Source organism: Paramormyrops kingsleyae, chromosome 4 (assembly GCF_048594095.1).
Source record: "Paramormyrops kingsleyae isolate MSU_618 chromosome 4, PKINGS_0.4, whole genome shotgun sequence".
Taxonomy (NCBI): Eukaryota; Metazoa; Chordata; class Actinopteri; order Osteoglossiformes; family Mormyridae; genus Paramormyrops; species Paramormyrops kingsleyae.
Window position 1 is genome coordinate 22,454,245 of NC_132800.1, and position 71,302 is coordinate 22,525,546.

At 47.1% G+C, this 71,302-nt stretch overlaps 2 protein-coding genes across 8 annotated transcripts in view; both read left to right on the top strand.

Annotated features, from left to right (window-relative positions):
• The first annotated feature begins 17,745 nt into the window (after positions 1-17,745).
• Positions 17,746-35,743, top strand: LOC111840240 (kinesin-1 heavy chain). Its single transcript, XM_023804877.2, has 26 exons — positions 17,746-18,138; positions 25,738-25,825; positions 26,109-26,182; positions 26,373-26,477; positions 26,572-26,620; positions 26,769-26,824; positions 26,992-27,079; positions 27,892-28,016; positions 28,891-28,995; positions 29,377-29,522; positions 29,704-29,852; positions 29,942-30,132; positions 30,428-30,496; positions 30,591-30,797; positions 31,078-31,221; positions 31,401-31,589; positions 32,086-32,203; positions 32,571-32,626; positions 32,739-32,848; positions 32,996-33,097; positions 33,350-33,410; positions 33,510-33,581; positions 33,867-33,971; positions 34,257-34,473; positions 34,871-35,000; positions 35,268-35,743. The coding sequence occupies exons 1-26, from the start codon at positions 18,013-18,015 to the stop codon at positions 35,272-35,274; spliced, it is 2,889 nt and encodes a 962-aa protein (XP_023660645.1). The 5' UTR covers positions 17,746-18,012; the 3' UTR covers positions 35,275-35,743.
• A 3,353-nt stretch (positions 35,744-39,096) lies between these two features.
• The window catches only part of LOC111840206 (rho GTPase-activating protein 12-like), a 36,929-nt gene continuing 4,723 nt past the window's right edge, over positions 39,097-71,302 (top strand). Inside the window, exons 1-9 of one of the 7 annotated variants that reach the window (XM_072710878.1) lie at positions 39,097-39,284; positions 48,343-49,011; positions 65,635-65,874; positions 67,196-67,321; positions 67,743-67,823; positions 67,911-68,036; positions 70,169-70,240; positions 70,609-70,670; positions 70,951-71,032. In XM_072710878.1, the coding sequence (XP_072566979.1) occupies positions 48,400-49,011; positions 65,635-65,874; positions 67,196-67,321; positions 67,743-67,823; positions 67,911-68,036; positions 70,169-70,240; positions 70,609-70,670; positions 70,951-71,032 (1,401 nt within the window). In that variant the 5' untranslated portion in view covers positions 39,097-39,284; positions 48,343-48,399. The remainder of the gene's footprint in view (positions 39,285-48,342; positions 49,012-65,634; positions 65,875-67,195; positions 67,322-67,742; positions 67,824-67,910; positions 68,037-70,168; positions 70,241-70,608; positions 70,671-70,950; positions 71,033-71,302) is intronic. The other 6 variants (XM_072710877.1, XM_072710881.1, XM_072710879.1 and 3 more) reach the window with 6 other exon arrangements.

Consider the following 71,302-nt stretch of genomic DNA (forward strand, 5'->3'; position numbering starts at 1 on the left):
TTCCATGTTCTTTCAACTGGAATTTGTTATGACCGAGAAAATGCAGTCTTTGAGTCTTGCTTTGTATTTTTACCTGTGCTCGTCCTTGGTGCCATTATGTAGTGATTTAATGGAAATTCAGCGCTTCTTAAAGTGCGTATACTTCTGAAGCACTTTCAAAAGAGACCTTTGCAAATATCAGACAAATACACACTTTGAGTATAAAGTATATTAATCTATTCATACAAATTTCTGAAACACTGGCATCCAAAGCTGGATGTACCCCAGCCTTGTGTGTCTGTGATAGGCTCCTGAGACCCCTGACCCTGGTCAGGAAATGAAGTTTGAAAATGAATGGATGGATGGATGGATGGATGGATGAATGGATGGATGGATGAATGGGTACTGGGGTGGTTCTAGAGTCAGGGTGTATCTGGGGTTTAGCCCAGATATTGACTGATTGTAAAACTAGGATTTCCTTAAAAATATCTGGAAATCGCTCAAATATAACGTATAAGACAACATAGCTTAAACAAAGCCATGCATTCTCTGTTTATTGGGTCATTTTGTCAATGTGCACATTCCAGACAGCAACTGCAAAACAATCTCTCGGTCACCTGAGAGGTGAAATGCCAAGTGAAATACTGAAATTAATTAATTCTTCTAGTTACAACAGTAATGAGGTTGTAATATTGATCTAATGCAGTTGAAACCTGAGCTTCTGGAACCTCATATTTTTTCTGTAACCTCCCTTGGGACACAGACGAAACCTTTATGGCTGAGCTATAATCCCCAGCCATAAACCCAGTAATGAGTTATGGGCCTGGTGTTATGGACCTGGTGTTATGGACCTGGTGAATGTCACTCACCATTGCCCAGAGGTCAGGCAGAAGCGGGATGTAAATCTAGGCCTGTGTTTCGCTGTGTCAAGGAGAAACTACTGGACACGGGGATCTTGACTGCAGAAACCACAGTCAATAGTGGGTGTACTACATCTGCAGAATCTCCTGAGGTATGAAGGGCTCGTTCTGTGTCTTCTGCTTGACGCGATGCGGCCAAGAGAGGATGTAAGTTTACGGACTAGTGTGTTGATGCTTCAAGGCTGGACTTCCAGTGAGGACCTGTTAACTTCCTAACCCTTGGGCTGCCCCACAGAAAATACTTTCTGCTGATATAATGCTAAGGTGCCACAGTGACCTTTCTGAATTCCTTCTGAGGAACAGAATGCAGGAGCGAAGGCCCGCTCTGACAAAAGAGCAAATCCGTTTGGATTTGCGTTGCCATGGTAGCGCGGCCTTGCACTGCAGACTCATCAACAATGGGAGACAAGTGAAAAGTATGCAGCAGTTCTGTAGTGTTAAAGCAGAAAATACGTATTAATCGTTCTCATTTATCTGGCAGATGCAATTACGCCGATACAGAACTCCATGGTAAGCAAAAACATTTTGTCTGTAACCATGGCGAAACTCTTATTAGACAATTTATTCATTACCAATAACACAAGAAATACTAACCAAAGCTAAGGATTACAGCAATTGTATGAAAACACGCTCATTGTGCGAGTATCGTTTTCACCAGGTATGCACCTATGCACATTTGCAGCATCTCCGTTACCCGCAGTGAACGGCCACAGCCCCAGAAATTGGAACGTCGCGCCACCGACGACGGTGTGACCTCTGTCGCCTTCAGTCCTGCTTTTCATGAGTCCTTGCGAGTTTCTTTCATCCCTCCGTTTTTCTTCAAACGCTGTGGCCTGCCTCTGAAATGACCCAGCAGGCTTCCAGCGCCCCAAGTTTCCAGTCCGCTCTGCCCGAAACAGAGGTTTGATGACTGTGTTTAATATCCATGGGTCCCATCAGAACCCATCTCTGACAGAGAGGAAGAGCCCAGCAACGCCAAGGTGATCTGAACAGCCTCTGCTCCGGCCCATTATTACCGAGCTCATTATCTCCCCTTTCTGCCAGCCTCTGTTTATCCCTCTGCCTCCATTACTGTCTGCCGCCGCTTTCAATTAGGCACCAGGTGGCTGAGGGTGGTGGGGGGGGGTGTACGTGGAACGGAGCAGACCTCTCAGATCTCCCCCTCATTAGATGTCGGCGAGTCAGGAGGCAAGATGCTGATCAAAGTGGAGTTGGCCCTGATTGCTCTCACTGTGAGCCCCCGTGATCCAGCCTAGGCTCCTCCGATCCAACGCTACGTGGTTGAGGTGCGTGGTTTTTGTCCCCTCCGGCTTGCCATAGCCGTATGTGAGCATAGCCGAACAAGCAAGAAGGCTGTATCGTTGGGGTTATCTTCTTAGCAATGGAATGACTGTGTTCTGCAAGGAGAGGAGCTCATGCTTGGGTTAAACAGGCCGAGTAAAGGGGAACGGCAAGCTGTACGCACCTACATCACCTCGCTCTGAAATATACGGCCAACTCTGCTGGTGTCTGCCGTCTCAGCAGAATGCAAAAAGGCAGCCTCCGGGAATTATGTTAAAACTCCATTTTCAATTTGCAGCTCAGGTGCTTGTTTTTCCTGCGACGCCCCAGGGCACTTGAATCGACGTAGCGACAGCATTAGCTGACTGAAAACAATTCGTGTCGGCAGCGACGGCCGTGTCACAGGAGTATGTGCGTTCTACCTCTGCAGTGCGGGTTTGTCCTTCTGCGACGGCCCATCCTTTCGGTAAAGCGGTGCTGGTCTAACTGGGAGCAGAGGAAGGCAGCTGCGTGACTCCCAGTCCAGGGTACCACTGCACAAAAGAGCTAGTGTCCCACACTGGACCAGCACCTGCCCCAGAACCTCCCTGCACTGCATGCAGAGTAGGGGGTCCAGCTGGGACCAACTGGAGAGCTCTGGGGGAAGGGGGTGTGCAGCCATTTGCTCCAGCAGTGAATCAATGAGGCCTTCCACAGAGAATAAATCAAGCCATCACTTGACTGTTCGAGTCCTTCACCAGGTGTATAGAAATGTACACATGAGTCTAATAATGGCATAATCATAGCGCTACCTATTCCTCATTTATCTCTAAGTGACACTGCATTTCTTTAGGGCTGGCCTTCCCAGCTCATCACCGGCTGCAGACTTTGGTCCGCCAAGCATGAGGAAGACGCTAGAAGCCCCACACAGGTCCAGGAGGGGGGGGGGGGGGACATCACTTTGAACGTAGTGCTTTGAATCCTCTGGTAGGGACTGATGCCGGAGCATATTGGTGTGAAGACAAATTAACAGTTACGGTGCTATTACCTTTGACCATAAAGGAAATAAATAAAGCACAATTACAGATTGACATCAGATGTTACCAAATCTAGACAAAGATCTGGAAGACTGAAGATCTCTCATCAACGCAGTGCTTTCTTTGACACGGTCACAGCTCGTGGGACGTTCTCCCAACATGTGCAGTCTTGACTAAATTCACCTCACCAGACAACCACACCAGGACCAGTCCTAAGAGATCTGAATAATGCCAAGAGAAGTGCCTACAGTCCCTTCAGAGCTTAGAAAACTAAGAATCATCGCTGCCAATACAACCTACTCATTTCCTTTGGAAAACAGCTTCTATATTGTTCTCTCTCCCTGTAGTAAATGGAGTGTATTGCTACATATGCCCTGTAGGTGGCGATAGAGGCTTTGTTAATTATTATCGTTAACTATGTATATGGGTGAAGAAAAGAAAAGAAAAAAACGTTTTGGGGGAATCACTGTGATGTTTACAGTGTGTGGTGCTCAGTAAGGAGGGCAAGATCTACTTGGCTGTCCGTGTGTCCTTATTGAGAGGATATTATACTTCCCATTCAAGATTCATCATGCTTCACCTCACAATATAGGAAAGCTTAGCATCTCATTTCCTGTCATGTGACCTGTGCCTCCAGTTGCCTGTGTAAATCTCGTTCTCTGGTCACAGGCCTGTTGGACAGCAGTGTTGAGGATCAGTCTGCTCTTGGCCTTCATGGCTGAAGGAGCCAATTAATCAGAAATTCAATAACTAAAGATTTGTTTTTTTTTCTGGGTGCACTGAGCAAGTATGTGTTGAGTTACCCCATATGTGCATGAGTTGCTCTGATGGCTTTCTGTGTCATGTTACACCACCAGCCGCCATCAACCGTCCTCAACTCTCCTGTCCCAAGGCCTTCAGACACCTTCCCACCAACCGACACTCCATCTGTAAGACAACACCATGACAAATTATCTCCTGTTCTCTACCTTCTAACCCTGACCCCTACAGACCAGATGGTTCAATCTCCTCTCCTGTAACAGAAGTGATGTGATGTCTTCCACACCTTTCCTTAATCAAATGCTAAATAACTCAAATGTCCTGCCCCGGAATATCGGTGTATTTCTTTGGAAATGCCTCTCGCAGTTTTTGCTTCTCTTTTTGGCATGTTTACTGTGGTTAGCCAACAAAAGTTAAGGTTTGGATTTTACCAAGGCTATAATTATAATACATATTGGGGGACATGCCCCCCCCCAATACTCAGATGTCCTCATAATGTCCCCCCCAATATATATTATAATTACGGCCTTGCTCTCCACCCAGCGTTGACTCCATGACTACAACCTTGGCCTTTACAGACATCCAAATGTGTGTCTAAGATGGTTCTGACCGTATCCAGGGAAACAACAATTTAACTGGGTTTGATAATATTCTGCATCATTTTTTATATGTTCCTAGGGACTCTTGTGTGACCCCCAAAATAGGGGCAAAGACCGACACTGTGTTGAGTATATACCAACCACACTCAGTAATATCCATATGTGTACTATTCCCTCTGCTTTGTGCAGGTATTTTAACAGAGGTGTCAGACTGCCAGTATGCGGGGATTTTGGTTTGGTGTGGTCCATGTCGCCGGGTACGGGGTTAATGAAAGTCGGGGAAGCTGTCGTCGGGCCATACCTGCCTACGTACGACGCGGGATGAGCCAGCTTTCTGCCATGCATGAGCTGTCATCCGCTCTGACTCAGTGTCGAGGTATGATCTGTCATTACTTCAGATCCCGCTCCCAAAACACAGGCTAATGAGTGTGACAAAGGACTTACAGTGAACTTAAGCACCAAGGGGTGTATCTGTCTGCCTGTGTGTGTGTGTGTGTGTGTGTGTGTCTGTGTGTGTCTGTGTTTATTTGTGTGGCAGTAGTTGTGTGAGCTGAGCGATATCCAGAGCTCAGAAAGCTGTGCCAGATGACATCGATCTCAGTGTTATACCGCATTGCATAACACCGATTGCACTAGGCTATACCAGTGAATTACACCAATCCCACAAGTACCATACCCGATCACCCTGATCTCCAACAAAGGTACTGTGTAAAATAAGGCATTAACAAGTTTTACCCAAGCATGAGCTCCTGTCCTTGCAGAGCACAGTCATCCCATTGCTGACATGAAGGCGATCAACCAGAACTTACCACTGATCAGATGCACCAGTGCTTGATTTAGTTGTTTAGTTTGGCGCCCCCTTGAGGACAGTTTCCACTGCAATGCAGATTTCACGGCAACATTAACTTGTTGGGAAACGGCAAAGCTCAAGAATAAAATAACATTGACGAGGAACGTGAATTCACCAAGAAAAACGTAACACGAGGAAAATGTAAATAGTGAATAATGAAGCTCGGTGTGATAAATCGTTACATTTGGATCTAGCAATGTGGAACTTTCTGTCAGACTAGATACAATACAGGTTACATTCGACCTTCGTTCTGGAGAACAAAGACCTTCTCTGGTAAGAAACAAACAGAAGGTGACGACTGGTGGCTGGATCTTCACAGTTACCCCCCAGAAAAGCCTGCCACATATGACAGTCATCACAGTATCCATGCTTCCTGTTTGTCTTTACTACAATCGTCTTGTTATCACCGTGATACTATGACATATTCACAGGATTCAGCGCCGTGAAACCGCCTGATGCCGCCCTACAGGTTTCTTCACCGTGGTACAACCTTGGAACAGGTGACTCATAATCGACAATGAACGGGAAGGTCAACTTTCACACAAGACTGATTTTCTTATGGGTGCCTTTATCGCCCGAGCTGTTAAGATTTGCGTTGGGAGTGACGAGGGTGGACGGGATTACGAACGAGTGTATTAGAGGGACGGCTCAGGTTGGATGGTTTGGGGACAAAGCTAGAGATCGCGTTGGTTCGGACACGTACAGAGGAGAGATGCAGGGAGAAGGATGCTGAGGAGAGAGCTGCCAGGCAAGAGGAGAAGAGGAAGGCCTAAGAGGGGGTTTATGGGTGTGGGGAGAGAGGACATGCGGGTGGCCGGTGCAAAAAAGGAAGACGCAGCAGATAGGAAGATATGGAAACAGATGATCCGCTGTGGAGACCCCTAACGGGAGCAGCCGAAAGAAGAAGTAGAACTGAACTGAATACAACTGGAAAGCTTGCTTTGGGGCTACTGAGCTGCTTGCTTCAGTCAAGCCCTCCACATACATGACGCAAGAGTGCTGTGACCACAACTGACAGCTGGATTAGCGACATGCCAATGACAAAGCTATAGATAGCTCGACGCCAGATTGGCCTGCGCACAGTTCACGGCATTAAAAATTTTTTGTTTAGAAGAGCCCCTCAGAATGAAATATAAAGTATTAGCAGAGGTTTAAGGATTGATTTTTCTTTTTAGCTGAGCTGGAGGGAAAAAATAATCCCTAAACAATGGCGTAACTAACTGATTAGCCATAATCCTAGCACTGCTAATTTGCGTGGCGCTAGGCTAACGTCGGTCTGTTGTTAATCAGTGTCTTACATGTACATATTTAGTGAAAACTGAGGCCTAGTGACTGGATGAATGATTGGTCCTTGGCCCCAGAAGTACCCCTTTGCTGCACGTTTCCTTTATTTAACTCAGAAATACGTGGTATGGAAGTGGAAGGCCATTTTGACACAAGGCCTCAAATACTATCCCATCATTTGTCGCAGGCATCCAGCCAATCTCAGATGCCCCGAAACAGCCAAAGATCTTGATCAATTGCGGTAGTGCGGACAGCGTCCCCTCCCCAGGTCTATTTACCACCCCCACCCCCCCGGCATACTGTAACACCTTCCAGTGTATCCCTGACTGCTATACTATAGTCACCGTTCCTTTATCTACTGACGACAAAAACACAAAGGACGTGATCTGCTGGGTTTGGAAATCCCCCCGGATTTCATCAGAATGACCTGCTGGGTTCTTTCCATCACTTTCCATCCACCGGCGAAAGTGTTGTCTGACCTTTCGGCTGGGTAGCGCGTCGCGTTTCTCAGATTTGCGGAAAAGCTGGCCGGAGGCAAATTCTAATATCGTAAATCAAATCTCACAGTGCGGTACGAGGTGCCCGGCGTGTTCCTCCGCCGAATGCGTCATTAGGTTCCTCAGACGGACGCTAGGAAAAGGGCTCCGTGGAAATTGTTCAGCGGGCTGGTCGCCGCCTCGCTCTCCTGCGGGACAAACAACAGCCCCGAAGGCTGTAATTGCGCTGAAAGTCGGGAGTGAGGCTTCTCGCATACAACCCCCTCCCATCTATTATTCTGCAAAATAATATGTTAGGCTGCTAAAACAAAGTGATCTCACACTGGTCACCCTCCTCAGGCCCATCTTTCGAGTCCGCGCCATCCTAGCGACCGTCGTCGCGCGAGGAGCATGTCAAGGAGGAGAAGGTTGCCGGGGGGTGCCGGTGATGATGTCTGCCTTCTGCTGGCACTAACCTCCATGCTTTACTTCCAAGAGCAATGCTGTCTTTAAATGGGCTAGATGCACAATGTCTTTTGGGGAGGGCGGATAAGGCATTTTCCCAAGCTCCTTGGGGCGAAGCACAGCTTTGTTCGAGAAACAAACATGTGCTGGCCCACAGGCAGTGTCCAGGACCTTGGTGGTGATCTGAAGAGAACTCCTTGAAGGATGCCCACAATATGCTTTGTTTTTTATCTTGCTCTGGTGCTACAGTAATCCAGCACAGGGTATGTACTTCAGTTTTTTGTTTTGGTGTCAGTGGGTTCTCAGTGGGTTCTCGGTGGGTACTCAGTGGGTTCTCAGTGGGTTCTTGGTGGGTACTCAGTGGGTTCTCAGTGGGTACTCAGTGGGTTCACAGTGGGTTCTCAGTGGGTACTCAGTGGGTTCTCAGTGGGTTCACAGTCGGTACTCAGTGGGTTCTCGGTGGGTTCTCAGTGGGTTCTCGGTGGGTACTCAGTGGGTAATCAGTGGGTACTCAGTGGGTTCTCGGTGGGTTCTCAGTGGGTACTCAGTGTGTTCTCAGTGGATACTCAATGGGTTCACAGTGGGTAATCAGTGGGTACTCAGTGGGTTCTCAGTGGGTACTCAGTGTGTTCTCGGTGGATACTCAGTGGGTTCACAGTGGGTACTCAGTGGGTTCTCTGTGGGTTCTCAGTGGGTACTCAGTGTGTTCTCGGTGGATACTCAGTGGGTTCACAGTGGGTACTCAGTGGGTTCTCCGTGGGTTCACAGTGGGTACTCAGTGGGTTCTCCGTGGGTTCACAGTGGGTACTCAGTGGGTTCTCCGTGGGTTCTCAGTGGGTACTCAGTGGGTTCTCCGTGGGTTCACAGTGGGTACTCAGTGGGTTCTCCGTGGGTTCTCAGTGGGTACTCAGTGGGAGTTGGCCCTGGCAGGAGACCAAAGAAGCTCCTTTAAACATGGTCATGTGTTTCTGTAGGAAACCTCCTGTTCACCTTGCTGATGCTCGACGCCATATGGATTTTGTTTGTAGAGAACCCAACGAAACATTGCTTATTTAATATTAAATGTTCCCATGGTGAGAGGGATTGTGTACGTGCGTTCAACTTCCATTCCCTAATGGGACACTTGGTAATTTGGAACAGATTACAATTCTGTCACAGAAGCAATTTAGGTGAAACACGTTACCGAAAGGTGGAAAGTCTCAGGGGACTGGAACCTGTAATCCTGTGGTGGATGTTTCATTACTGCACCACATGGTGTACTGGTGGCCGTTCGTAAACAGATCTTCCACCCCATAAACTTACTGTATCTCTTAAAGTTTAAGGGTAAAGTCTCATTCGCAAGGTTGAATTCAGTAAGGGGTAGATTCAGTGAGGCATAACTGGTAGATGTAAAATGAACACCAGCTAAATAAATATTACCTATAAAATACGGGCTTACTACAGCAGTGAGAATAACATGAAAAGACATACTGACAGGTGGAACAGCTACTTAAACCCATATCAGAAATCACAGACAGTGATTCTGAACATATACATAACTCAGTGTCCTCCTTATTTTGCCAATTATAATATATGACATTTAAGTACAGATGCACACATCTAGTTTCAGGCGCTTGCGGAAGGCAGATCTTTCAAACTGGCGAAGAGAAACAGGCAACATGCGCCATCTAGTGGCAGAAAATGGTATGTTCCCGTGGCAGTACGGTGGCGCTGTATATATATGTCTGCTCCCACAGCTGGTAAATTTAACAATAGGAATTATTGAATTAAAAAAACAAACAAACACACATGTTTTTTTGACTTGCCCTGTGCTTCCTGAGACCCTGAACTGGAAATGTGTGTGTGTGAGATGTTTCTAATAAGGTTCCTTCTTCTCTGCTTTCGATCCACCCAGGATCAGGATCAGCTGGGAAATCAATACAGGATTTTTGTCATGTAAGAGGGGCTTCTCTGGGTATTCAGTGACCATGGGTGACATCACCTGACTGTGAGACTCTTCACGGTCGACTATCGTGCATTTTGAGGAAACCGGCTCTGGCTTACAACTTCCGAAATTCAGATGGAAAAATCCGATCAGATGTCATGACATCATCCCATTACATGATGCGTACTGTTGCCAAAGCAATAAGACAAACACAAATCCATCTTACTTACTTAAATATGAAGGAGGTCAGAGGCTCTTGAAAGGCAAATTGTCTTCACAAGGCCTCTCCCTAACCTTTGCCGCATTTTTTGCTGTGATATTTCTGATAATGTAACTTATTCCACGTAGGATGCTGCAGCAGCTCAGAATGCAGCACTATGAACTTATGCATCTGGCGTTTAATTTTTACCCCCAGCTATGAGGAGTATGGAGTTTTGTTTATGTGGGTCCCTCTTCCAAAGATACATGGTTTAGATCACAGGTGTCAGACTCCAGTCCTGGGGGGCCGGAGCCCTGCACATTTTTGGGTTTCCCCTCGTTTAACACACCTGATTCAACTCCTTGTGCTAATTACTACACAGCTGTTGAGTTGAATCATTTGTGGTGGAACAGGGGAAGATCTAAGCTACACTGGGCTGCGGCCCCCCAGGACTGCAGTTTGACACCCCTGGTTTAGATGAACTGGCGTCCGAAATGGACAGGCATCCTGTCCATAGTGTGCTTTGCTTTGTGTCGTCTGCTTCTGGGGACAGCCTCCAAACTTGGTGCAGACCTGTAGTAGATAAGCATCCATCTTCCATGCAAGCTTATCCAGTAGATGCGCACACTGAACCTGGAAACTGTCTCGGAAAGCAGAGCACTTATGGAAAACTGATGCATTAATCTACTGGTGGGTGGCACCTCCATTATATGTCCACTTAGTGGCGCTGTTTTATGATAAAAAGGAAATGTGTCTCTTTTTGAATGATCATAACTTTGAGTCGAACTCGAAAGGATGAACGAAATTATTTTATTAAAGCATACACCTTAAAATGAATGATACTTTATTGATCCCTGGTAAGAAAATCTCTCTTCACTTACTCCATCTTGCTCTCCATGAGAGCAACTTGGTAGTGGAGGATGGCCAAACGTAGCACCCAGGGAGCTGGGGGTTAAGGGACCTGCTGAAGGGCCTGCAGACGTGCCGAGGCCGGGCTTAAACCAGCAACCTTCTGATCACAGACGCAGAGGCTTCGTCCGCTGATCTCCACACTGCCCCTGTAAAACTTTAAATAAAGTTATAGTGTATCCATGGGGAGTAGCACTGTGGCGCAGTCAGCAGCACTGTAGTCTTTAGGGCTGGGCTGTTAGTTACAGTGTATCCATGGGGAGTAGCACTGTGGCTCAGTCAGCAGCACTGTAGTCTTTAGGGCTGGGCTGTTAGTTACAGTGTATCCATGGGGAGTAGCACTGTGGCTCAGTCAGCAGCACTGTAGTCTTTAGGGCTGGGCTGTTAGTTACAGTGTATCCATGGGGAGTAGCACTGTGGCTCAGTCAGCAGCACTGTAGTCTTTAGGGCTGGGCTGTTAGTTACAGTGTATCCATGGGGAGTAGCACTGTGGCTCAGTCGGCAGCACTGTAGTCTTTAGGGCTGGGGTGTTAGTTACAGTGTATCCATGGGGAGTAGCACTGTGTCTCAGTCGGCAGCACTGTAGTCTTTAGGGCTGGGGTGTTAGTTACAGTGTATCCATGGGGAGTAGCACTGTGGCTCAGTCGGCAGCACTGTAGTCTTTAGGGCTGGGGTGTTAAATCCTGCCCCTCTGCATGGAATTTGAAGGTTTCCTCCAGCAGTCCAGAAACATTCAATTAGGCGTCTCTAAATTGTGTGTGGGTGTGTGCCCTGTGACGGAATGGCATTCCTGCAAGAACGTCCCCTGCCATGTGCCATTTGTCGCTTGGTATAGATTCCAGCCTCAGAGCCTTTACTGGAAACCAGTTGTGGATGATAGATGGACTTCAGTAAAGAAGTTATTTATAATCAATGCGATGTAGCCCATATGTAATTAAGTTCATACAAGTACAGATTTACAAGACGGTAACTGACATGCATTAGAATTCCAGCTGTAACATTACAGAACTATTTAAAATTAATTAAAATGTAGCTATGTTTCAAATAAATTCAATTTGGAGTGAATGTAAATCAGGAGATGAGTTATAAAAGTCATTATGAGATGTACAAGTTAAGTCTTGGCTCTGGCAGGGAGTCGCTGACTCACTTAAGCTAGAGATGATGTCACTCTGTACAGATGGGTTATTCTGTGGAATCAGGGTAGGGAAATCCGGGTCTCATTGACTGAGGAGAGAACAGATTTTCATGTCACATGCAAGCAATTTCGTGTTACCTTGTGTTTCAGTTCCAAAATTGGCCATTAAATGAAAGGTATGATTAAAAACTGAGGTCTGGTATAGCCAACCACCACACTGAAGGCTGAGGATGAGTGCTGATAGGCCTAGAATGAGCCGGTGGACATTTTGCAGGGTGAAGGGAATCCTAATTGAGGGTCAATTCCTTAAAGCACCATCCTGTCTTTCATGTTCTGTAACCTCTTCTTATCCGCCCAGAATTCCGGAACTCCCTCCCGTTCTAAATAAGTGGCATCGCATCCCAGTGCCAGAGTGTCATGAAATCATTGCCTCCAGACTCTCAGACGTGGCTGTGAGTGTTTGGCTTGTCTGGGGCGGGGGGAGGGGGTGTATCTTCAGGGAGGTAGAGCAACCCGATATACAGAACTGGTTTTTTTACTCTTTATTTGAGTTCCTCTGCATTGTGTTCTTTTCAGGGCTGAGTCTCAAATGCAATGAAAGGGAAAATCTGTCAGGACTGGGTGGGTCCGCCGTCCCAGCCGCAGCCTGACAAGTCGAATCCTGATCGAAGAGGCGCTGCCTTCGTCAAACAGGCCACACTTTTAGGCATACAGCTTAAAAGTGGTGCTGGGAATGCCAACCTTCTGTTACGTTACACTGGAGGAGAGTGGCAACGTTCCAAGATGCCAGCCTTGGCTGCGGAATTCTGAAAACGAACCGAACGGGATTTTTTAAATGGATGGAAATGGATGCCTTTGATAGACGATGTACGCAAACTGCATTTGTCACCAAGTAGCATGCAGCTGACACAGCGGCTGTGTCAGATAGGCACTAAAGAAATGTGCCCACTAACAGATGGCTGGAGAGTCATGCTGAAGCTTGGATTTTTCCAACTCCTGTTTCTTCAGGAAATATTTTATATTAATGGCGCCATTGTATCATACGGACTGACCTCAGCTAGTAAAAATAGGCCAGATTACATCTGTCTGCCATTACAGCATCTCTCTGGTATAGAGACCCACCCTGGTCACCAGGCCTACCCCAGGGCCAGGCCTACCCCCCTCCAGAACTGGCCTGCAGTTACTTTGGCACCAGTACTGTCTGTGGTCTCTTCAGTCTTCCATTACAATCATTACAGACCTATATGTACGCTGTCCATACACTTAGCTATTTATTATTATTACGGATGACGAGATGCTTCAGGGATTCAACCTCAGTGGTCCAGTAGATATCACTTAGCTCCATACCGCTAATACTGGAGGTTTGAATCCCACTTCTAGCGCTGTGTGTGTGTGAGTGTGAGTGTGTGTGTGTGTGTGTGTGGAGTTTGCAAGTTCTTGCTGGGTCATGTGGGTTACTACAACGCAAAATGACGCAGCATAGGACATGAGTATGTTTCTAAATAGCCCATAATATGTGGATATGGACTGGCATCCTATCCAGTGTGTTCCTGTGCTTCCTGGGATAGGCTCTAAGCTAACACTAAATTATTATTATTAATTATTATATTGTTATGTAATGATTTGGTGATCACCAGTCATAATTACTCTCATATATATCTGGAAGAGTAAGATAATGAACTTATTTACCAATGGGATAAAGCCTTAGAACTAATTTGCCTTTTATTCCTTTCTCTTTTGATCATTCGTTTCAGGCAAGAAATTCCTTCACAACATTTCCTGTTTCATCCCAGGCCTAGCAGGCACCTCCGTGTTACCAACATGCCTGTTTCCTGCTCAACACGTAATGGGCGTGAGAACAGAACAAAGACGGTGTGTGCTATTGGTTACAGCCGGTCCCAGAATTCCCACAATGCACTGCTGCACATCAGCAGCTCGATGCCGCAGCAGCTCGACTAACGCAGAGGGTCCGGTACCATCTACTCATGAATAGACATGAACATGCAGTCACAAGCTCCCCTTCTACATTCAAGTGCTACAACAACCTCCCATAAGACATTTTATGTGGTATGTCTGATTATCCATCCATTTTCTGTACCCGCTTGTCCTAGTCATGGGAGTCTGGAGATTATTGCGGAAACTAAAGGCGCAAGGCAGGGAATAACCCAGGATGGGGCGCCAATCCATCACAGGGCACAAGGCAGGGAACAACCCAGGATGGGGCCCCAACCCCTCACAGGGCACAAAGCAGGGAACAACCCAGGATGGGGTGCCAATCCATCACAGGGCACAAGGCAGGGAACAACCCAGGATGGGGCCCCAACCCATCACAGGGCACAAGGCAGGGAACAACCCAGGATGGGGCGCCAACCCATCACAGAGCACACTCACAGCTACAGGCACAAGGCAGGGAATAACCCAGGATGGGGTGCCAATCCATCACAGGGCACACACACCATTCGCACTTATGGGCAATATGGTGCCTCCAATTACCCTCAGCATGTTTTCGGACTGTAGGAGGAAAGCGGAGTACCTGGAGGAAACCCCAAGCCAACATGGGGAGAACATGCAAACTCCACACACAGGCCATGGCAGAGGCTCGAACCCTGGTTCCAGAGGTGCGAGGCATCCCTGTGCCTTATTATTTTTCTGAAGACCTTTTTCTGAAGGACAGAAGGCTTTCTTTGGATGAACTTTCTGGAATTCCAGTGTTTAGCGGCCCCTCTATTTTGTGAGGCTCAGTATACGCAGGATGGCTTTGGCAAGACAGCCTAGTAGGTCAACTCACTGGCTGTGCAGAGGTTGGTGGTAGCAGGTTCTTCAGCTCCCGAGTTCTCGGCAGACGGTCGTCCGTGACGTAACTCGCACCCTCTCGGTTCACGACGGATTGCTCCTCCGTCACACGGCATAAGTTCCAGGTCACTAGTTCCTAGCTGTGCGCCATCTCCCACACGTCTCCATGGACATTCATCTCCATTCTCCTGTGGGGCAGCTCGGGAAAAGACCTGCGTGTGCTTGTCTGCCACCCAGTGCAGTCAGCTAGTGGACTCAACTATCCTACCGCGGTTTGACCCTGCGTCAAAATCCCATGATCCCCCACAGCTGGGCATGACGACTGGAGTCGGTCGTGGTTGAGCTCTCAATCGCTTTTATTGAATTTAGACAGTACACCAACAGTCTCAAGAGTTAATTACAAGGAATTTTATCCGGAGCATCTGCACCATTTCTCTATGGTTTTTGGAGGTGCGTGGAGGATGGAGATGCTCTTGGCTTTGGTTCAGGACAGGGTTGGGCGACTTCTCCTCTAGCCTCTAGGCCATGCCAAACTGAGACCTGTCACTGCCACGCCTGGTCACACTTGCAGCTTTTTCCAGCCACCCCCCAGTGGCATCTGCTCTATAAGCACATGCCTGAGATATATTTACACCCCCGATCTTTGCCGAAGAGGTTTCTCTATTATGCCCCTGGTTGGTATGGGGAAAAAATTATATGAGTTTCTACTATTAACAATACGATCATTAGAATTTCTTAAATCGGACAGCAACCCAAAGTACTTCACATTCCTAGGAATATAAAGAAGTTACTCACAAATAGAAAAAGACCGTTAAAAAACAAGAAAAAAGACCAGGTGTGCCAATTAAAAAAGTTAGAGACATAATTAACGCAAACGAGATTATTAATGCCAAGGTAAGAGAACAACATAAAATATCAGCATCTCTTTTTTATACCAGCTATCCTGAAAATGAATTCAAAGCCTTTGGTGCATGAAACAAGACTGCAGACCAAACTGGGGACGGGGGGTATACGATGGATGCAGCTGGTGCAGAGTGGAGCCACAGATTGGTCTACATTCTGATAGACAGTCTATCTTCCACGTGGTCTTAATGTACTCAGGTACTAAACCAACATGAGGTTCAAAAACCGTTAAAACAATTAATGTAAAATGTAAGGGGGGAGCAAGGGTGGCACGTTGGTGCAGTGGTTGGGTGGCACGCTGGTGCAGTGGTTGGGTGGCACGCTGGTGCAGTGGTTGGGTGGCACATTGGTGCAGTGGTTGGGTGGCACGCTGGTGCAGTGGTTGGCACCGTCATCTCACGCATCTGGGACCAGAGTTTAAGCCTCGTCAAGGTTCAAAGTGTGTGGAGTTTGCATGTTTGCCCTGTGTTGTAGTAAGGTTTCTTCTGGGTACTCCAGTATCCCCTCACGGTCCAAAAACCCAGTGAGGCTAACTGGAGTTACCAAATTGTGAGTGTGCCCTGCAATGGGTTGGCACCCCATCCTAGCTTGTTCCCATGGGCTCCCGGAACCCTATGACCCTGAATAGGACAAGCAGTTACAGAAGATGGATCCAATGCCAAGATGAGAATACTGGCAAATTTTAATCTATTTTTTCCCACTACTTTGCTTACACTGTATATTGTGATGACACTGTACAGATGTTTTTATTTTGCTGTGCACACCAGAACATCTCCCTGGGATGAGCGATGTCAATCTTTATCTTAATCTTAAATGGTGAGGGCCACCGTTCCCCGTTTCTTCTTGCGCTCTACATAATGCCATTTGCTGCAGACCAATAAAAAGCGCATCGCAGTAATTGAGTCTATTTGTTATAAAGACACAGAACCATTTCTGCGCATCATGTTGCGAAAAATGGCCCAACCTTTCCTTAAGTGAAAGAAAGCTATTTTATTACATTAGATATACGAGCTTAGTAATTTAGATCAAGGTCAAGCATTACCCTATATTACTCACAGTTGGATTGGTTAGCGCACCGAATACTGCTTTTATTCAGAAAGTCTCTCCCTTTATGGTTTCGGGGTAATAATACTAGGCCTACCTCATTTTTTCATAGTAGCATTTGAAAGATGTTAGCCCGTACAATCCTACTACTGACATGGGATAAAACCAGAGAAAAACTCTATACAGGCCGACAGTGGTGGATTTTATGAGACATAGAGCCTTTATCTCTATCTGTTGGAATTAAAGGTCATTTGCTAGTCTAATGACACACATTTATCATTAATGCTGAAACTAAGTCAGGGACATCTGAAGAATGTTATTTTTCGCCAAAAAAAAAACACATTTATTTTATGACGTGCCGATTCCAAATGTTTGCACAGGTTGATCTGACATGTGTGAAGTTGCATGGAATATACTTGGACTATTGTGTGATGAAGTGGAAAGCTTCGAGACAGTTTTCAACGAACAGTGCATGAATTTCAGTTTACTCGCATATGCTTTGTTTTCAATAACAATGACATATAAATTGTTGAAATTAAACCGGCGCTTGGCATAAAAAGTATTTCCAGCACACACGTTGTCCCGGATAGAAGCATTATTTCAAAACATTTTGTCGGTTTGTTTCTATTTCTACTGTTCCATTCATATTCCTCTTTCTGATCGTTCTCTTCCACATTCCTAGGTCCCTGTTTCCTACAGTTTGCATCGTAATTTTCTGCACAAATAAGTACACATGAATAACGGTGTTTCTATTTTGTCTAGCCATAAATGTGGATTAAGGGTAACATTAGTAATACTCCTAAATCCTCCAGTGAGGTGAACAAATACTATTGCCTTCATAAATCATATGCAATTGGTATTCATAGGGAAATAAAATCTTGACAGGCGGGATTAAGCTGCGTTGTCAACCACTGAATGGATTAATCCAATAGGAACCAGTAAACCAACCAATGAGAGGTAGGTCATATCGGTAGGTGATTGACAGCGGACGACAATCGCACCCACCGTGGGTCTCGAAGTCTCATTTTCCCCATCACTAATTATTAATTAACAAATCTCCTTAGTGTCGGGAAACAGGCTGTCTGTGAACCGGCCGACCCGTCTGCTGTTCCCGAGTTTTGTTCGGGCAGTGCTACGACTTCACTCGGGTCTTTCCGGGTGCGTTTCGGCTCGTGTTCGGGCGTGTCGGTTCACACCGGCGTTGTCCGCAGCGGTGACGTCACTGAGTCCCAAGCCAGCGGCTCAGAGAGGAGGATCTGCCGGTGTCATGGCTGCCATGTTGGAGAGGAAGCGACTGTTAACCATCCTTTAGAAAAAAACATTGCATTTGTCACACAGGGAGCAGGCGGGCCACTGCTTACGCTACGTTTGTCGAGCGTTTCAGGCCTACGGCTGCCGTTTTCTGTTCTCAGAGCCGGTTTCAGCGCCAGCAGCCGACCATCGTTATTGTGAGCTTTCATTCCAAACGGGAGGAAGATGGCGGACCCGGCGGAGTGCACGATTAAAGTGATGTGCCGCTTCAGGCCCCTGAACAATGCCGAGGTAGAAAGGGGGGACAAATATATCCCGAAATTTCAAGGTGAAGACAATGTTGTCATCGGGGTAAGTGAGCGCTGCTGCGACGCCGCGTCTCCGCCTCACCTCTACAGGCTGGCGAGGGCGAAGTGACTCGCTAGCTTAGCTTAGCCTAGCCCTGGCGCGGTGCTAACCCTGGCTGTCGTCTGCTCACCCGGGACACCTGCCGCACATATTCTCTATAGCATTCCGCCTCTTTTACTTTTTATTCCCACACCGGCTTTGTGCTTATTCCCGCTTATATTGCTTGTTCGAGATTTAACGGGAAACACCTTGATGGCCGCCGCTCGCACAGCTCGCCGGCTGGCTAGTCGGCTACCGGGTAGCCTCGCCTGAATAGACGCTCCTGTTATTATATTGAAGTATAATTGCAAATGTGACCCTTCTGCAAAACCAAACGGGGGGTTACAGGCACAGTGACTTCCCAGCTGGTTTCCAGCTCTAAGGCTGGTTTTATGACTTGGATTGGCTAGTAGGGCGATATCTAAAAATGTTCACCTGGATATATTTATATATATTACGTCGTTGTATTTATGCAAGGTCGAGGTACCCAGGGTTTATCACGGCCTGCGTCTTGACAGTATGCAAAAGAAAGATCAATCATAATCGTGCGTGTGCGGCTCTATCGTACCTTACCTAACGGTATTGGTAATGTAATTGTTATATTTCGGCCGGATGAGTGATTGAACATTCACCTTGTGGCGATCTGTCGTTGACTTGATAATTAAAACCATCTTCTGAGAGGGCAGATTTGATATACGATGGCTGACTACTGTAAAATACAAGCTCTTAATTGGTATCCACCCGACTGCAGGCTATTTGCATGGCTGCAGACTGTCCGTATGCGCGTCTTTAACCACACCCTTGGACTGGGCTTTAAACCGACATCCGCGTTTTCAGGTTAGCAACGAAAAGCAATTTCTCAGGCTCCACGGTAAACAGACAGGTGTCATCGTGCCCGACGCGGTGCATATTTTGACTATAGGGTGTGGACGGAGTGCATCCGCACTGCCCTGGCTACATGGCTGGCGCAAGGGAGAACTGGATCAGTCACCCGCGTTTTGTTTTCAATGACCGGGAATTCTCTAGATGCGTATTTATTTCTTTACCCAAGAGATGTTTGCAGTTACCAACCTGGATCATTTTAGATAATAATGGTACGAGCAGATGTGAGCGCGACATTAAAGACTGTTTTCGTATGTACCGCACCTGACATTTCAGATCTTTGCAAAATCTGAAGCTGACTGTTTGGGGAAAGGAGGAAATGGAGGTATAGCTGGAGGATGTGTAATAGTGTCTGAGATGGGTTGCGGTTTGGATTTAATAGGTGTGCCTGACTGCATGATGTAGGAGGCTTCTTTACGAATCGGTGTCAGTCGTCACATTATTTTCCTGTCTCTCCCCCCCCCCCCCCAAACACACACACACACACACACACACACACACACACACATGATGTATATACCACTCACTGAAGAAATGCACATTTCTTTGTTTTGCTTTCAGGATTTAGGATCAGCCGTTGCAAGGACAGTTTTTCATTAATGCTAAATGCTAACATTGCACAGCAACATCTCTCAGTAATGGAAGGCCGATAGTGAACAATGACTCAGTACAGCCCACCAATGTGGTCACCGCTGACAGCTGCTGTTCTTAGTATTACTGACCATATTCTGTCTCATTCTTTAACTTCTTAAAACATCCAAATAATTATATGTTGCATTAAAAGGCAGGGTCACCCCTATCCTCTTGTGGTTTCAAGTCCTCGGCTTCCCATGACTTCAGGAGAAGTCGGTGAAATGCTTGCTGGGAAATGTATGACGCTGCCAGATACCCGCTGTGATTTGTATGCCAGGAAATGGAAAGCAAGAATTATTATTATTATTGCTTGCTAAACTATAGAAGCCAGACCCGTGTCACAGATTTTTTAATGCCATTTCATTTCACTGGTCCCCTTCCATGACTGATATAATCCAAGCCCAGTATGAAGTGGTTTAAACACTCATATTACAGCACTTGTGTGGCTGTGATATTGAAGACTCGTAACATTTTTCTCTGCTGTACGGTGAACCCCATTAGAGCTCAGTGCTTTCCTTTGGGCGGTTCATAAGATTCAGCTTTGAAATGTGACCTTTCATTATGTCAGTGTGGAACACAAGCTTGAAATGCTCAGTGTCATCTTAATCATCCTTTAAAGCATCCTGGTCCATATTGATATGTTGTTTTCTGTCTGCACTGGAGCCCCTGGTAATAGGCCACACACCAGCTGTGCATGTTCGGACACGCGCTCTGTGACAAGGACATGGGGCTGGCATTTTGGCGCTTGGGAGAGGCAGTGATCCTGCAGACAAGCACGGATGCATACTCTGTGCCTCAGGCTGTGAATGGAGACTGCGTGGAGAAAGACAGCAGGGCTGCCATGATAACTTAAGGAATGGGCACTTGTCCGGAGGATACTGAAAAAACAAGACTGGCTTTTAGCTGCTTTTATTTTGGTTTACATTATAATAAGTGTGACAGCTGTTTGAAAGTGATGTGTGTGTGTGATCACCTAACAGGCCCATTTCCTCATAAAAGCTAATGAGATTGCTGATAGCACAGACATGGCAGTGCCCTGATGTAACAAATGGTGGAAATGCCAGGATTTTTTCCACTGTTATTAATTGACATGCAGTCGCAATCTCTGTCAGGCTGAACTATGAAGGCCGTCGCAGTGAGAGAGGTGCTGCTAAGGATTACACTGATAGGAGTCTCAACGCACCTCTGCAGCACAGCTGGCATCCGCCCATTAGAGATTGCCTCCGTTCCCTTGGCTGCGTTGTGGAAGATTCCATGTGGTGTCCCAGGCTGCGGATTCCACAGGTCTGAAGGGCCAAAAATATTTACTGTCCAGCTCTCCAGCTTCCTCCGCTACTGTTTAACTGTAGTAGTTGAAACTTAAGCTGCGGTCTTTATGCTGACAGGGTGGAATTCCAAGTTTCTTACAAGTTTCTTGATTATGTCCGTGCATTTGTCTGGTGAAAAATATATCCGGTCTAGTTTCCTGAGTGTGGATGGTGCTCTTTGATACACATGTTATGGGCCTTGTCAGCTGAGTCACGTTGGGATATTTTCATTAACTGCTTCCACAGTTTGAAGCGCTGTCGGCCTGACGAGAACTCCACCTACTCTATGATTACATTATCCAGGAACTATTGCAAATAAATGACACAAGAACTCCCTGAAAGCCTGCTGTAATTGGATAGGTCAGCCCTGGGGTGCAGTTTCCAGAAGGCACGGTTATAGTCGGCACTACTGTAGCATCAGGTGATTTAGATTTTATGACTCCGTTTAGCTATGATTCTGCAATGGTAGTTGAAACCAAAGTGCTACGGCAGGGGTGTCCAACTCCAGTCCTGGGGGGCCGGATCCCTGCACATTTTTGGGTTTCCCCTCCTTTAACACACCTGATTCAACTCCTTGTGCTAATTACCACACAGTTCTTGAGCTGAATCATTTATCGTGTAACAGGGAAAGAACTAAGCTACACAGGGCTTCGGCCCCCCAGGACTGGAGTTGGGCACCACAGTGCTACACCTTAGCATACAACCTTGTCTGGGTAGGTAGGCTGTGGGCTTCCTGTGAAAGATAACTTTATTCTTCAGCTGTCAGTTTGCTGGAGAGACATACGAGGATGTTTGAGTTCCACACCCAGCTGCCTTAACCAGCATGTGAAGCTATTATGGCTCTTTCAACACAGACAAGCCTGAGATCTTTCACACTTGACCCAGCCCTCATAAGACTGTCATCACGCTGTTATTGTGTGTGTTTATTGCTTGTTCTTCTGATAAAAAAATCAAATAAAATTAATACCCTTGGGGCAGGGCTTTAAGCTAACGATATTGATCTTTAAAATTGTTTTTTGGTTATTTTGTTCTACAATAATGCTAACAGAGGTAGTTTAATTCTTTATTCTTGATATTTTTCAGTCAGCATGAATTTAACTTCAACCAGCCTCTTGACTACAATGCCATATGGTATAGAAACTCCGCATACACTCCTACATGAATGTTCCCCCCCCTTGTTTGCAAAGGCTGGCAGTGTCCTAGGGATCCTGCAGTTCACCTCTCCTTATCATAGCCAGTCTTCCAAAGGTGGTTAAACATTATTGAGGAGAATGGGAGTCCTTGTCCTTGTGGACTTCTGACTTATGTGATAGTATCTTGACTGAGAGCACATGCTTTAAGCACCCATCCGATTCTCTTAGGCTTTCGAGAGCAAAATGTCACCTTCTCTACGCCTCTTGTCGCCATAGATTGTGTCTGTTTTCTTGAAATTTTATTCTGTGCCATGGGTATAAGAACAAGGAAGAGGAAGTGCCCTGGATGGGCAAAGGCGGGGGCCTTGTTATTTGAGCAGTGAGTGGCTTGCGGCGCATTTCTTTGTCTGGCATTGTCTGTTTATAGAACAACAGATGCAGAGGTCTGGGCGCTTAGGGAACGTCTGGGTCTAATGCTAACAGAAGAGGACTTTTGGAATCTGTGTCTGGGCAAATTCTTCCCAGTGGGATGTGAACCACACATGTCAGAGGGACTTGACCTTGGGGTGTAAATCTCAGTGGGGTGACCCTCCAGAGTTTCTGATTTTTGTTTTTTTTTTTACTGACAGTTTTGGTTAAATAAATTGACTTGATAAACAGCAGTAGCATCTTTCTGCTGATCTTTGGTGACACACTATATTCAGGCTGCACAGTGTGTTGGTGTCCAATCTGTTGTGGCCCTTAATTATTTCAGAATAAGTCTCTGTAGCTTGTGTTTCAGATGTTATTTAGGAGATCATTAAAATGAAGTCAGATCTGTAACCTACAGGACTGAGAACTGCTAAGAATTGTCCTTGCTGACCAAGGGATCATCTCTTCCGCTTGTAGAAGTTTGAGGGAAGGGGCAGAGTATAAAGTATGTGACAAGCGGCAGTTGTCGTCTTTATGGCCACCATTATTGATTATATCAATAATCAATCTACCAATTCATTGAGTAATTGTTTGTACTACAATATAATATATACATTGCAGTTGATGCGCACTCAGTCTCGCATGCAGTCAGTTCAGGCAGTCCAATTCACTGTTGCATATTTTTGGACAATGAAAGGAAACCGGGGGATTTGCGCACACATGGGGTGAACGTGCTGATTCCACAAACACAAAGCGATGGCCTTCGGTGACAACGCTGCCCACCGCACTCAGCAAGCTCCCTCCTAGACAATCGTAATCATTCTTGTCCTGGCTGGTGGATTCGCTCGTAGTTGTTGCGGCGCATATGTGAGAAATTTACAAAATAAGTGAAAAGGAGTAAAACAAGAACTGGTCATGGAAAGCCGTTTGTCTTCCACTTTATGGAAATGTTTTGTATTCTACGGAGACGATATCGAGCAAGAGCTAGTTATTTGTCGACGTCGCATCGCACTCTGTGAACTTTTTCCAGTATCATTCAGTTCTAACACACAATACATTTGCAAAAAATAATTAACCCAAAATGGTTATATGTACCGTATTATGTAGAGTGATGCAGCCAAGCGATTGGACTAATCTTCGTTTAAGCAGCAAATATTTTGACGTACAGGAATCGTAGAAAGTAAATTAAGCTAAATTTTTTAAGTCAATATGGTGTTAAAGGCAGGCTAGGCTACTCTGCGCGGCTAAATGGGGCGAATGTCTACCCTCACGTTATTGGGTGAGTCCATCAAACCTGCATGTCGTCTTTTAAAATGTATTTGCATTGCAGTCGTGCTGTGATAATATTTAAGTTCCGCTTCGCAATACCGACAGACGGCTGCATTCTCATTCACTTTTAGTGTGATGTACCTTCTAAGAACTGATGCTTTCGCTCTTTATTTGGACCCTCATCTGCTATGTCCCGCCTCCCATCCGCCATATTGCTGAGTATTCGAGAAGGAAAACTTTAATCGATGCTTTGTTATAGTCAAGTAATCAAGTTTAATCGAGTAATCGTTAGAACTCTAGTCTTCTTCCCCTGTGACACATGCATTTTGTTTAATTCATCTTGGTTGAAGCAGGAGCGAAGTCCTGAGATAAGACTTAGGGTTTACTGGTCAGGCTGTGTCCCTTTCTTTATCTGTGGTCAAGAGCTGAGGGCAATGACCAACATAACACAGATGCAAGTACGGTCGACCGAAATGAGGCTTCTCTGCAGTTTACTGTGCTCACTGTCAGGTGAGGTCTTTGAAAATCCAGAGGGACCTTGAAATCAAACTACCCCTTCTGATCAAAAGAAGAGCTGGCTCTTGTTTAGACATCTCATGAGGATGCTTCCGGGTCATCTCCCAAGGGAGCTGTTCCAGGATCATCCTGCTGGCCGTCCGACCCAGGACATACTCAAAGGATTATATGTCCTAGCTGGTTTGGGAACATCTGGGCATCCCTGACTTCTCATGCTGCCAAAAAGTGTTGACTTGCTTTGTGCTGTGAAGGCAGATAATCATCTGTAGTTATACTGAACCAGTATTCAATTGATAGTGCACTACAGTCCTGGTTTCTTGCAGAGAATGTTTACATAGGTACATTAGAAGGTTTCCTGGTATATTCATGCTGTTTCATCACAGAGAAGGCATTAAACCTGAATTGTTCCAGTAGGAATATGTTTTTTTTTATTGTTTTGTAATATTATGTGATAGTCCTTTAGGTTTTGCTTAGAGGACAGTAATAGCAGTAACAAAACAAGACATTGAGTTCCTCTGAGATGGTCACATTTATGGATCATCTGCCTGCTTGTATCATGTCAGCTGATGTGCCTTCGAGTGCTTTAGAACTATGGGACCGTTTCATAGCTGTTAATATGTGCTTCAACAGCAGTGCTCAAGACAACCCTGAATGCAAGAACCGGCACAAAATCGAGAGTGACTTTATGAGGGCTGTAGGCTGGTTACGTAAAAATGTTCTGTCGTCACGGAGCGGGTCTTCAGAGCTCAGGCTGGGTGAACGCTTGTGTGAGCTGTTAGTGCTTATTTCGGTTTACACCTTAGGCATATTCCCTCAGGGACCAGGCTGCTCTGTGTGTTCTAGGTCTAGCATTTATTTGCATATCCATTATAAGAGGACGACAACCTGTTTCGTCGATGTAGCAATTTGCAAATGAAAGTTTGATTGGAGCTGTAATTAAACGCAGCCTTGTGGCGTCTTGCTTCAGGTCATGAATGTCCCCGGACCCAGGTAACCCTGGGCTCCTGGTCACTCTTACTTTCCATCAGTGTCTCAGATCTCCGTGTCACTCCCAGTCAGGGCCTGCAGGGGATGCTTGAGGAGTTCCTGGGTTTTGCATTTTATAGCCTAATTATATATATCAGTAGATACATTTTATTTTTTTATTCTTCACAAGATCGTTTTCCGGCATTAACCTTAAATGTTCAAACTCTTTAAAACTTGGCCTTAAAGCTTGATATGTGATACTTGTGTTGTATTTAATTTAGGTAATTGTATCCCTTACTGAATTTCTTTTTGTGTGTGTGTGTGTGTGTGTTTTTTTTTCCATTGGGCATGAAGAGTCTCATTGTTTAGTATCCTGTACTGTGGCACTTTGCGAAGACCCATCACTCACAGCTGCCTCATTGTCCCCTTTCTCGTTCCGTGTGCAGGGCAAGCCCTACGTGTTTGACAGGGTCTTCCAGTCTAACACGACACAGGAGCAGGTGTACAACGCGTGTGCCCAGAGGATCGTCAAAGGTAAAGGGCGATTTGCAGTCTGGCCTTGCTGCTTCAGAGTTTAGTGCAAGTTAGCACTAGTTAACGTTCTAGTCAACGTCATCAAAGCGGAATAGACTTTGGGAGAATCAAAAGAAAATTTCCATTATCATGATGACGTGTTAACTGCACATAGCGGTTTTTCTTTCATTATTTTATAATGCAGTTTTACAACAAGCAAGTTGTTTTTCTACATGCATTTATAGCTATTTGAAGTAGTGTGCAATAGCGGTTTCCTTATCCTTGTGTTTTTAATTTCATTTAGATGTTCTTGAAGGTTATAACGGAACAATTTTTGCCTATGGACAAACATCTTCTGGTAAAACACACACCATGGAGGTACGTTTTTTTTTTTAGTATTCATATTCAGTTACGACGCCATATGTACAGACACTACGTGCTGTGCATCGATCAAGCAAAATTGAACGGGGGGCAGAATTGGCCTGCATATGTGGTTCTTGGGTTTGGCAAAAATAATGCCAGAAATTCATCATCCCAACTTGAATGTCTTCTTTTCATTTGCTTATAGGGAAACCTCCATGACACAGATGGTATGGGAATCATCCCCAGAATAGTCCAAGACATTTTTAATTACATTTATTCCATGGATGAGAACCTGGAGTTTCACATCAAGGTGGACGTTGCGTCTTTGTTTACTGTGTGCAGTCTGGGTCCTTTTGCCCTTTTAAAGATGTACAGTTGTATTCATGGGAGACTTTATTTTGCAGGTTTCCTATTTTGAAATTTACTTGGATAAGATTAGGGACCTCCTGGATGGTAAGCTCTTTGTTCTAGAGTGGTTGACTAAAGTAACATACTTGAGTAGCACTGATTGTAAACAAATGATAGTGGATCACATTGGCTCATTTTACGGGCTGCCATTTTTGTTCTTTTGGTGGACTACAGTTTTCTCTCTCTCTTTCAGTATCAAAGACCAATTTATCAGTGCATGAAGACAAGAACAGAGTCCCATATGTTAAGGTAAGTGGTTGTCGCTGTATTTCTGTGACAGCATATCAGGTAATGTGTAAATGTGAAGCAGTTAGGTAACATGTTGGCTTAGCTAATCGGTTCCCTTTAAGGCTTGTGGCTGGGTTTCTCCAGGATGTGAATGATCTTACCCTGACTGAGACCTTATCTCCACCCAGGGCTGTACTGAGCGGTTTGTTTGTAGCCCAGAGGAAGTCATGGACACCATCGACGAGGGAAAATCGAACCGCCACGTTGCCGTTACGAGTGAGTAGCCCAGTGTCAGCTGATTGGCCAGATGTTCTGTCCAAACTCTGTCTTTGGCTGGGCCTTTAAGACATTTACTGCGCCTTCCAATCATGCTGCGCCCCTCAGTCAAGCCTGTGGTCCCCATTGTGAAAAGATGGCATTGTGCTGTCGGCCATTGAAGGAGATGTATTCTAGCGCTCACTCCTACCAAGCTGGCATGGGTGTGGCAGGGGGAGGTGATCTACTGTGTAATAAGTTTCAGATGATTGATAGTCTGATTGTTAGGGGGATGGTAGGCAGCCTTCAATGTGTGTGTTATAGGTTTCACTTACATACAAGACTAAAGATCAGGCAACCATATACAGTACTGTGCAAGACTCTTAGTCAGTCCAAGAAAACGATGTTTAAATGATCTTCATGTTGGTGTAAAACTATGATATTATGTCTGTCAAAATGTCAGCTTAGCCATTTCAAAACCTCTCCTAAACTCACCCCAGTAATTGCAGCAACCGTCCAAATACATTGATGTTTTTTTTTTTTTTGACTCCTGACCTCTAGCATACCAAGTTTGGCTAATCGACACCTCATTGACTTTTTAACTGATTAAATATTTAAGTGAGCTGTGAAATAAGTGAAAAGTGAAACTCGTCTTCGTTTTGATTGTTACTCTTAATTTGCATATGTTCTAATGTTAAATTGTGTTCTTGTTCTGAGCAGATATACAATTTCCATGCAGATAAATGGCTTTAAACGTCTCCTTTGACTGCCTAAGACTTTTGCACAGTACTGCATACACACGCACATATGAAAATGCCCCCCCCACCTTGCAGACATGAACGAGCACAGCTCCCGCAGCCACAGCATCTTCCTCATCAACGTAAAGCAGGAGAACACGCAGACCGAGCAGAAGCTCAGCGGCAAGCTGTTCCTGGTGGATCTGGCCGGCAGCGAGAAGGTGCGTCCGCACCGCTTCCCCAAAGTGCCGCTCGATGGGCGGTTCTAGCCCCTTTGTCCCAGTGAACAGCAGTGATGCCACATTCCTGATCTAGAGCAGATAAATCTGAGGTCTTCACATTGGTTTATCGGTTTACTAGTTTAGATGACATACAGTTAGACTGGTACACATTTGCATATTTAAAGGTCAGTATCGCATTTCCCTAAACCTTCAAGGTTATTGTTCCAGATAGAGAAATAAACCTGACACTTTGTTGTGGTTTAGCCTTGCTTTTGCTTGGCACGTCGGGAGACAATGCCAAAGGTCTACAGAACTTGACATTGTCAGTGTGAAGGGGAGAGAATCGCTGACGAGTGTCTCAGAGCTGCTGGTCTGTGTGCAGGAACATGGATTGTTCCATCAGAGTGTGACTCATTTGTGTTGTGTTTCCCAAATGCTTCTAATAGCTGTTGAGCCAATTCATTTTCCTCAGTTGAGATCCTTGAAGCTTCACATTTCTGTATGCTTTGGGTTTTTTTAATTTTATTTTAAAAACCTGCTTATCTGTCTGCCCTTCCATGCACACATAGAAATGTCCAACAAAGTAATGTGTTCCTGGAAGCCCATTATAATTAGCCAGCTTTATTAGAAGTTGGCTGAGTCCTTGTCCCATAGCTGATTTAGATTTAGTCGTTCCCGTGGAGCCACCTTATTCCAGGTGTTTAATAGTCTGTGGTCACCTTGTATTGGCAACCTGATGAAGTCGGCCCTTTGACACAGGCTCTGCAGTATCGGCTTTCCTGATAGGGCGCCACCCTGGGAATTTTCCTCATGCGGTTTGTCAAACGAGGCTGCAGTTTTTCAGCTGATTTGCCGATTGGCTGCCTGCGTGCAGGTCAGCAAGACTGGAGCAGAGGGGGCAGTACTGGACGAGGCGAAGAACATCAACAAGTCGCTCTCCGCGCTTGGCAATGTCATCTCGGCCTTGGCGGAAGGCACCGTGAGTAACTCATAGCGATCTGCACTCATTGCTTAAGATGCCCCTGTGCCAATAGTCTGCTTATTGACAGGCTGTTAGTTTGGGAATAAAGCCCAATAACCAGTATAAGAGGGGTTAATGTAATATGAGTGAACTCTTAGAATACTTACATATATTGTTTAGGGAATGTTTTTCAAAGTGTAATAGTTTGTGCATCACTATGCTCATCTTGACTGTTATGGATGTTTCTAGCAAAAAGTCTGATAACACTGATCATGAGTCTTTCTAGAAAAATGAGCATATTTCATACCGTAGGTTTCTGGTGTCCCTGACATCACAGCGGCTTTTCATGAAGCCTTGGAAGGCCGTGTTAACATCCACTGGTTAACCGTTCCCTTGCAGACGTATGTTCCATACAGAGACAGTAAGATGACCAGGATCCTTCAGGACTCTCTGGGGGGTAACTGCAGGACCACCATTGTTATATGCTGCTCCCCGTCCTCCTTCAACGAGGCGGAGACCAAGACCACGCTCATGTTCGGACAGAGGTGAGACCTGTTCCTCTAAGGGACAAAGAACCATGATCGTGTTCCTACTTGGCGGCCTGCTAGCTTCATGTTCACGCATTTATAGCCTATGACGTTCCTCTGGTTGTTAGTCGGTCTGCATTATACTTTGTCGCGATGTTCCGAGGCTGCCAGTTGCCAGTAAGGTTCTCCGGGGTTTCAGAGCGAAGACCATCAAGAACACCGTGTGTGTCAATGTGGAGCTCACCGCGGAGCAGTGGAAGAAGAAGTACGAGAGGGAGAAGGAGAAGAACAAGACCCTGCGCAGCACCATCACATGGCTGGAGAACGAGCTGAATCGCTGGCGCAATGGTGAGGGCCGAGCAGACGCCGTATTCAGTTTCAGAAGCGTTACGTTTTCACCGGAGCTAAGCGCTGACTGTTTACCACGCTTGCTGTAGGTGAAACTGTACCAGTGGAGGAACAGTTTGACAAGGAGAAAGCCAGCGCGGAGGTCCTGGCCTTGGACAATGTGGTGAACAACGACAAGCAGGTGGCCTCCCCTGGCGTGCCCGGGGTCAGGCTCACCGACGCGGAGAAGGAGAAATGCGAGGAGGAGCTGGCCAAGCTCTACAAGCAACTGGACGACAAGGTGTGGGGATCACGTCAGATGTGGCAGGAAAAGGCAGTGTGGGGACTGGGGCATCAGCCCAGCTCCAGCTAAAATAATCATGTTGGTTTTTAAAATTATAAGCGGTAGCTTTATATTTGTAAGAGAATAAAATATCAAGAAGAAATCTAGTGATGATTAAGGTTATTTTTTCGTTTTCTTCGTTGCCTTTAAAGACTGTTTCAAAGAATATTGGTGCGTCAGGAATTCAGTGAGTTGGCTGTATGGTTAGCTGTGCGGTTATTTAAGGGCTGTCCTGTGCATCCCCTCTCCGTAGGACGATGAGATCAACCAGCAGAGTCAGCTGGCTGAGAAGCTGAAGCAGCAGATGCTGGACCAGGAGGAGGTGAGTACCCAGAGGGCAGGGGAGCCTGGACGTCACGCACCTTCTTCCTTTTCCTCCAGAAATGTGACTTGACTTGGCCTGTGTGACTCCGCAGCTGTTGGCGTCAACGCGACGTGACCATGACAACCTGCAGGCGGAGCTCAACAGGCTCCAGGCAGAGAACGAGGCCTCCAAGGAGGAGGTGAAGGAGGTGTTGCAGGCCCTGGAGGAGCTGGCCGTTAACTACGACCAGAAGAGCCAGGAGGTGGAAGACAAGACCAAGGAGTTCGAGATGCTGAGTGAGGAGCTCAACCAGAAATCGGTGAGTGTGAAGACAACCAATTGGCTTGGAGATGTTTCTGTCACACAGGCTGCCTGCCTGGTCCAATGAAGAGTTTCGCTTTGCTGGTAGTGTTCAGAGTCTCTTTATCACACAACCGCACATAAACTGATGTCTGCTTGCTGTCTGGATACTATGATTTATCACTTATTGATTAGTGTTGTGTCGATGCCATGCAGCATGGGATTGTGCCAAAGTGTGTTTTTTCTGTATTCTTGCTCAATGTCGAGTCTGATGGCCTGCTTTTCTCTGACCCTTCCAGTCGATCCTGAGCTCCATCGACTCCGAGCTGCAGAAACTGAAGGAGATGACCAACCACCAGAAGAAGAGAGTCACGGAGATGATGGCTTCCCTGCTGAAAGACTTGGCGGAAATCGGCATCGCGGTGGGCAGCAATGACATCAAGGTAGGGCGTCGTCACCTGATGATGATGTCAGCTGTAGTTAACCACGTTGGTCACTGGAGAGGTTGGATATGACGTGTGCTTAACCATGTTGGTCCATCCTCAGATGGCCTTCAACCCATAGGTCACATGATTCCCCCCAACCTGCTGGGCGATACTGACTCTCTCTACCCCCCCCACAGCAACATGAGGGCAGCGGGCTGATCGACGAGGAGTTCACGGTGGCCCGGCTCTACATCAGCAAGATGAAGTCGGAGGTGAAGACCATGGTGAAGCGCTGCAAGCAGCTGGAGAGCTGCCAGACCGAGAGCAACCAGAAGCTGGACGAGAACGAGAAGGAGCTGGCCGCCTGCCAGCTGCGGATCTCCCAGGTGGGGGCCTGCCGGGAGGCGCCCCCCCGGCGCGGGTGCCCTTCTGTGATTGAAATCATGTTGTGATGAAATACTTCTGTGAGTGCTTGTGGTGTGTCGAGCCAAATGGCTAAGTGGTGCTCAAGGTCTGGGACTCCTGTCCAGTGTGGTGACAGCGTTGAGATTTTTCCAGAAGGTTTTATAACAACAACATCATCAACTATAATAATAATAATAATAATAACGTTACAGTTTCTCGATAATTGATTAGTTGGCAATTAATTAATATTCCTTGATATTCTGTATTTCAGGGTTTTGTTTGTGAATTATGTACCTCTTGGTTAGTTTGTACCACGTACACTTTTCTGCAGTATGTTTACTGTCTTTGTGGCTTTTCTTTGCACTACATGTGTGTCCATCTGCGCTCTACATACCTGTCTGCATTACACACAAGACCGTCCCCCTGGGACCAGTAAAGTCTGTCTGATCTCCTTATCTTCTGTGCGTCGCCCCACAGCACGAGGCGAAGATCAAGTCTCTGACGGAGTACCTGCAGAACGTGGAGCAGAAGAAGAGGCAGCTGGAGGAGAATGTGGACTCCTTGAATGAGGAGCTGGTGAAGCTCAATGCCCAGGGTGAGCCCCCCCCCCCCCCCCCCCACTCGTCCATTGCCCCCATGTTGTTTTTGGGGTGGTGGGTGATTTATGATGCTTCCCGCTGAAGATTCTTGGTCTCCTTGGCGTGGTTAATTCTGCATTCCATCTTCACCAGCGATGCTGCAGCATTTGGTTTTATCAGAAGGCAGTACACTTTGGTCATATAAAAACATAAAAAAATAATCATCATAATCCTGTACTGTTTAGCCGACTAAAAAAAAAATAATTCTTGTCTAAGATATTAGTCTGCTTGCAATTTAAAAAAAAAATAAAAAAAAATAAAATCTTTCTAGATTTCTGTGGTTTTCTGATAGCAGAGAAATGACAGTTAGGTTTGTTTCCGCAGAGAAAGTCCACGCAATGGAGAAGGAGAATGAGATTCAGACGGCTAATGAAGTCAAGGTATGCAGGTGGATCTTTATAAGCGTGACTCCTGGGTTTAACGCTGACGTTTCGCACGAGTGGCGGAATGCCTTTCTGACACCGTCGTGCCTTGTCTCTGTCCGTCCTGCAGGAGGCGGTGGAGCGTCAGATCCAGAGCCACCGCGAGGCCCACCAGAAGCAGCTGGGAAGCCTGCGGGATGAGCTGGATACGAAGGAGAAGCTGATCACGGAGCTGCAGGAGTACGACCCCCCCACGCTGTCGCCCTGCATATCACCATACGCGCGCACATGCCGTCCCCTAATGCTCTCCCCCCACTCCCATGATGCACTGCTTGCTACCACCGCTGGCGTCCTGTTAAGTGTGTCACTTTAACCCCCCCCCCCCAGTCTGAACCAGAAGATCATGCTGGAGCAGGAGCGTCTGAGGGTGGAGCACGAGAAGCTCAAGTCCACCGACCAGGAGAAGAGCCGCAAGCTGCATGACCTGACGTGCGTACCGTCCCCCCCCCCCCCCCTGGCCGCTTCGAGATCATCGCTCTTGTTTGCTTTGTCCTGATTGGATGATCAATACGCTGCGTTTAAATAATAACCCCGACAGGGAAACCTCAAGCGCTCTTAGATACAACCTTTGTGATGCTACTTGTAAATTTAAGCTTAATAGTATGTTGACCGGCAGCCGTCTCAGGATGAACGTGCCTGTGTTTGTGGAAAGGTATTCATGGGTGGTTGTTGCTGTTTCAGAGTGATGCAGGACCGTAGGGAACAAGCCAGGCAGGACCTCAAGGGGCTTGAGGAGACTGTGGTAAGGGGCCTGGGTATCATGGGAATTTCATGGTGGTTTGCCTCGCATTAGCTCCTCACCTTAAAACACCCCCTGGGGTCTGTGTTTTCCTCTTCTTAGGCAAAGGAGCTGCAGACGCTACACAACCTCAGGAAACTCTTTGTCCAAGATCTGGCAACCAGGGTCAAGAAGGTAGCTATATCGCTCCTGGGCTGATATAACTAAAAATAAGTGTGAAAAATGCGTTTAATCTAATCTGTTCATTTATTAAGGATTTGGAAAGCCTTAGCATAAAGAACGACAGACGTCTGTTGTATATTTTTTTTGTCCTTATCACGTTAGTTTTGAGGTTCACGCTGAACGGTCTGAGTTTTAAGGAGTTCCTAGAATTCTGACTGGTCCCACCCGTAGCCGTTGGTTCACGTCAATGAAAAGACTCTGACTGATGGAAGCACCACACGCTTTTGTGCCTTGCAGAGTGCAGAGATGGATTCTGATGACACGGGTGGCAGCGCAGCCCAGAAACAGAAAATCTCCTTCTTGGAGAACAACCTGGAGCAGCTCACCAAGGTCCACAAGCAGGTACAGAGCCAGCATGGATCCATTCTGCTGTGGAGTCGCTGTGTGTGTTTGGGTGCGACATGGACACAAGGAAACTGGGTCTAACTTAATCAATAATCCACATTTTAAAGTCTTATAATGATTTTACGGCACCAAGAAGCAAAACGTTTTAAAGAAATCTTGTCCTGAGTGAATGAGAGTATTTAGTTTCTTAATTTAGCAACCTGGTGGTGTTGCGGTTCAGTCTGGAGCCCGAGTGCCGTCGTGGGCAGTATCTGACCGGCCTTCTTGTGTGTCGGCGAGCAGCTGGTGCGGGACAACGCGGACCTGCGCTGCGAGCTGCCCAAGCTGGAGAAGCGTCTGCGCGCCACGGCGGAGCGGGTCAAGGCGCTGGAGTCGGCCCTGAAGGAGGCCAAGGAGAACGCGGCGCGCGACCGCAAGCGCTACCAGCAGGAGGTGGACCGCATCAAGGAGGCCGTGCGCGCCAAGAACATGGCCAGGAGGGGGCACTCCGCGCAGATCGGTGAGCGGGACCGCCTCCTCTTCTGCTGGCAGTCGCGATTCACACAGGAAGTGTTTCTAGCAGTTAGGGGGCGGGGGGGGTGGCGGGCGGGGCCTGACCACAGGATACAGACAGTTCTAATTAGGGTTGGGGCCAGGTGCAGCTGAACAGGGAGTGAACAGCAAAAACCAGGACGCTATTCCAGCAGTGTTAGCCATAACCAGATTGGTCAGTGCAGACCTGTTTCTCTTTATGGCTTGGTTGCATTAGTATAAATGACTTTTTGCGCTTCATCATGTGCAGCAGTCTGATTGGACCACCTGAGCACTGGATGATGATGATGATGATGATGATGATGATTGTTATAGTTCTGAATAACTAGCTCACTGTTGATCCCTGGCCACCTCTCTGTTTACAGCCAAACCTATTCGCCCCGGGCAGCCCCCGGTGGCATCTCCCACCCACCCCAACATGAACCGGGCCGTCTACCCGAACAGCCAGTCAGTAGCGATCCGTGGAGGGGGGGGCAGCAACAAGCAGGACAAGACGTGAGTGCCCTTTAGTGGAATTGGCAGCGCATCCCATTTTTAATGAGCGTTAATGTCTGCATGCATGCATGCTCACTAAAGAAAGTATGAACTGCACTGCACTCGCTATGTGATGTGATGTTGGCCAACTCCAGCATCATCAGCACTTGGTATAGAATTCAATAGCAGTGCAAGTTGCAGTTGTCCAATCTGTGGTGGGTGCTACTTTGTTGCTTTGCCCACTGGAACACACCCTACAATCCCGCTCTCTCTCTCCTGTTTCCTCAGCTGCTGAAAAACGATCACTTTGGAATATGCAGACGTCGCCTAGGAAACCTGTCATTCCACCATTCCGCTGCAGTCAGCTCCTCTCACCCGGATTCATGGGCGGAGTTTATGAATATATATAAATATAAATATATATATACACACACGCGTGCACACACACACACACACACACCGGGTCTGTACAGTTGTTCTCTGATTCCCCCCTCCAATGAAATTGATTTCCAGTTGGGGCGGAATCAAACTCCCACTCCACTGAGTGCAATCAGCATAGGCAACCTTCGGCAAAATTACGTGTGGCTCCATTCTGACTACAGTTTCTTGTCCTCTATGTCTTAAAATTAGTTTTCACTGTGCCAAGATGAATGTACGTTACAGATTTTCGAAAAAAAAAATGGCAAGAAATGGATCCTACAAGAAATGTTGTAGCCTAAATTATGTATATTGTTTTTTTTTTTGACTGGGAAGTTTGGGGTGGCGGCGAGGGTGGGGGGGGGGACGGGGACGGGAGGGGGTAGCGCCTGTGAACTTATTCTGTTCTCTGAATAGATTTGGTAAGCTTGTTAAAATTATTCTAATAGTAGCTCGAAAAAAGTACTGTCCTGTTGTGTGGTTTGAAATGATACTCTACAAGTTTTCCTGAAAATGGTGGGGGGGGGGGAGGGTTATGAAAACACTATGACGCCAGTGTGCCGGACGGTAAACGCGACACACGGGCTAAGTGAAGTATTTGGAGAAGTGAAGAGAAGCGGAGTGTAAGAGTGCATTCTAGAAGAGAGAAGGCGATTCCGCCATCCAGAAAGCTGCTTGTACGTGATCATATCCTATTGCTGTATATTCAGTAAATGAATGTACTGTATCATAACAGAATGGTTAAAATGCATTGCTGGCATATACAAGTGATGGGCCTAAAGATTGAAAAAGATGCCCTGTCTCACTCATAACCCATTTATAATTCCGCATGATTTGCTTTCTCGGTAAATGAGTAGTTCTCCCTCAGATATCAGTCGGCCTTTAGGTCAATAAGTGGTTTCATTCAGACTGTGTTAGACCTCTGATCGTGCGCCTTCTGACGGTTTCCCCTCTGATGGGGGCGGGCGGTTTAGGGTCTCCATTATCTGTTTTTGTTAACGCCACCCATTTTAGACTTGGCTCTCTGATCGTACCATTTTTGATTGTTGAACTTCGTGTAGATATTGATTTTTATACTTTTTTTTTTATTTTAGTGTTACTGGGGTTCATTGACTCTATTTTGTCCTCCCTGTTGGACTTAAAGCCCAAACATGACCATGTTTTTAACAGTATGCCTATTTTAGATTATTATTATTATTATTACTCAATTTTTGGTCCCTTTGCCTAGGTGAGTCTGCCCAGCATGCAGATTGTTGTCATTTAGGGTTAATGGGGTCATGTCCTGCCTATTGTATATGACATTAAAGGTTCTGGATTCTCCAACACTTGACAACTATTTTGCGGTGGCATTCCTCGCCTTCTGATTGGCTAATCAGATGGGTCAGGGCACAGAAGGGAGGGGCTTAACGTGTGGCAAAGTAGCGGTTTGTCTTCTGCTTTAACAACATACTTCCATCGCTATAGAGTAAACGGTTATTTATTAACAGCTGGCTTTAGCCTGACGCTGTGGGTTTTTTTGTTTTTTTTTTGAGTGTATCCTCCAAACCATATCTTCCTGTTTTAAATATCATTCGTCTACAACGCTGTTGTTATAGCCAAGGGCAGACCACCTCTTATCAGAGCAATATTGATAGGTTGTGACAGGAAGGAAAACAAAACGAGCATCAGTCTTCAGCATTTGAGATTAGCTGCTAGAGTGCTGTGAGATGTTTCCGTAAAGCACTTCTCCTACCGCTAATGGGACGCTAATGAACTGCTTCTCCTTTAACACACAATAGCAGTTGCTGCGAATGGTCATTCCAGTTCTAATTTTGATGAGTTTATCCCCAATTAACCTTTTTAAAACAAAAGCCCTATTTTTCTACTTGATGATGACAGGCAACTTCTCATTTTTTGCCTTCAACCTGCATTTTTACCTGGTTTGAGGACGCTGCCCTTGGCTACTGCAAGCGCCTTGGAAATGCCGCGGCTGCGCTCGCCGAGAACGGCTCGGGTGGCGGCTCGTCTCAGTGTACCCTTCAAAGTGCTCGACCATAGCCTTTGTTTGCTCCAGTTTTACTCTAGAAAACTGAATGCAAAAATGTAAAGATGAGTGTTGTTCATGGCGATCAGCTAAATTATTTGCATTAAGTTAAAATAAAGTTGCTGAAATTTATTACTGTGTAATAGTAACTAAATTTTGATTGACTTTGAAGATTCCACCTGTGCACAGTGGTACTGGATCATTCCAAGAGGATGCATTGGCTGGCTCTGAAGGGGTTAATGGTGATGTCAACTACTTTCGACTGCATGATGTAAATGTATGTGTGATTAAACGATCATGAAAAAGCAGACTGGTCCTCGGCTCAATGACGTCACAGAATTTAAGGCTCAGACTGCCCGACGTTGAGTTTCCATTGACTCGCCCTTGTAATGCTCCGGATTACGCCAACCAGCATTTCTGTCCCACTAATTTGTGATGTCCCCTATTTAGCTTTTCTGTGTGTGATCTTGCCAGCCCAGTTATGGTTTAAGTGTCTGTTGGCACGTCAGTTTTAATGCGCGTAATATGTTTGCTAATATTTTCTGTACTTTTTACTTAGGCGAACAGTGTTTTTCGACCTTCAGCCGTTTACCTGTCAACCAGTAAATAACATCTGCATTCATTCATTTAGCATACGTTTTTGTCCAAAGTGACGTAGAATAGCTTTCTGCTCAAAAACACCAACACAAAACTTGTAAATGACCCCTTTTTCCAAAGAATCTGAGAAGCTATAAAGCGTTTTTTTCTTGCATACACTTAAAGTAATATGCGCTATAAAACCATTTTTAAAAACTAAAATATAATGCTATCCTATTAATACAATCAATGACGCATTTCTTCTATAGCAGAATAAAAGCATCGCAAAAATACCCTGCGTTTCCTGTACGTTCAGCAGACAAGGTAGGATATTTTAGAAAATGGTTTTACAGGAACCGCTGCAAAATAACTGCAGGTTGCCGTCACAACCTCCCACCTATGCGACACCAACAAGTAAGCTGCCGACGAAACTGGGCACATGAAGAAAAGCATTCAGGCTCTTGTCTGACTGCGAGGGCCAGTCTCCACTTCGCTCGAATTGGCAGGCGCGTCGTGTGTCATCTGGGGTGCTTAGGATGACATAAATTTGCCCCCTCCAAACTAGGAGGGAGAAACATGGAAAAAACTAGCAAACGAAGTTCTTTTCATCCAAAAGTTTGGAATCGGCTTTATCCAAATTTACGAATGCATTATTTAAAATAGATTACACTTGATTTGTACAGAAACATCTGTCAGACAACCAGATACCCTTGGCAATAGTTTAGAGACACTGAATGCCACGGGGATTTAATGCCAACTCAGGTTAAATGATCTACGCCTATTGCTTTCAGTGTGACTGAAGGAGGAAATCAGAAGAGCAAACTATCCTCATTATTCATTAAGACAGACCTTCAGAAAACAAAAAATCAGGCATAAAGCCACCGATTGTGTTTGAACATAATATGATAATTGTATGAGTTATCATTGACGTATTTATTTCAGGCCAGTAATGGATGTTTAGTACCGTCGATGTTATTTCCCCAAGAGAGCCACACGGTGGTGCCACTATACTGTAAACGTAGTTTACCATGGAGACCGGCACGGGCATCAGCGAAGTGAATGGGAATGACAAGCAGCTCGATGCTAAACAGCGCTGACAGACAGGCGAGCGTGGACGCGCACGATCGTGGCCACGCGCAGCTGGAGCGCGCAGTGCGGGAGCGGCACGGCTCCTAGTCCCGGCTGGTTAAGGTGAAACGCCAGAAAGAAGGGAAAAACATATTATATTTATTTCTTCACGGAACTGGACCTTTTTGGGAAAAAAAGGGACATTTACGCCAAAACACGAGGTTTGTAAAACTGTAGTTGCTTAATATGCAAAAGTTATGTTGTAGGTAGCGAGTAGTTAGCTAGCCACCCAGCTTTTAAGCTAGTTTAGTAACTTGATGCGTACATAGTTAACTTTATTTTAATCCATTGCCAAAGGCTAAGCAGAAGTATTGTTCACATCTGATCGGCTACAGACTGTTCTGTGCGACTGTGTAAAATGGTTCTTGTCTATTTTGCGGTGATGAAAATGAACCTGTTTCTGCTTTTCTGGCTAAGGGCTGTATCCAGACACAAGTAGCCTAAACAAAGTCGATGTAGATATAAACGCAGGCTTGACACCGACTGTCCCCGATACTGTGTATTAGGGAAGGTTGACTTATCAGGCAGGTTTGCTTACTTTCGTGACCTGAGCACATTCAGCGTCGGTGGGAATGCGCGTATTTTCCCATCTGTATTCCCACCTGCACATGCTCGCGCTTGTCAATCGCGCCACTACTGTTAGTATAAAGAGTGGTGCAGGTCTTTTCGGTGGATTGGCAAGGTGGTAGTGACTTGTCAAAAGCGTGTGACCATACTGCCGGTCAGTGTGACCATATTCTCGGTTAACAGCACCATACTGCCGGTCAGTCTGACCATATTCTCGGTTAACAGCACCATACTGCCAGTCAGTCTGACCATATTCTCGGTTAACAGCACCATACTGCCGATCAGTCTGACCCTATTCTCGGTTAACAGCACCATACTGCCGGTCAGTCTGACCATATTCTCGGTTAACAGCACCATACTGCCGGTCAGTCTGACCATATTCTCGGTTAACAGCACCATACTGCCGATCAGTCTGACCCTATTCTCGGTGAACAGCTCTATACTGCCGATCAGTCTGATCCTATTCTCGGTTAACAGCACCATACTGCCGGTCAGTCTGACCATACTGCCAGTCAGCAGGACCATACTGCCGGTCAGTCTGACCATATTCTCGGTTAACAGCTCTATACTGCCGGTCAGTCTGACCATATTCTCGGTTAACAGCACCATACTGCCGATCAGTCTGACCATATTCTCGGTTAACAGCTCTATACTGCCGGTCAGTCTGACCATATTCTCGTTTAACAGCACCATACTGCCGGTCAGTCTGACCATATTCTCGGTTAACAGCTCTATACTGCCGGTCAGTCTGACCATATTCTCGGTTAACAGCACCATACTGCCGATCAGTCTGACCATATTCTCGGTTAACAGCTCTATACTGCCGGTCAGTCTGACCATATTCTCGTTTAACAGCACCATACTGCCGGTCAGTCTGACCATATTCTCGGTTAACAGCTCTATACTGCCGGTCAGTCTGACCATATTCTCTTTTAACAGCACCATACTGCCGATCAGTCTGACCCTATTCTCGGTTAACAGCACCATACTGCCGGTCAGTCTGACCATACTGCCGGTCAGCAGGACCATACTGCCAGTCAGTCTGACCATATTCTCGGTTAACAGCACCATACTGCCGGTAAGTCTGACCATATTCTCGGTTAACAGCTCTATACTGCCGGTCAGTCTGACCATATTCTCGGTTAACAGCACCGTACTGCCGGTAAGTCTGACCATATTCTCGGTTAACAGCTCTATACTGCCGGTCAGTCTGACCATATTCTCGGTTAACAGCGCCATACTGCCGGTCAGCAGGACCATACTGCCGGTCAGCAGGACCATACTGCCGGTCAATCTGACCATACTGCCGGTCAGCAGGACCATACTGCCGGTCAGTCTGACCATATTCTCGGTTAACAGCACCATACTGCCGGTCAGTCTGACCCTATTCTCGGTTAACAGCGCCATACTGCCGGTCAGCAGGACCATACTGCCGGTCAGCAGGACCATACTGCCGGTCAATCTGACCATATTCTCGGTTAACAGCGCCATACTGCCGGTCAGCAGGACCATACTGCCGGTCAGTCTGACCATATTCTCGGTTAACAGCGCCATACTGCCGGTCAGCAGGACCATACTGCCGGTCAGCAGGACCATACTGCCGGTCAATCTGACCATACTGCCGGTCAGCAGGACCATACTGCCGGTCAGTCTGACCATATTCTCGGTTAACAGCACCATACTGCCGGTCAGTCTGACCATATTCTCGGTTAACAGCAGCATACTGCCGGTCAGTCTGACCATATTCTCGGTTAACAGCACTATACTGCCAGTCAGTCTGACCATATTCTCGGTTAATGGCGCCATACTGCCGGTCAGTCTGACCCTATTCTCGGTTAACAGCACCATACTGCCGGTCAGTCTGACCATATTCTCGGTTAACAGCTCTATACTGCCGGTCAGTCTGACCATATTCTCGGTTAACAGCACCATACTGCCGGTCAGTCTGACCATATTCTCGGTTAACAGCTCTATACTGCCGGTCAGTCTGACCATATTCTCGGTTAACAGCTCTATACTTCCGGTCAGTCTGACCATAATCTCGGTTAACAGCACCATTCTGCCGATCAGTCTGACCATATTCTCGGTTAACAGCACCATTCTGCTGATCAGTCTGACCATATTCTCGGTTAACAGCAGTATACTGCCGATCAGTCTGACCCTATTCTCGGTTAACAGCTCTATACTGCCGTTCAGTCTGATCCTATTCTCGGTTAATGGCGCCATACTGCCGGTCAGTCTGACCATATTCTCGGTTAACAGCTCTATACTGCCGGTCAGTCTGACCATATTCTCGGTTAACAGCTCTATACTGCCGGTCAGTCTGACCATATTCTCGGTTAACAGCTCTATACTGCCGGTCAGTCTGACCATATTCTCGTTTAACAGCACCATACTGCCGGTCAGTCTGACCATATTCTCGGTTAACAGCTCTATACTGCCGGTCAGTCTGACCATATTCTCGGTTAACAGCTCTATACTGCCGGTCAGTCTGACCATATTCTCGGTTAACAGCGCCATACTGCCGGTCAGTCTGACCCTATTCTCGGTTAACAGCACCTTACTGCCGGTCAGTCTGACCATATTCTCGGTTAACAGCTCTATACTGCCGGTCAGTCTGACCATATTCTCGGTTAACAGCGCCATACTGCCGGTCAGTCTGACCCTATTCTCGGTTAACAGCGCCATACTGCCGGTCAGTCTGACCATATTCTCGGTTAACAGCTCTATACTGCCGGTCAGTCTGACCATATTCTCGGTTAACAGCTCTATACTGCCGGTCAGTCTGACCATATTCTCGGTTAACAGCACCATACTGCCGGTCAGTCTGACCCTATTCTCGGTTAACAGCACCTTACTGCCGGTCAGTCTGACCATATTCTCGGTTAACAGCTCTATACTGCCGGTCAGTCTGACCATATTCTCGGTTAACAGCTCTATACTGCCGGTCAGTCTGACCATATTCTCGGTTAACAGCACCATACTGCCGGTCAGTCTGACCATATTCTCGGTTAACAGCTCTATACTGCCGGTCAGTCTGACCCTATTCTCGGTTAACAGCTCTATACTGCCGGTCAGTCTGACCATATTCTCGGTTAACAGCACCATACTGCCGGTCAGTCTGACCATATTCTCGGTTAACAGCTCTATACTGCCGGTCAGTCTGACCCTATTCTCGGTTAACAGCACCTTACTGCCGGTCAGTGTGATCACGCTCCGTAGTGTAACCGGTATCTGCTTAGCTTTTCATAAGGTTTAATGAGTTCTACATTGCACACTCACTAGGTAATAGTATACAATGGTGATGATTAGGCTTAGTATTGTTAAGATGGGACACTTTCTGAAAAATTTCTCTCTGTAAAAATTTACAGAATTATCTCAGTGTCTTTAATCCCCAATTGATACCATTCTAAATTTATTAATGGCCCTTGAACACTTTATAGAACAGAAATTAATGTGTTACTAAGCACATATATTAACTGAAAATTAATTTTGCCAGGTTTCCCATTTTAGCAGTACTCCCCCTAAGTGAATTAACTTAATCATAACAACGGAGTTGTGAATGAACTGTTGATGGACTGTGAGCATACACAGTAATAATAATAAAATGGCAATCTAATCTCTAATGATTTTAAAGATCATATGAAGAACTGAGTTGAAACGTAAAGCATAGATCAACCACCTCTAATCTTTTTTTTAACAATACGTAAATCTGGAAGCACCTAGTAGGCAGTTAGTTAATTTTTGCCCTGGAACATCATATTTCGGTCTGTTTGGGCCCGGGTAGGTCCTTTAAGAGAGAGGGCTGCTCCCGGGTTAGTCGCTAGGATGTGAAATGAGTAGAAAGGTCAGCTTTGTTAAATTACACTGAGTGGGAGATTAAAGCGTAGGAATGGATGTAAAATGCAGTCTGCACCATTTATTTTTTATTTTTTTAATAACGTTTCGAATGATTGATTATTTGAGTATTGACAATGCAGTTTATAAAAGCGTTAGAAGGCTGGGTCTCTCTTAGAGACATTGTTCAGGCATTATATTTTTATCCTGAGTTTACCACCAGCCAAAAATCATTATGATTCATGACCAGTACGGGCTTGCAGTGAAATTCCCTGCATTTAACTCCTGTGCATTTTCTGCCTACACGTGTCTGATCTGGCAACTGCTGAGCTTCTCCTAGAAAGAGCAGATTCACGGGGGGGTGAAAAGACACAAAGACAAGGGCTTCTGGTTAATTATGTATGTGTGTGTGCGTGGGGGGGGGTAAAGTGGAGGACTTTGGGTTAATTAGATGTATGGATGGAGAGAAGGGGAGATGGTGAAGGAATGCAGGTTCATTAGACGCGTGGAGGGGGAGGTATACGGGGTATGTGAGTGTTGGCGCTGAGTCGGCCAGGTATTTTGCCATGGGTTTGGGGCTGTCATCTCTCTCCATCGGAATGGGAGGAGGGTGTGATGACAAAACATGACCTTTTTAGTGAGTGAGGGTAACTGAGGTCGCAGGCTGTTTTTGTACGTGTGGGAGGGGATGTGCTGTGTTCGCTGATATTTTCAGGCCGTATTCCCGGGGGGGGGACTGTTCCGGGCACTGTAGCCATGTCAGAAACGCGGGGCGGGGTGTGGCGCAGCAGAGCGGGAGGACGGAGTCCCCCACTTGAGAGTGAAGTGCTAAACACGTGTGGGAACAAGCAGGATTGAAATGTGGCTGGTCAGTCACCCAGTAAAATGTTGCACTGTCCTATACATACACTGACATATAGGATATTTTGCCCTGTAGTTGGCTGGTGAACTTCAGTGTCCTTGGAACAGACCAGCAGTTCATTATTGTTTTAAAAGAACCAAAATATATAATAACCGTAAGAGTTTTTTTATACCTCATTTTATAAGTCTGATTGGTTAATGTATATACTGTGTGAGCTTTGGAGAGGGTCTGTAGCAGATTGGTGATGTAGGGAATATGGATATCATATTTTACAACAGCCCTTCACAAGTGAGTAAAACTTAATTTTTTTCATTTGGTCCTTTTGTGAGAGGAAACATTCATGTTTTTTATACTGAAAATGTGGGCATGGCCATTACCTCTGGTTTGACAAACAGGAGCGAGTGACATGTAGCGCTTAATCTTGTTGCCGCAGTCCTTGACTTTTTTAATATAAAGAGTCCTCATTTGTTAGTTAATATTTAATGCAATTGCAGGAAGGGAATGAGAGTTGGAGTTTCACTTGAGGCAAAAACACGTTTGTGAAAAGTAGACAGTTACAAGCAAGCACTGGATATTGTTATAACTTTCGACCAAGAATCATGCCATGAAAATTACATTTACATTCGCATGTATTTTTTGGAAGATGCTTTTGTCCAAAGTGACATACAAATGTGCCAGATTATACATTACAACAGGGGTGGGGCACCTGATCCATGGGTTGCCAGTGCTGGTTTTTGGGATGGCCTCTCAATTAGCCAATAATAAAGCAGTGGTTCTCAACTCCAGTCCTGGGGACCCGCTGTGATTGGCTGATGGAGAGGTCATCCCAAAAACCCGCACCGGCTCTCCATGGATCAGGTTCCCCACCCCTGCATTACAAGCATTCAGCTCTCAAGGAGCCAACTTAGCTACATGGTTAATGTACCTGAGGTAAATGGTTCAGAGAGTGTCAAGGTTTCCACAGAAAAGTCCGCATTACCTGATATGTTATTCATGTGTATGCATTAGGTCCTACAGCTGCTCTCTCCATCCATGAATCTTCTCACTGCTTATCCTGGTCAGTGTCACAGGGATAGCTCATTATTTTCCATTTAGCAGGGTGTTAAAGCTGCTCACAGAACAATAGCCCAAAGGTACAGAAAGTAAGTTCATTTTGCTGGATATTTGACCTGGATTCCATTTGTGTGACACTGCTGGGCTTCTTCCTTGGACGAGAGCGCATATGCATACAGGCATATGAGGATACGGGGGTGTGGGTGTTATGGTCAGCAGGGTCCCACTCCTCTTTCTTCTGTTTTTTTTTTTTGGCACTTCGCTTGACTCATGTATGAACACACGGGTGACTCGTACCTCGGCATGTGCTCCCGTGCGAGGGCTCTGCGGGTGTTACTGACCGCGTGCGTCTCCCGTGTCACGCTCCTGCGCTAAAGCCCTGTCGTTTTCCGCTGCTGCCTTTGTCCGCGGTGGTCGGGCCTGAATATACGAGGAAAAATGACGACGACAACAAAGGCTACATTGTTCATGGATGAAAGCCTAGAGTGAGTCCATGGCCTGGGCCGAGGGTGTGTTCTTCCAGTTAAAGGAAGCATGGTCCATTACATCGGACTGGGCATTGCTCAATTATGTCCAGTAATACAGTTCAGGAATTGCTATCCATATTTGTATAACAGTATTTTTGGCATGAATGTTTGTGACTGGGGTATTCTGTCATCATTGCGAAAGTGTGATCAGTGGGTGTAATTACAGTAAGATTGCTCTGAATTTTGGGGAGGCAGGGAGATGCTTTATAAAACGCAGAGGTGTGTCTGACATGTGCCCTTCCCTTACCTGCTAGCAGGAAAACAATCCAGAGAAATGCAAAAGTGAGCAATAACAGTCCTAGTTTGACTTGTTCTCTTACAAAACCGTCCGTGATCCATCTCACCCCGGAATGATGAATGTATGTAGGCGGGTACCAGCCTTAAGATCTGTTTAAATGTTAGATGAGTGTTTCATAGCACTGGGGCTTTATCCCTAGGCTGTGTTGCTGTCTTGGCATGACACAGCACCTTTAACAGTTAGCTGAGGAACTCTTTGTTTTTTTTGTGCCCTACCTGTTGGACTTGCATCCTAATTTCCGAGCTACAGGCTTGGCTTAGTTCTGTATGTATGCAGTCAGTTTTTAACCTCGTGTACATGTGCACTATGGTCTGCCTTTTGTGTATAGATAGTGTCACCCTAGACCTGTTAATGTTGTTTCTGCTGGGGACGGTGTGCCTAGTTTCATATAGGTAACGGAAACCAATGCTAGTGTAACTGTGTTTGACTAGAAGTGCAAAAGTCTTAACCCCCAGCAGGGAAGCCATCTGAGGATGGACGGTGAAACATGGCCAGTTTCTGATAAGACCCGGAGATTGGAGATCATAGGTCTGGTGGGTTCCATGAGGCTTTGCAGCATGTGGAAGAGAGGGGGCGCTGTGAGGTGCAGGAGCCGTTAACATGGTTCGATTCTTGGCAGAGATAAGAAGCTGGTTCCTCCCATTCTGCAGTAGGGTAGCTCTTAGCTGCAGTTGTTTTATGTTACAGATGCTTTTATCCAAAGCCACATACAACTGAAAGCAGGGTCGCACAGTCCCTGGAGCAACTGGGGTTTAAGAGCTTTGCTCAGGTGTCCCAACGGTGAAATTACTCTGCCGACTCTGGGGTTTATGCCAGGGACCTTCCGATCACAGGCGCAGGATCCCAATGCAGAGCCACACACTGCACCCTTAGGTTCAGACAAAGTCTGGTAGCTTGAAGGCTGCCGGATGGGGTCTCAGGACGTTCCCCTTAATGTAGGTGGGAGTACAACCTGAGGTAGAATGTGTCATAGGAACATGCAGATCTGCAAATTGTGCTGGATTCAAGTGTCTGGTAAGCATTAAGAATACCCCACACCCGCATATTGATTGGGCTTTGTTATCTATTACTGTTACCCATCTATCCATCCGTAACCTCTTATCAAGATCGAGGCTGCGGTGAGCCCAGATACAAGGCGGAAGACATAATTTTCACTTCTCTTTGTATGGTACAAAAATAACTTATTAGCTGCTCCCAAAAACTGCAGGTACAGGAAACACAAAAATGCCAGGTGACCAGGTAGTTTGAAAATGAATTTCTTCCTGTAGCCAATTAGCTCACCCGCTGGTGAAGAGTAGCATGCAGGGCTTAGCTCGTGCATGAATGATATGGTCTGGAATGCTTCACTTTGCTCAATGGACTGCAGTTCAATAGACATGTGTCTGCATGTTTCCACTGCGGTGAGCATCTTCCCCCCCCCACCCTGCTGTTGGAATGCCAGTTCTGTGGGCGTCCATGCTTAGGGGCTCCGCAGCAGATACCTGGCTGACTGTAGACAAAGCCAGATTCTGCTCTCAGGTCAAGTCATAAACGGTCATAGATAAATGAGGGAGTGGCTTTCAGGTGGGTCTCTCTGTAGTCTTGTGGGTGACACCCTTTGGTTTTGTTTGAGCATTTGTTACGCAAGGCAATTCCGGTGTCATCTCACGTTTTAAAGGTTGAGTGATGTCACAGCAGCACGGGGCAAGAGGCACCTTTGCCGGACGTGGCTGTAATCTGTCACTATGGAAAAAAAAAAACACAGCTATTCTGATAACAGTTGTGAAGGTCTGGTTGGCTAACGAGTCCCTGTTTGAGAACTTGGACAGAAGCTTTATAGAGCTCATGTTTTTGTTTGGGTTTTTTGCAGAATCTCTGGAGTTGCTTGTCCAGCCTTCTTTGATGCCAAGTTGCATGAGATTTTGGAATAAAATGCCAAAGTGCTTTTGTTACATTTCTGTTGGGGAAAAAAATTTGCATCTTTGGCCATGTTTAGATGGTGTTTTAGGTCTACAGGTAGCACACACACACACACACACTGCAGGTGACCTGTCTCTGTGTTTACCTGCTGTTCTCCCCCTTCTCCACCCCACAAGTGCTGCCGGGCGAGCGATGCTGACCACGCCGGCCCTCTGGCAATAATCGGCTGTGACATGGCAGACCGGGACGACAAGGCGGAGATGTCCATTGCCCCGGGCCAGCCGTACATCGAGGTGGAGTATGAGTATGAGTACAAGGCCAAGGACCGCGTCGTCACCATAAAGCCTAAGGAATGCTACATGCTGGTGAAGAAGACCAATGTGGACTGGTGGCAGGTTAAGAAAGACGAGGGTTCCAAGCCGTTCTACGTACCTGCCCAGTATGTGCGGGAGGTGCGCAAGGCCCTGATGCCACCACCCAAGGCCCTTCCTCAGGGTGGCCCCATCAGGCCACGGCCCGCCACTCCGGACCTCAGCAAGCCCAACGACAACCTCAACAAACCAACGGCTCACCTGACCCCGCCGACGGTGGTCAAAGACATCAACCAGAACCCGGCCAGCTCTGGGCATGGCAAAGGTTCGCCAGACCCCCTCCACCATGGCAGCAGCATCAACAGCAATGGTGGCTCATTGCCGCGACAAAGGGCCAAGTCCCCCTCATCTGACAGGAAAGTCCCCCTGGACATCTTGGTGGATGTGACGGCTCCCACAGTGGACTCGGACAAGCACTACCACGACCTGGAGTCAGGAGATGAGCTGAGTAGCAGTCCTACGGATCCCATGCAGGTATGGAGGCTGGTGTATGGGTGTAGCTGTAGTGTAGCCGTTGGGTGAGAACGTCCACATGGGTAGAATTATGGTTTACTAGTAGTACTGTTCAGGAAGTTCTCAGATGTAGGTTACAGCAACATGCACCAGTCGTAGATTTGAGTAGTCATGAATCTGGTACTCTTGATTTCTTTCTGAGCTTGAACTATCAGCATAAGCATAAGAAATTGCAACCTGCCGGTCTTTATTACCATGTCTTTCTCACAACTTGCAATGTGATCCACTTCATCTTAACGATGAATGTGTCTGTGCACATTGCCTGGCTGTGTCGACCATTGGGTTTCTTGGGTGAATTTCTGGAATAACCAAGAGGCATTGTTTTGTCCCTTCCCCCTACTGCTGTTGTCACAGCTCATTTAGGCCAAATACCCCCACTCTCTGCTCATTAACGGTCTGAGTTCTCTCTATGGGAACAAAAGGGGCTTGAAGGTCAACGTAACTAATGATCAGCCTGCTGACTGCGGGCTGGGGCTGGGATTGGACCATGGAGAAGGACCCTTCAGTCTAAGCCAGCTGTTCACCTCAAGCAGACTATTGCTGCATTGCTGCCTCTGGGTGGGGTCCTTCCTGCCATTGTTCCCATAAGTCTGTCTATGCCAGTGCCTGCAAAGCTTACAGGACAGTGCAGAGTATGGAGGAATATAGCTTTTAGATGATGCAGCTGTAGATGAGTTTATCACGGTACTCGGCGCGGTCGGTGATGTTCTCTTTGTTGACTTTCAAAATGCAGAAGGTGTTTAGGACGCTTATGTCATGCTGAAAGTAGTGAATAACAAATGGAGTGATGTTTGTGAAAAGGAGAATAGGACGCCTACAGTATGTCATGCTGAAAGTAGTGAATAACAAATGGAGTGACGTTTGTGAAAAGGAGGACCTGATGCAAGGGCTCTGTAGCACAGCGTCACAGGGTTCTTTGCTGAATTTTAATTGGGATGCCAGAGCCTGAGAGTCACAATGGAGAGCCAGACGGGCTAGGAGCTTGTATCCGTGTAGGATTTGGGTTGGCGTTCTTGATATATGTGTGGTGGAAGGACAATCTATATTCCGGCATGTTCTTAGAATTTGGTATCCCATGGAAGGTGGTTGAGTTACCGCAGAGGCAGCTGCTGCAGATTCCTAATGGGAGCTTCTCAACCTTCAGTATGGTCAGTGTTGGTGTGTTTCTGGTGTTCTTGCTTTCTTAGAGTGTCTCTGAAGGGGTCCAAGCTCTGTACGTTGAATGTGTGAGAGGTACGTGTCGGTAGGATCATCAGAGCAACCAGTGACAGAAACTCCCACAGTTTCTGTTTATTTTTCAACTGCTATCAGGTGAGCAGATCAGGTGCCAGGCATCGCTTCTTGTTTCCTGTAGGGCTCAATGACACACCATCTTAGGTCATTGATTTGATTGATTGGCGGGCAGTGTGAGCATCTATTTATAGATTTGTGAAAGCAGGCTCCCCCCCCCCCCCCCCTTTGCCTTTGTCAAAAGTGACTACCTACTTCTGTGAAGTTGTGGATTTCACTTCCGGAATTTTTCACTGACCCTTCTTGCTATTTGTGTGCAGAAATCTCTCCCGTTGTGAAATGGTAGCCCCCAGTCACAGGATGTACCTGTAAGGGTTTTCTAATTGGGGTGATGTTGTGCTGCCCCTCCGTGTTGGTTCCTGACTGCCCCTGCTTTGCCCTCTGCGTGATTGGAACCAAACAGATCATTTGATGATTTTACGATGGCATTAGCCACAGATTGACAGTCCTCTGTTGCACATTGAGGGCCAAAATATTGGGTCCCCGCCTGAGGTGCACAAGGTGCTAATGTTTGGATTTGAAAGGTGCCAACTTTATCCTAAGAAAGGAGCTTCCTCTCCTTCCAGAGAAGTTCTAGTCTCTCCAGGTGGAGAATTTCTGCTTGGGTGGTGAGGACGCTTCTGTAAGTCAACAGAAGAAATCTTTGTAGATGCCTTGAAGCATTTCGCAAGTAAGACGGGCTCCACTTGGAGACAGGGGAGCTATTAAATGCAGAATGGGGCAAAGTAGGCGGAGTCATCTAGCTTCCTGGTCTCAGTGCCCTTGCTCTGATCCTTTGACTGTGGACACACATCCTCGTGGGTCTCAGCTGGTGTTAAAATCGAAAGGGAGCAGCATAGATATTGAGTCGGCGGCTGGGAGTCGCTACCCTGAGCCGCCTCAGATGACAGCTACACTAAAGTCCCACCTCTGTTTGTACTCTTGAGCAACAGACCAAAGGTCGGGTTTGCTGGGCGGCCCCAGTCCACTGATGAGGTGTGGTTGCCACACCCTCAGTGCAGCGGTGCATTCTGGCGGCACTGGGATACCGTTTGGTTAGTGCCACTGTCGCATTGCCATGGTGTACCCACCCCTGCGGCTGAGACAGGTTTCCCTTGGCTGCCGATTTAGGGATTATCTGGTTACGGTGTGGCTTCCCTGGCCCTCTCTAAATCTCTGCTTCATGCCTCGGTGCTTGGCCACAATGTCCCCTGCCACAGCCCGAGGGTCAGCCCGCTTCTCCTTTTTTTCGGAAAACGTCGACCTTTTGCCGCTGCACACCAGGGGTTTTTCGCCGAAGCTCCCGGCCGCCGACGTGCGTCTTTGTTCTGGTTTTCTTTTTGCGTGTATAAGCATGTGGAAGGGAAAGGGAAGGGCACGGCGCATTCATGGCCGCGTGGCGGGTTTTGAGGAAACAGGATGCTTTGCTGTGTTTTTTTGCTGCTGTCTGACTCGCTCCTGATATCAGGTTTAAAGTTCCTGTTGGCTCCTCTGGTGAGCGGAGACCTTCGCGTAGAGTCCCTCCCCACATGTGGTGTGTGTGTGGGGGGGGTATATTCCTTTGAAGCGGGGGAGTGTATGTGGGGGTTTCCAAACCATTCGGGTCACCACAGAGCATTTTAACGGTCAACGAAACACGGAAGGTCCTTGAGTTTCGCGGGGCCGGCGCCCGGCTTATCCGAGTAGAGTGGCGCTTTGCTCGCTGCTGACGGAGGCTTGTTTTATTATGTCTGCGGGCGGTGTGTGGGGTGATGGCTGGCAGGGGCTCCTGGAGGCCACCTGGAGCGGCAGGCGGGCCCCAGCTGTCGAACGCGTGTGAAGACGTTTGGGAACGTGGCAGCTCTGTTTAAATACCTCCCATGGTGCTTTGCTCTGATTTCCCCATCTCTCCTGTCACTGGTGATTTGCAGGAGCCGAAGCTCATGCTGGCATAATGGACTGCTGACGGTTTAATAGGTAGCGGTTCCTGCAGTAGGAGATTTGGGGTTTCTCCCTCCCATATAGACTTTCCTCGCACAGTCTGGGTGAGTGGGGCTGAGAGGTCTCACGGGCCACTTCTCTAGGACTGTGTGAAGAGCCGAAAGGTAGTTACCTGAATCTTTTAGCTTACAACTTGATTCCAGCCAAATGCCATGTGTGTAAGTGGGCAGGTAGTTACTTTTGTGTGCCGCGGTCACGTTGCTACATTATGTCGTCGTCTGACCTTCCATGGAGATGAGTGAGAGAGAGAAGCAACATTTAGAGGGTGACTGACGAAGTGACGTGTGTGGAATGCGAAGTATCACTGGTGTTCATCAGGGGGATCGGTTACTCCATGCACCCCCAGAGGAGCTCGTAGAGCTCCGATGAGTAGCAGGGGAAGGCCGGGAACCTTCGTGATTTGATTCTTTGGCTAATAGTAAAGGGGAATAAAATGTCTAAAATGAGTTAATCAACTCAGACTTTGTTGAATAGTTTGTGTAATCAGCACGAACCATAGAACAGTGTGAATGTGAAATTTATAAAAACTAATTCAGCCAGTAAAGCCTGTCATATCTGTGTGAGATGTTTTATGTTAATTTATTGAGTTCATGCCCTTGCCCAAAAGCATCACATGCAAGAGCAATTATGTATCAGATTTGTTAGTAAAGCAAAGAGACTTGTAGGTGTAGATGTGGTTGGGCTGCATCTGAAGTGTTAGAGGTGTGATGTCGCAGTGGTGCTCTGACTTGCAGACAGCTGTGTTTATGGCATTGTGGTGTTACAGTAGCGGCACATCAGAGTAGGCTAAAGTGCAGCGTGAGGTTCCTCACGCCTTCCTCGTGGGCTTCGCGCTAATGCAGCTGCAAAGCTGGGGGGCTGCTGCTGTGGGCGGGGCCTGAGGCTGCTGCTGTGGGCGGGGCCTGTCGGTGGGGGCTGAGGGTAGGGAATGAATGGAGACCTCAGAAGTAGGGATGTCCCGATCCACTTTTTTGTACCCCCGTCTGATCCATTTAGCATTTCATACATGGCAATTCCAAAACTGATCCAATCTTTTAATAAAAATGTACATATAAATACAGTAATCGGTGCATTCTTTGTCCGAGGAAGCCTCACCATTCCGCAGCTGAGCTGCATTGCTGACCCCCCTGTCACTCCTAGCTTTGGACTTCCTGTTTTCTGGCTCACAGTGGTCAGACGGCCATCATGCCCCCGTCTCCACGCTATGTGTCTTTGCTCCGGCTACTCCCCTGTCACATGATCCGGCTACTCCCCTGTCACATGATCTCACCCCATTGCTGGTTCTGGATGGGAGTCTTTCATGGGCAGATGAATTTGAACAGGGGGGTAGCGGCTGTCCTGGTGCACCGCCACCCAGCACGTTACCTGCTCTCTCTGTCTGCTCTGGTCTTGGCCCTCTTTTATGACATCACACCGCCTCCCCCGTGGATTCTCCCTACGTGTAGCTCGGCTCTATCCCGCCTTTCTATCCCACACCAGCTGAATGTGGGAGTTTCTCTCAGTGCCCAGAGTGGTCCCCTCAAGTCACAGCACTACTCTGAGTGACCCATTTACCAACCCAAACTGGAGCTCTTTGGCAGCATTACTGAAGGACTGGCTAACGATAAAGAGAGAGCAGTGGCTAGCATGGCATAGTGTAGCATAGCATAACACAGCATTGCATAGCATAGCATAGCGTAGCATAGCATAACACAGCATTGCATAGCATAGCATAACACAGCATTGCATAACATGGCATAGCGTAGCATAGCATAACACAGCATTGCATAGCATAGCATAGCAGCTAGCCAGTGTCGCTCCCGGGCTGGACTCCACATACTCTTTCTCGGTGGTGCTTCAGTTTGCACGCTGGCACAAATCCTATAGTGCTTCAGGACACGGCGGGAGGAAGCAGCCCAGCACCGCTGCTCTCACTTTTCCCCGCGCGTCTCCGCGGCCGGTTGCCCTGGACACCATGCACCCCGCTGCGGTCAGTCCCGAGGTGCCCGTCGACACGTCTCTGCTCTGCTCCAAGGCCACGCCCACGCTTGCTTTGCTCCCTGAAGGATGCTTTGTGCTCTTCTGCGGGCCAGGAGAGATGTTTTAATGGAATGCTAAGAGGCATGCCACAATGTCCGCCTGGGCCTGTGTCAGGCGTCCCTCCCCCACCACGCGCACATTTCTTGTGCTTCACCCCCATTGGGGGGGGGGGGGTGGCTGCCTCCTTATCTCTTCTCACATTAAGGCACCCCTCCATCGTTTCTTCCCCTTTACCGTTTTTTTTTTTTTGTGCGTTTCCTTGTCACATGACCGAGCCATGTGACAATTTCACTGTCTTCATAGTTGCAGCTCTCCGCTAGATGAATGTGTTCCGGCACGTTCCAGCCCGGGTAGTGGGGGTTCCGTCATGGCCCAGTGAGCAGTCGGTGACTCCTGTCAGCCACACTTATAGGAGGGAGACAAGCCAGGACTTGACAAATACCACAGCCTCAGTGCAAGGACGAAACGTTTTAGCTCCTTTCAAGATTAGACACTCGGGCGGGAGCTGCCCTTTGCTGACTGCTGCCCTCTTGTTCTCTCTTGGTGGTGGGGGGTGGGTCTTACTTGTCTTGGTTTTTTCCTGATTAGTCCCTTTGTCATTGTGGGGGAGGGCAGTCCTTGCTTCTGAATGGCTCGTTATAGCGGACACAATGGACCTTAGAAACGTGGGTATTGTAGTGAGAGTTCTGTGGCCGCTTGTGGTCTGTGAGTCACATGACCGGCCGATGGGCGCTGTTCTAATTCTTACCACAAGGGGGTGCCTCCACATGTAGGTTCTTTACTAAAAAAAAAACAAGCAATAGTAAAGTGAGAGTACACGGAATCTAAATGTAATGTCGAAACTTCCTTGAAAAAAAATTGTTTTGAATGCTTGATTTGTTTCTCTGAATTTATAAATCACAGCAGAGCAATTTCAGTTTTAAACTGCCCCCAAAATACATTAAAAATTCACTCAGAAAGGGCTGATGGATTGAAGCAGGGGCCCCAGGCAGACGTTAAATTTATTATCCTGCCATGTTTGACTCACTTTCATAAATATCGTGAGGGGAGACATTGGGACATTTTCCTTTTCACCTTTCCTTTTGGGCAGGACATTCTGAATGTTTCCCGCAGCAACGATGATGTGACGCACATCTAATGTCCGCATACTTAGTGAGCCCCCCCCCCCCCCATTCATAGATCATGCCAGTTGTGTGGGGGGGGGGTTAAATACCTTGCGAAGGCGTGGATTTGGAGAGCTGTAGAGGCGGAGTATCACTCCAGGTAGCTCTGACTTCCCTGTGCTCATGTGAAATGGAGGCTCTGGGGCCAGTTTGCAGCCTTTTCTCCTGGGTATTCGTTTGCTTTTATGTTAATCCACAGTCATTTGTTTCACTTTAATGTTCAGTATCTATTTATTACAAAACAATGAACAGACACAGTAAGCGATTGTGTGCCGGTCATGAATGCCCTGTGATTTAGGGCATTTTGTAAGAGGAGCAGGGAGACATCACCTCTGAGTCGGAATAAAAGCCCCCAGCTTCGCATTGTGCGCTAAGTGTATTTGGGTTGTGCTGGCACTTCCTCCAGCTTGTGGAATGCAGTGGGTGTACACAGGACCGTAAGCTGGCTCCCCCTTGTGGACGTTTTGAGCACTGCACCCGGCAGTGGCCTGGTCACTGTTGTAATACATTGCCCTAGCTGGTGTGTGAATGGCCTGCTAAAAGGTGCATACACTGCTGTCTGTCTCAGGCCAATGGCTGCCGCGTGGCAACCCTCCTCCATGTGCGTGAGAGAATGTCAGTGTGAGCGCGCTCAGACTAATGGAATGCGGCAGGACAGGTTGGGGTTTGAGCCAAAACACACGCATGCTCTATCCATGACAGTATGTGTGTTAAAAGGTCCCAGTTATGTATAGTCCTCCATGTTTAAGTCATTGAAATACACGTATACAGTATTTCACAGAATCATGACACATTTAGGAGAGTTGGAGTTCTGACAGGGACAGGGAGTGTCTGTAGTAATGGGTGAAATGATGGGCTTACAGTGTGCTGGTGTGTCCGCTGTTATTTTCCTATTGGTTGTAAACCAGGAAGGGATTGACAGGGTGTGATAGTCCCTCGTCACATGATCATCTGACACCTGTGCGCAGCAGCCTCTCTGCTGTGCGTCACTCTTACGGAGGCTCGTGTCCCGGAGCAGTACGCTGCTGGGTCAAGGGCGTGTTTGCTAGAGAACCGGCAGACGCGCTTTGTCGTCACTGTGTACAAACAGGTTTAAGTGTTGCCCGCAGGGCAATGTCCGTTTTCACGCATCCTTGTGAGGGTCACAGTCTGCATGAAATTTGTACTCAGCTGGAATTGCATCAAAGCTTAATGCTTCTGGAAAGATCAAAGTTGACCTGTTTTAGGGCTGGCGTTATTGTTTTGAAGTTGAGGCGTCAACTGTGACTTGGGCTTGTTTTTCCAGTTCCTGCCACTAGGGGGTATTGTCATGCCTAAAATAGAAAAAAAGATCTCACTGTTTCAGATGAGTGTTTTTACATCTGGCCAGAGTCACTGCTTGCTGTCATCAGGTTAGGAAAGCAGAGTGTAGAGAGCTGGTCATGTGACCCCAGGGTATAGCCCCTCTACCGTTCTTCCATGTTTGTCGGTTTTAAGCACTAACAGTGTTACTGTATATGCTTCTAAGCCATGGTAAAATATGAGAGAGTTGGGGAAAACTGCTCTAAGGATGTAAAGTCGGCCAGCAGAGGTGCAGGATGCTGCAGCTGAAAGTATCGGCGATGATGATGATTTACTGGTGTTGTGGTTGTTATTATTATTATTATTATTATTATTATTATTATTATTATTATTATTGTTGTCGTTGTCGTCTTTGTTTTTTGTTTTGTTTATTTTTGTTTTGTTGTTTTTGTTTTTATTATTGTTTATTACTTGTTGGGTGTACGTAGGTTAGGGTGCCGTGACTCCAAGGTTATGGGTTTGCAGCCCGTGGCTGACAGAGTAACCAGACTGCCGCGGGCCCCTTGAGCATGACCCTTCACCTGGGGAGGCAGCGCTGTTACTCCTGCCAAAGACCGACCCTGCTCTCTGATCCTCATTTGTATGTCGCCTCGGACAAAAGCATCCATAATAAAAAGGAATAAGGGTGATTAATTGATGACAATAATGGTAATAAAGCACCTGATGCATCGATACCATTTTTTCCAGACTGACTACGAGTACTAATGCTCACTTTTTGGTACTCACTGGTACTGATACCACTGTTTTATTTGCGCAGTTTAGAAAGTTTCTAAACATAGCGAGCCTGATGCTTGAAAGAAAGTATTTATTATTTATATAATTAACTCCACTGTTAATATCAAAATACATGTAAACTACATGTAGCTTGTAACTTTAGTAAAGTTTTTCCAAAAACTATGTAAAGAGTAATAGAAGAGATTACTCTTTATTTTATTTTTTTATAAAATCAGATATTAAAGAGAAATGTTCAAACACGTTCAGAAGGTGCCAAAATCCAGCGTTATCAACAGCCACCATTGTTTGATTCTCACGGACGATATACTGGCTAAGAGCTTCTGTTATTTTCACAGCACAGGGGTTATCGTTTGACATTTTCCCTCTCCAGGCCAGTGTTTGCTGCAGGGTAGGTTGTCGAAAAGTGCTTCTGGAAGCAGTTTCGTCGTGCTTTTTTCACGTTTAGGTTTTAGATGTTTAATAAGATTAGTTCTGCTGTATGAACTTGTTTTCGTACGTCGTCTTGATATTTTCCTAGAGCAGAGTCAACAGCTGACTGCGCTCTGGTGCTGGTAGTTAACTTTGAAGTTCTGCCACACCGCAGACGTTTTGTGGTCCCGTTTATTTTGCCCCTTAACGATGTCGCTGATGCATCAGTACATTGTCACGAGGATGAGTGTGAGTACGTGAGCACGGTGTCGGACTCGATGCAGCCTTGCTGTAAATTGCTCTTTCACCCGTTCAGTCCTCTATATGCAAGGGCTCTGTTGTCGTCTACTTTTCATTTGAGTTTTGTAGTGTCTTTATGAATTTAATATCTTGTATTAGTCACATGACACTAAAGTTTATTTAATGACCCCCCCCCCCCTCCCCAACCCCGCACAGGGAGCCTGAGGAGGAGGGTGAGATCTGTGTGAGGCAACCATAGGAAGCAGCTTGGTGTAAAATCATCATCTCTGCTCCCGCATCTCCTGCCCGTACCAAACGACAATAATCAATCCCTGACTGCTCTCTCACAGCTTTGCAATGCGCAGTCAGAAAAGCTGAGACTGCAGCTCAGCCTGTGAAGGAGACGCTGATCATCCATTAACAATAATCAGTCCCTGACTGCTCTCTCACAGCTTTGCAATGCGCAGTCACAAAAGCTGAGACTGCAGCTCAGCCTGTGAAGGAGACGCTGATCATCCATTAACAATAATCAGTCCCTGACTGCTCTCTCACAGCTTTGCAATGCGCAGTCACAAAAGCTGAGACTGCAGCTCAGCCTGTGAAGGAGACGCTGATCATCCATGAACAATAATCAATCCCTGACTGCTCTTAACTCTTAAGTCAGGGAAGCAACGCTGTTAATTCCAGTAAAGGCTGATTATTATCTTAACGTTCAATAATCCCACACATAAGAAGATGCTTTTCGGGGAGAATTTCCACAAAAGCGCAAGTATATAAATAAGAAATGGATTGTGCTGCCCGGTCTCAGAGATTCTGACTCACACACGGCTGGCTAACGCGGTTACAGGCAGAGACTCCAAAGGGGCTTTAATGCCGGTGAGTCTGGCGTTCAATGTGGCCAGGGGTGAAGCTGAGGATTAGAGCAGGAAGGGCTCACTCTGTCTGTGTGAGAGGACTTCACAGGAAGGGACACACTCGCACACACACGCACACACACTCACACTGAGCACAGGCTGGTCTGTTCCTGTGCAGGCAGCCACACCCACGCCGACACACTGAGAGCTGCATGTTCTATACACAGATCACTCCCTCCAGTTTCAGAGGACAGAGCTACCTCTGTGGGGGCGGGCAGCTTTGTGGGGGCGGGGCTTGGGGGTTCCCTATCAGCCACTTCCTGCCCTGGGTGGTTGTGTGTTTAACTGAAGGAGAGTGTGAGCCTCAGAATAAGGGGAAGCAGCAGCTGGGGGTGCAGGTAGCCGTCAGACAGCCTCGGAGAGCGCCCCCCACCCCCCCAGCCCCGACCGGCTGGGCTCCACAAGCCATGTCCCGGTTCCGCATGCTCTGGGCCCGCCGGCACTCCACAGAGGACGACGACGACGACGTGTTCGTCAGCGGACCAGGGTCGGCACCTCAGGTGACTTGCTCGCCGACCGGGCCGTAGCGATGGCACCTCGGGCGCATTTCCGCGGGGTCTCCTCAGGGTGGCGTGAGCGAGTCCGTGCCTGGGGCCTGTGCCAAGGGGTAGATTGAGGCACAGGTGCAGTGGCTGTTTATTGGATGAGGTGGGCCAGCGTGGACCCCCCCCCCCCCCGCAGTGAGGCTTGCACTTTCGCCTCGCTCTTTGAGTCCTGTGGGGTTTGCGTGTTCTTCCTGTGCTACGCTGTGTTCCTCCTGCAGTCTGAAAATAAGCACCTAGTCGTGGTGTGTGTGCCATGCAGTGGACTGGCATCCAGCTCAGGGGGTTTCCCTTATGCCCTGTGCCGCCTGGCACAGACTCTGCCTCTTCGCAGCGTTCAGGATAAGTTATAGGAGGATGGATGGATGGATGCAGTATGGTGTTGGTGGTGTGCTCTGTGCTGTAATGCTCCACGTTGCTGAGCAGAGGTAGCTAGTTCAGGTCCCAAAAGTAAAAATCCAGACCAAGATTTAGTTTCAACCACCCAGTTGAGTACTCTGAAACAGTGACACTCTATACTGAATTGGTTGGTTGAAACAAAATCTTGATCTGGATTTTGACCCTGGATCCACCTCTACTGCTGAGGTTCCCCCGTGGGTCAGAGTGCATTGCCGTTTCCCCTTCGGCTTCTCTGCTGTTTTGAAATCAGAATGTCATTGAAACGCGCTCTGATCCGTTTGTGGCTGTGCTTCCGTCGGGTGCACGCATTGCGCAGCTCCGCAGCCGTTCGGCCTGCAGGGGGCGTGGGGGAGCGTCTGCCCTGCCTCTGCGTGCTTCTGGCTGGCCGGTCAGTCCTGTGAAGGTGCAGGCCGGCTGTCCTGGTTCCCCCCCTTGCCAAAGCAGTGAAGGACATCTCACTGGACCACACCGGTCATGTGACGGGTTAGAACCCTGGAAGATGATGTTCAAGACGCTTTCTGGATGCTCTGGGCATTCTGCGTCCGTCACACACCCCATCGTGGCATGTTGGGGGGGGGGGGGGGGGGAGTATTGGGGCCGTGTCTCTGGATTTCAGCAGCGTTTTTCTCTCATGCAATATCCTGTTTGGCAGCAGTGCTCAGGGGTTGTATCAGGGCCCATCTGAGAGGGAGGAAGTGCCTGCGGCTGCCTATGGGCTCTTCTCCGAAAAACCCTACCCCGCACTCCTCTGTGCCCTCAGTCAGCTGCCACGCTTCATTTCTGTTCAGTGCATTTTATTCTCTGCCCTGTTGTCCGTGAGTGAATTTCCCCCCTGGTGTACACTGTGCATTCTGCTTAAGTGCTTCTGACACGTTTGTATTGCGACGCTCCTGCTGAGAAAGGTTTAGTGCAGAAGTGGTACCTCACTGCATGCAGTACCTGCGCTCTGCTGCGCACACTGCACTGCCAGTGCCCCATGGCATGTGTTGCAGTATCATCGCTTCACTGCTAGTGCCCTGTTGTGCAAATAGTGCCGTTGGTGCTTCTTTGAGGGTGACCTATTGCCCAGGCTTTGTTGCCAGCACTGCAATATTGATTATTAAATTAAATATTGCAATATGATTTTTTTACAATAAATATTTTAAATATCGTAATGGGAGTTGAGAATTTACCCCAAATAAACCTTATCTCCCAATAGAATCTCTCAAACAAATTGGTGCTGCGGCTGAGTTGTGCCAAAGACACAAAGCAGTGCCGACAAATCACTAGCGTTTGCCAAACATCAAATTTACGGCATCCGAAATATTTCCATACAGTGGAGTTGGCGAGCAGTATGAGTGTGTCAGACAGCAAGGACAAAAATTATTATGATGAGCACCAAGAGCGCATGCAGAGCTCATGCAAAAGCAGCAGCGATAAACTCGACTGACTTTTTTATGTTAACATATATTTAGGGCTTTCACTATTGATAATATCAGTAATTGAGTAATCTACCGATTTAGTCTGACAATTCAACGAGTATTCGCTTATAATATACATTGCAATTGGTGCACACTCACTCAATTGGTAGACACACTAATTAACTTAACAGTGGAAGGCAACTAATTAACTTCCATTAACAGTGGAAGGCAACTGGAGTTTCCGCCGAAAAAGTGTGCGCACACGGCGAACATGCAAACGGCACATACACAAAGCAGCCGTGTGCAGTGGCAGTATTACAAGATGTACGATGTCAATATCGGCATGGCATTTCATGCACGTGCACTTGCACATTGCAAGGATTGTGATAGTCTGCTCTGTTCAAGTTGCGCAACAACATTTTTACTCAATCAGAGGAAACAAAACTTGGCAAGCTTTGCAATGTTAATGATGGTTCCTTTTCAACATAATGTAGTGTACAGCCACAGAAAAAGAATTGAGAAACCACTCTATATTTTAAACAAATCTGAATTTTTAAATCCTGGTTCTGCTGGCAGAGGCTACGCTGAGCAGCAGGTTGCTTCCAGGCTCAAAATTTCTAAGACAGCAGCACAAGAAATAAGGTGAAGCAGGAGACACTGGGAACGACCAGAAACCAGCCAGGTAGAGGGCAGAAGTGACTTTCTAATGCCAGAGATGACCGTCCAGGAGTGCCTCATGAATCGGAGGATGACAGCAAAGTGACTTTCAAAAGGAAGGGGAAACATTAAGTGCAGGTGTGAAGGGCACTGCAAGGACAGTTCATATCAGGCTCCTAGAAGCAGGACTGAAGTCCCATAAAGCAAGGAAGAAGCCCTTCATTAATGAGAAACCGGGAAGAGGCAGGCTTATATGGCAATATATGTGTGTATATATATATATATATGTGTGTGTGTGTGTGTGTGTGTGTATAGTGGTGTGAAAAAGTGTTTGCCCCCTTCCTGATTTCTTGTTTTTTTTGTATGTTTGTCACACGTAAATGTTTCAGATCAACAAACAAATTTAAATATTAGACAATGATGACACAAGTAAAACACAAAATGCAGTTTTCAAATGAAGGTGTTCATTATTAAGGGGGGAAAAATCCAAACCTACAAGGTCCTGTGTGAAAAAGTGATTGCCCCCTAAACCTAATAACTGGCTGGGTCACCCTTAGCAGCAACAACTGCAATCAAGCGTTTGCGATAACTGGCAGTGAGTCCTTTACTGCGCTGTGGAGGAATTTTGGCCAACTCATCTTTGCAGGATTGTTGTACTGTAATTCAGCCTCATTGGAGGGTTTCCGAGCATGAACCGCCTTTTTATGGTCGTGCCACAGCATCTCAATCGGATTCAGGTCAGGACTTTGACTAGGCCACTCCAAAGTCTTCATTTTGTTTTTCTTAAGCCATTCAGAGGTGGACCTGCTGGTGTGTTTTGGATCATTGTCCTGCTGCAGAACCCAAGTGCACTTCAGCTTGAGGGCACGGACAGATGGCCGGACATTCTCAGAATTCATGGTTCCATTTACCACAGCAAGTCTTCCAGCTCCTGAAGCAGCAAAACAGCCCCAGACCATCACACTACCATCGTCATATTTTACTGTTAATATGATGTTCCTTTTCTGAAATGCTGTGTTAGTTTTACGTCAGAGGTAATGGGACACACACCTTCCAAAAAGTTCAACTTTTGTCTCGTCAGTCCAAAGAGTATTTTCCCAAAAGTCTTGGGGATCATCAAGATGTTTTCTGACAAAACTGAGGCGAGCCTTTATATTCCTTTTGCTCAGCAGTGGTTTTCGTCTTGGAACTCTACCAATGCGGCCATTTTTGCCCAGTCTCTGTCTTATGAACACTGACCTTAACTGAGGCAAGTGAGGCCTGCAGGTCTTTGGATGTTGTTCTGGGGTCTTTTGTGACCTCTTGGATGAGTCATCGCTGTGCTCTTGGGGTAATTTTGGTCGGCCGGCCACTCTTGGGAAGGTTCACCACTGTTCCGTGTTTTTCCATTTGTGGATAATGGCTCTCACTGTGGTTCGAGACACAAAGCTTTAGAAATGGCTGTATAGCCTTTTCCAGACTGATAGCTCTCAATTGCTTTGTTTCTCATTTGTTCCTGAATTTCCTTGGATCGCAGCATGATGTCTGACCTTTGGGGGTCTACTCCACTTCGTCAGGCAGGTCCCGTTTAAGTGATTTCTTCATTGAGAACAGACGTGACAGTAATCAGGCCTGGGTGTGGCTAGAGAAATTGGACTCAATTTTCCAAAGATGTCATACACCACAGTTCAGGTATGTTTTAACAGGGGGGGGCAATCACTTTTGTGTGTGTGTGTGTGTGTGTGTGTGTCGGCCCTGCTTTGTGTATTTTGGCACAACTCATTTCAGCATTTATTAGACAGACACTGTTGGTGGATGATAAGTTCTACTTGGCTATATAGTTAACCCCTAAATATCACAAAAGACATAAAATGTCGCAATATGAAATTTTATCCAGTATTGTTCAGCACTAACACAGTATACATTCACAAAAGAATAATTAATGTCTGGGCTAACCTGCATTTAAGGAGTGACTATTTTGACATATAAGAATCGTAGATAGTAAATTAAGTAAAATATTTTCATTCAAAGTAATGTGAAGGGCAGGCTAGGCTACTCTGAAAAGGCTAAATGGGGCATATCTATGCCTAATTTCACATTATTGGGTGAGTCTGTCAAAGCTGAATGTCTTGTTTTAAGATGTATTTGCATTGCGGTTGTGCTGTGGTGACATTTACATTCTGCTTTGCAATATCGACAGACGACTGCATTTTCATTCACTTTTAATGTAAAGGGTGCCCACACAAATGATATTTTTGCTCTTTCTCTGGACCCTCATCCTCTATGCCACGGGTGTCAAACTCCAGTCCTGGGGGGCCGGAGCCCTGCACGTTTTTGGGTTTCCCCTCATTTAACACACCTGATTCAACTCCTTGTGCTAATTACCACACAGTTCTTGAGCTGAATCATTTATGGTGGAACAGGGAAAGAACTAAGCTACACAGGGCTCCGGCCCCCCAGGACTGGAGTCTGACACCCCTGGCCTATGCATCGTCTTCCTTCAGCCATATTGCCAAGTATTCAGGAATGAAAATTTTAATCAATGCATTTTATAACCGAGTAATCGAGTTTAATCAGCTCTACATATACAGTATCTTGAAAACAAACTCGTTATCATATCACTGCCCAGCTTGCTAATTTTGTTTCCTCTGACTGAGTAAAAATGTTTCAGCAAAACTTATTGTATTCACACAGTTGACTATCTCAGTCCTTGCAATGTGACAATTGCATGTGCATAACACACAATATTCATATAAACATCCCATATTCTGCAGGTCTAATTCATTGTGATATCATTGTGTTTCCTGCTACCTCAGTGCTGTAACACCGGTGTCCCCTGTCCCCCGCAGAGATACGTGCTGCTGTATCAGTGCTGTAACACCGGTGTCCCCTGTCCCCCGCAGAGATACGTGCTGCTGTGTCAGTGCTGTAACACCGGTGTCCCCTGTCCCCCGCAGAGATACGTGCTGCTGTGTCAGTGCTGTAACACCGGTGTCCCCTGTCCCCCGCAGAGATACGTGCTGCTGTATCAGTGCTGTAACACCGGTGTCCCCTGTCCCCCGCAGAGATACGTGCTGCTGTATCAGTGCTGTAACACCGGTGTCCCCTGTCCCCCGCAGAGATACGTGCTGCTGTATCAGTGCTGTAACACCGGTGTCCCCTGTCCCCCGCAGAGATACGTGCTGCTGTGTCAGTGCTGTAACACTGTCCTCTGTCCCCCGCAGAGATACGTGCTGCTGTATCAGTGCTGTAACACCGGTGTCCCCTGTCCCCCGCAGAGATACGTGCTGCTGTGTCAGTGCTGTAACACTGTCCCCTGTCCCCCGCAGAGATACGTGCTGCTGTATCAGTGCTGTAACACCGGTGTCCCCTGTCCCCCGCAGAGATACGTGCTGCTGTGTCAGTGCTGTAACACCGGTGTCCCCTGTCCCCCGCAGAGATACTTGCTGCTGTATCAGTGCTGTAACACCGGTGTCCCCTGTCCCCCGCAGAGATACGTGCTGCTGTATCAGTGCTGTAACACTGGTGTCCCCCACAGAGTCCCTCCCCCTTGGATTCCACCCGGCCGGACTCCCCCGTCTACAGCAATCTGCAGGATCTGAAGCTCTGTCAGAGCAGTCAGCCCCCCAGACCGTCAAGCTTGCCGCTGCAGACAGCCGGCGACTGGGAGACCCACCGCGATGCCACTGGCCGCCACTTCTACTATAACCGCTGCACGCAGGAGCGCAGCTGGAAGCCCCCCCGCAGCAGGGAGTCAAGCACCAAGGGGGATTCGGAGGTACCGGCCAGACTAGCATTCTGCTAAAGCGCAGCACGACGATGTCGCGTATGTGTGTGTCGCAATGCACAGATTCCGTTTTCACATCCGCCGCAGGCCGTTTGTTGAGAAAGACCCTGAATGGCGGTGCTGGCCTGCACATGCACCTGACAGTGTCCGAGCTCTCCGCGCGCTGGTCACTCTCATGTCAACAAGGGCGGCTTTACGATGCCAACACAGCGCCACCTAGGGACTGCACAGTTTTTGTAGTTTCCCACTACTTTAAAGGGGCAGTTCCACCCAAAACTGAAAAAGCGTATGAGTCAGAGGGACTTCAGTGCGATCTGTCCTTCTAAGTTGTTCTGCTAGGAGAAATATTGGCCATAAAAATGTCCGTGCTTTTTGAAATATAATGGGACTTAATAACATTCTTTCTGTGGTGATTTAAGTGCCAATAAATAACATTAGAAAAAATTTACAGCAACGTCTCTTACCAGCACTAAAGCCCCTCTAAAACAAATTATGTTTTTCAGTTTTGGGGTGAAGTGCCTCTTTAAAGCAGTGGTTTTCAGTCTTGTAACCTGTATCATGCAGCGAGACATTTGGGTTGTCTAGGTAATTTGTCAGATTTAAGGTGCCCCAGTTTAAATGGACTTTATTGTCGGTCATTTACATTTAGCCCAGACCACCTTAAATCTGACAAGTTGTCTTGCTAACCCAAAAATCCAACTTGGTGATACAGGAGCTCCTGGTGTCTCACTCTATATGCACTTAGCAATGTTCTACAGTTAATTTCAGCCGTCCTGTTATATCAGTCTGATTCTGCATTTCAAAATTCTGATCCAGAAATGATGTGCAGGTCACAGGTTCTTTAAGATCTTGCAAGTGACACTGAGCTGAATTAAATATAAAAACAAGTTTATGTAGCATTGGCGCAGGTACGTCTAATAATTTCTAGGGGTTGTCAGACTCCTACCTAGATGGAGCCCATTTCTTGCTGACAGCTTCATTCTTGCCTGGGAGCTCTGATTGGTGGATAATGCTGTCTGGCTTTGGTAAGGGGGTGAAATGCATCATGGGATATGGAGTCTGGCTTAGCTGTTCTGGTGGGCGGTTTCTTGACTTCTGTAGGTGGTGTTTCTGATTTTTCTGGTTCTCTCCCCCCCCCCCCCCCAAAAAAAAATAAAATAAAAATACCCCCATCCATTTGAGTGGTTCAGGGGCTCCTTCTCTGTCCCTTATCCCTCTACTGAATGGACAGTGTGCTCTTTTTCCTCCCTCCTTCTCTATTGCTCTCCTTCTCTCCCTCCATCCCTTCCTTTCTGCGCCGGTGGGCTCGCAGGTGCTCCGGCGGCTCAGCACACGTTCCAGCCAGTCTGACAGCCAGTATGGCTCCCTGCGTGGCTGGTCCGAGGAGCTGGACGAGCACGGCCAAACCCTGTACATCAGTGACCACACCAGCGAGAAGGTACCGGGGCAATGAGCTGCACGTGCTGGCATGCGACTGTTTCAAAAGTCTGACGGCGTGCTCTCGGGAGCTCCCTCTGGTGGTCACGCCAGGCTTTGCAGCTCCAGAGATCGATGGGGTGCTGGAGTCTGATTGGCTGGCTAGTGGCTGTATTTCCACACTGAACGCAAGCAAGCATCTGGTTCAACCTTAGCCCAAATCACTGAGCTCTGGTCTGATCTGGCCTTTACCTTTTGGTTCTGAAAAAGACCCAAGAATCTTTAACTCATCATTTCCTGCCATTTTGATGCTGAGGAACGTTGAATCTTCTATTTATTCATCATCCCTGTAATGCAGCCCTTTCAAACATCAAACCCAGGTTCTTTGTGGACCCACAGCTCAGATGTTGAGCTCTGATGGCCCTGTGCTGCTTGCGTTTCAGTGGATGAAGCATGTGGACGATCAGGGTCGCTCTTACTATTACAACACGGACGGCTCCAGGTCCGAGTGGGAGCTGCCCAAGGTGAGCTCAGCCGGGTGCTGGTTGTCCGAGTACCCAGTCCTGCTCCCAGCACCAGCCTGAATCCCCCCTCCTCCTGTTCTGTCCAAGCTGGACCCCCCCAACACACACTCCGGGAATTCACTCAAGACCCAGAGTCTGGACCGCAAGCTGCCGGAGCCCATTGTGCTCAACAGGTGGAGACACAGCACCTGTATTCTGGAGGCCAATGACAAGGTACCAAGGCGTGGGAACCAAATTTACAGTTCCTGATTGGCTGCTTCATATGTCTGATACTTTTTTGTTAGTTCCATGTGAACCAGTTTGGTCACAGAGCCTGGGAGGCAGGAACCTACTGGAGGCTGAGAGACTGCTTTGTACTGTAGGCCTGGGGTGTTAAGGAACAGCATAGCGTGCTTCTTAGGCTCTACACTGCTGCATCTAGTTTTGTCTCACTTTACGATACTGTGGGGGGATGTAGAATTCTTTGGGATACTGTGGGGGGATGTAGGATTCTGTGAGATACTGTGGGGGGATGTAGGATACTGTGGGATACTGTGGGGGATGTAGGATACTGTGGGATACTGTGGGGGATGTAGGATACTGTGGGATACTGTGGGGGATGTAGGATTCTGTGGGATACTGTGGGGGGATGTAGGATTCTGTGGGATACTGTGGGGGGATGTAGGATTCTGTGGGATACTGTGGGGGGGGATGTAGGATTCTGTGGGATACTGTGGGGGGGGATGTAGGATACTGTGGGATACTGTGGGGGGATGTAGGATACTGTGGGGGATGTAGGATTCTGTGGGATACTGTGGGGGGGGGGATGTAGGATACTGTGGGATACTGTGGGGGGATGTAGGATTCTGTGGGATACTGTGGGGGGATGTAGGATTCTGTGGGATACTGTGGGGGGATGTAGGATTCTGTGGGATACTGTGGAGGGATGTAGGATACTGTGGGATACTGTGGGGGATGTAGGATTCTGTGGGGGGGATATGGGATACTGTGGGAAATTGGAAATCTATAGGATAATGCAGGACACAGGAGAATATTGTGGGATACTGTAGGACACTATAGGATACTGTGGGACAATATAGGATACATAGGATGTATTTTGATACTGCGGGATACTGTGGGAAACTGGGGTAACACAGGATACTGTGGAATAATCTAGGATACTGCAGGATACTGTAGGTATCTTGGATAATATAGGATACTGCAGGATACAGGAGAATACTGTGGGATACTCTAGGATACTACAGGGTACAGTTTGATACTGCAGGATGCTTTGGGATTCTTTGGATATTATAGAATAATAATAATACATTTTATTTAGCACATAAAAGACAAACAATAAAAACAAATAATTAAAAAGAGGTATTTTTACTGTGGGATACTATAGGATACTGTGGCATACTGTGGGAAACTGGGATAATATACTCAATACTGTTGCACACTGCAGGATACTATAGGATACTGTGGGATAATATAGGATACTGCAGGGTACAGTTTGATACTTCAGGATACTGTGGGAAACTGTGAAAATAGAGAATACTGTGGGATACTATAGGATACTGTAGGACTGGTCCACAGGTGGACAGTTAGCTATTTACCGTCATACTGTGGCCTTAATTTAATTTTCGTTTCTAACCAGACTCTGTGCCTATAGGCATGACTGTGAAGCACGGAAATTTTGCAGAACCTTAATAATGTCTCTGTGCTGAAATGAGCTCCCTCCTGTGCTGGTAGCAGCCTGTGTCTGTATGTTTTATGTCTTCATGTCCAGTCGGAGTCCTGTTTATATCCCCCTTGCAAAGTTATGCTCCGTCTGCAGCTCCCTTTCCGCTCGCCTCTCCTGACACGACGGGTTGCCCGTCCCCACAAGGGCTCGTTCAAACTCCCACTGTTGTGGTTCCATTGCAGCCGCCCGCCAAGCACAGCCGTTTCCGCTCCGAGGTTCTCAAAGAGCTGGTCGGCTCACTTCCGTGTCGGGAACAAGTTGGTACCATGACCTCTCCCTCACCCGCACGGGAACCAATCGGGCAGATCACGTCTTCGGCATGCACAACTGCGTGGGAAAATAAGCTCCTGATCTCACTTTCAATTCAGCAGCTAGACCTGAATTGAATGGGAAAAGGATAGTGTGTGTGTGTGTGTGTGTGTGTGTGTATATGCTGCTCATCGTACCTCCTAGTGGCATGTCAGGAGTGGACCACTGGGCTCATCCCGTGATTGGTCAGAAATTATGCTAAACAGCGAATCGGTGTTCGGGACTCGTCAGTGGGTGGAGCTAGTGCTATATTTTCATTAGTGATTTCCTTTTCCCGTCCCGGTCAGGCTGACTTGCTGCTTCTCCTTCCTAGGAGTCCCCGTCGAGCCCCAAAGGCATCCCGGATTCTGATTGGAGCCCTCTGTCTCCCAGGCCACTGCCGTCTGTCAGTACCACCGCACCCCGCCCTTCCGAAAGCCTCACGCCCCCACTATCTCTGGCCCTCTCTGCTGCTCGGCCCTTTTTTCCCATGATCCTCTGCTCCCACTCTCTGCACACTTGTCCAATGGCTGACTGCCACCCAGCGTACACCATCAGTATGGGTCTACCCTGGGAGTAGGATGTGCTTTCCCAGCTCTTTGGTTAACGCCCCCTCCCCCCAGTTGCCTTGGTTCCTGGCACTCTCTAGCGCCCCCTGTTTCCACTCCCCAGCTTTGTCCTTTTTCCTTCATGACTTTTTTTCATCCCTGCCGCTCTCCTAACCCTTCTAATGGAACTTCCACTTTTTTTTTGCTTCCTAAACGACTTCTGCAGCCATCGGAGAAGTGTGGTGTGCTGAACGTGACCAAAATCACGGAGAATGGAAAGAAAGTCAGGTAGGAGCGAGCCCTCCGCACTCGGGCCTGTCTGCACCCTCCCCAAGCAGTCTGCCACGCTGCCAATGGCCAATGTGTTGAGCCCAGTTTTATTTTATTGAAAAGCCGGAACCTGCAGACCGACTGCTGTTTCTCGATGACTTTTTTTAAGCAATCAGTTACATTATTATATATTTTATATATGTTATGCACTGTTCAGAAGAGGAAAGCCTTTTGTTTGACACTGCTGTGGGAGGTTCTCCGTTTGGGCCTGACATTGTTTTGTTGGGTTCTGGTACAGGAAGAACTGGACCTCATCCTGGACAGTGCTTCATGGGTCCTCGCTGCTCTTTGCTAAGGGCCAAGGAGGTGGGACCAGTTGGGTAGGTCTCCACTGGCTCCACCCTCTCCTGTATGACTGAATTTAATTTGCTTAATTAATTAACTTAAGATCCCGTCCAGCATTATTGGGTCAGTTATTTTTCACCTATTGGACTTAGGCCAGTGTCTGGTTGTTACACCATAAAAGATGACCTTTAATCTTCCCACCATCCATTTTTTTGAAACTGCTTATCCTGGTCAAGGTCATGGGGGGTCCGGATCCCATCCCGGAGGTTACAGTCGCAAGGCAGGGAACAACCCAGGGCACACAC

Excerpts from the sequence above, each read along its gene's own strand:
- LOC111840240 (XM_023804877.2), top strand. The coding sequence starts at position 18,013 with ATGGCGGACCCGGCGGAGTGCACGATTAAAGTGATGTGCCGCTTCAGG. Across the intron at positions 32,204-32,570 it reads GGTGAAGCTCAATGCCCAGG|AGAAAGTCCACGCAATGGAG; the intron begins GTGAGCCCCCCC and ends TTGTTTCCGCAG. Across the intron at positions 33,582-33,866 it reads TGGCAACCAGGGTCAAGAAG|AGTGCAGAGATGGATTCTGA; the intron begins GTAGCTATATCG and ends TGTGCCTTGCAG.